Genomic DNA, 72,089 nt, shown 5'->3' on the forward strand with positions numbered 1-72,089 from the left:
TTTTGGAAATCTACAGGGGTCCTCTGATTTTGATCCCTTCTGCTCAAAGCAGAGCAGCGATCCTATATAGCGCTCTAATGCTGGGCATAGACGGTAAGTTTTTTTCTTATCAATCGAGCCGCTGATGGCTCGATTGATCATCTCCGACGTGTCCAATCACCGCGTGGAACGATTCCTGGCTCGGTCCCCGCGGGCAGCCAATGGGAAAAAACGAAACGCTGATAAGGAAGTGCCCGCGGGGACGAACGGGAATCGATCCGCACACGCACGGACGAGCGGTGACGCGCCGGCATGGAGCCGCTGGCTCGATTCCGGCGCATAAACGTACCGTCTATGCCCAGCATTATGCTAGGTACACACCATACAATTTTCTGGCAGATTTACCTGCCAGATCGATTATTTCCAACATGTCTGATCTGAATTTTGAGAGGAAAGTAAAGAAGCAAAAAAAGACAACCCAGCATGCCCTGCAACTTTCCTTTGTGTGGCAGATGTACCAAATAAGAGTCAGGTAATCTGGTGAATGATCATTTATCAACAAGAAAAGTAATAGCATTTTAACTTTTGGATTGCCTGGTTAGCATTCGTATTACTTGTTTACCACTACACTAAAACATTGCAAAATCTGATATACAGTGACTTGGAAGAAACATTTATTTAATTCATGCAGGGATTCTTCAACAGTCCTCCAAAACCAAGCAATACCTTCCCCAACCCATACTGACTTTCAGCTTCCTGCCTCCTGAACATACCAGCATGTTCCCAGTCAGCAGTGGGACTGGTGATATTGGTCAATTTGGGCACCCAGGTGATCGCACTGCATAATCATCTATAGGCAAATGTTTCTGATAAGTTCAGAGTCCTTCTCCCTTGTCTGTTGAATGCGAAACAGAGGCGCCAGCAGAATAAAAGTTTTGTAAAATCTTTAAAAGTGCTCGGAGGAAGTGGTGGACCTGCCTCCCAAAAGCCTTGTCTGCCTCCCTTCTCCCTTGTCTGCACTGGGTCCTGTTAGTTCGGCCAGTTGAAGCCAGTTTGACACAAGCACAGTGTGCTCTCTACGGCAGAGAATAGTACTGCGCAGGCACAGTACTATTCTTCTGCGGGGGATCGCACTGAGCTCGCTCAGACTAGCCGTGACTGGCCGAACTAACGTGACCCGTTGCAGAAGAGGGAGAAGACTGAGGATGGCGGCGTGGGAGCGATGCGTGCGGATGGGGATTGTGATTGGCTCAGAGTGGGTCAGGAGCCAATGAAATTGAAGTTGACTACATCACGATCTCTGTCCTGTAGTTGTCGGGATTGATCTGTCAGCTGGGTCGGTCAGAATACCCGATATTAGTCACTCAACATTGTCATTTACCAACATTTGGTTACAGTTTAAATACCAATGATTGCCCAATATCAGTCAGTCGTCATTTTAAATGACATTTTCTGACATGTGTGCATAGGTTTAGGGTGCTCTACACTTATAGATTTGCAGCAGATTCGACCATCAGATAGATACCTGTCAGGTCAAATCTGACAGGAATCTACAGTGGTTTGCAAAAGTATTCGGCCCCCTTGACGTTTTCCACATTACTGCCACCAACATGAATCAATTTTATTGGAATTCCACATGAAAGACCAATAAAGTGGTGTACACGTGAGAAGTGGAACGAAAATCATACATCATTCCAAACATTAAAAAAAAAATAAAAAAATGCAAAGTGGGGTGTGCATAATTATTCAGCCCCGAGTCAATACTTCATAGAAATCGACCGTAAATTGATCAGTCGGCCGATCGATCATGCTCTCTGCTGCATCGATTTCTAGCCGATTCAATCAGAGCAGTCGAATCGGCGTCGATCGATGGCTGAAATCGACCAGTGTATGGGCCCCTTTAGTCCCTACATCACTACCTAACAATGGTGTGGTATAAATAATTCATAACTATGTTACATCTAAAACGTGTATTTATTTTCAATTTACAAAATGGAGCTTTCTACCCAGACAGAATTTCTACACAGCACAGAAAGTCTTCCTTGGCTGCTTCCAACAAGCCCAAGGCATGAATCACAATGCAGATCTCTCAATCTGGAAGAAATTACACCAGGAACAGTTTCAGGAAATTCCAACAATGGTCTGAAGGGCAAGGGTCGGCGAGCTCAGCTCCGAATGCCTATGGCTTCCTCTACACAGCTCTTCATTCTACCCCTCTGAATTTACACACATATTTTGCCTTGCACACTATGCTCCACCGTGTAAAACTCTAAACAGTCATTTGTTTGTCAGCCCAGCCAGCGTCCCGGGGCCAGCTTACTGCAGATATGGGAAACTTTCCTGATGCGTGACGTCATCCTCCCCTAACTCTACAGTGTCCGGAGCAGGAAGGGGGCGGGGCTCGCGGAGTTTAGCAACTTCCATGCATACTGTGCTGCATAGACTTCCATACGTCCCTGGTGGCGGTGCAGCAGCAGTGCTAGGCTGTTCCAATAAGAAGCTAGAGATTAGAGGGCAGCAGGATGGACTGTGATCCCTAGTTAATGCCAGGTAAGCCAGCAGCTACATCACGTGGGCTTTGTTGGAAACCAACCCAGGGCTTGTGAAAGGCAGCCCCCTATACTCCTGTGTGAAGGATCCAGACCTGGCATGGGTCCCTGGGATAGCATTTCACTGGACGCTGACGATTGCTTGGCTTTTTAGCATCTGATTTGTTGTGTGTGATCAACTAATTTGCGTTTATTATGCTCCCAGAGAAGCATAGCCTAGCTGAAAACCAGTAGGTACAATTTATTTTATATCTGGAAACTTTGAAATTAATTAAATGTATTATTTTTTTGAGTGCAGTTATAGCCTAGTGCTTATTGCTATAGTTGTGATAGTTTGGGGGTAGGGAGGGGGTTAATCCATGCACTCTTTGCTTTTAAGCCTGCCGCATGTCATGCAATTTTCACTTTAGATCCTATTTGAGCGAGTGATCAAATTCATTTTCCGATCTGGCAGAGATCAGATATAGATGAAAGCTAGCTTACACATGTATCCATATTTTTTTTTTTTTTAATTCCAATAAGATTTCTGATTGGATATCAATCAAAAAGACATAAGCATGGAATAATAGCCATTATATTGATCGATCTCCAGCTAGCTTACACACGTATCTGAATTTCTAAAATTCCGATCATACATCCTATTGGATATAGATCGAAAGGACATAAGCATGGAACAATGGCCAGTATTTCGATCTATCTCCAGCCTGTCCAAACTGCTTCCAGGAGACAAAGAGATTGATTTTTGAGCTGGAATCAGTTGCATGCAATTGGTAGGTTGTGTATTTTTAGTCCTATCATTTTCCTGATTGGGGGTAGGATCTGACGTGAATATTGCATGTGTGTACCAGGCCCTTCATCTGCTGCAGATTTTGATGGTATGGTCTTTTTGATTGGATTGCTGAGCAAGCATTGTTTTATTTGATAGTCCAAGCAGATTTGAAGAGAGTCTTCTTTGAAGCCCCCCTCCCGCCCAGACTGACATACAAGCCAAGAACAGGAGGAGGAAGAGGCACACAAGGCGTCTCTGCTGTTTGACATACAACACCCACTGAACTGAAGAATAGGACTGGAGGAGCTTTTGGATAAAACCCTCTGCCTGAGTGGATCTGAAAACCCCCTGAAGTGAAAAGAATTAGGAGATAAGACACCTACAACCCCTGTCATCTGCTGCCCCTCAGCCAAGCTCTGTGGACCTTGGATTACAAAAGTAACGTACCAGTTTTGGATACAAAAGAACAGCTGGCGTTTTAATTGAAATTAGTCCAGTGAGGTGAGTTACTTTCGAGCCTGTATAATGGTCTGACGATAGTTTCATTGTTTATAGCTTTGTCACTTTTCCAAACTAGCTGCTTTAGTTTTCTGAAGGCGGCATAGCCTTTTTGCTGCGATGACAGTTACAGACTCCAGATGGCTTTGTTTGCAGTGAAAATCTACTCATAGGAGATTTGTCCCTGGCAAAAGGCGCAGTGGACATGAGATAAGTTGCTTAATTTGATCGGATTTGGCTAAGGATCTCACGGGGTGGAATAGTTGACATCGGATGACAGCTCCTGGGGCAGATGATCGGACGGGTTAAAAAACTTGATACAACTGCAGTTATCGGACGTGAAAGTGTGGGTTAAAGGCAGCCACATGCTGTTTGCTTATTGTTAGTGCCTCGCGGTAGACATAAGCGGGAATACTGAGATCATCTATGTATCCGTGTTTATGGTGTAAAGTTGGCAATACATCAGGTGACTTGGTGGCCGATCGACCATCTGATTCAATTTTTATTGAATCGGATGAAAATTGGTGCCGCCAAGAGCATGCCCGATTGCATATGCAACCAATTTCAGGCTGAAATTGGTTGCATGTATCGATCAGACACCCTGCAAGATGTAGGGCCGATGTGTGTGATGGTAATGGCGTTCGATATCAGGACAAGCCATGAACGTAATGGAACCCCTGGTGCTTCCCCCCTGTCCCCCTCCTGTGCCCATACATGAATACTTGCCAGTGTCCACCACTGGCTCGGTCTATGCATTGCTTTACATACTCATGCCCCACGTGGTTTCCGGCATAACGCGGGAGTGTGTGTGACATCACACGCAGCCACATCAGGCACATGTATATGAGGCAATGAAGCCTGCTGCGGACACTGACAGGTAAAATATCCACGTGCGGGCATCGGGGGACAGAGGCGGCGTCACTAGGCTAATTCCCAAACGTTTTCATGCTGAAATCTATTGAGAATCGGTCTGCTGTGTATGGCCAGCCAACAGATCTCTCCGTTTAGATTTCATCAGGGAGAGATTTATCTCTTGGTGGAATCTGCCTATCATAGCTAGATGTATGGCCACCTTAACACCACTGTACCTCACCTGATTACACTACACAAGTCATAGACCAGTGATGGCTAACCTTGGCACTCCAGCTGTGACAAAATTACAAATCCCATCATGCCTCTGCCTCCCCGAGTTATGCTTAGAGCTGTCAGAGTATTGCACTGCCTCGTGGGACTTGTAGTTCCACCACAGCTGGAGTGCCAAGGTTAGCCATCACTGTCATAGACAGAGTCTACCGAAGCGAAGACCCTGCAGGTACACCACTCCTGCCAAAAAGTACTGCTAATTTTACTGTTATTTACATTCGTGTTTATGGACCTACTGAAAGTTGAGGAGCCCTTAGGATAGGAGGCTAGTTCCTGCCGGAATGACTGTTCCCCGACTTCTAAGGAAAGATTAAAGTTTTTTATATGGATGTCTGATTTAGAATGTGTCCGCCAAACAGCGGATAGACACGTTGCGTTCAGCAGGTGCTTGGTTGGCATCCAGTAATAGTAACTAGTCCTCCCAGATGTTTTGAGCCAAGGCTTCAGGTAAAGTCACATGATAAAACTACATAAGGAATAGAACATTTCTAAAGTTGGCCACATGCTTTTTACTATGATTGTACAGTTTTACCCTATCTGTGTAATGGGCCTAAACTGCCTTTCCCATAGTGTGACGTAACCCCTAGGGTCAGCTGTGTGCGTTACATGATGCCTGGGCTGTAATGCGGAAATCACATAATGCATGCTGTGGGCACTCATGGCATGGGCAGTTGCTATGAAATCTTATCCTGAAACACACAGCAGACGGTGTTTTAGGATGATGTGATCTGTTAAGTGACCCTATGTATGGGCAGATCAACCCCAAGACAGATCTCTTTCTAAATGAAAACAGGAGCGCACCGCTGGTGCAATAACTTTACTTCAATAAGACAATTGCGCCTGTCAGGCCTGCCGGCTATCCTCTACTGTGCCCCGCGCTTGGCCAGAGCGGCAGGGTGCGATGGAACTGGCGTGGGAAGCGGTGGGCGGAGCCAGGATGCGAGGATGCCGTCTGACGCCAGACGACATCCCCACGTCCTGGCTCCGCCCACCGCCTTCGACTCCCACGCTAGTTTCATCGCAATCCGCCACTCTGGCCAAGTGCAGGGCACAGAAGAGGATAGCCGGCGGGCCTGACAGGCGCAATTGTATCTTACACACTGTAAGTGAAACTTTGGTACTTATCCGTTAGCCGGGCGCATCCGGCAGGTGGCGCTGTTGTTGCTAATTTCAATGCTATTTTCACATAACAAAACTGTGAATGAAAACGCCGCGGGTGGCGCTAATTGCATTCATAGTGAAGATAACAATAGGTGTATTAAAAAGTGATTTAATTAAATGAGAAATAAGCCGGCGGCAATGTAACAGATCAAGCCGCCGGCTTCGTGTCTCGCTCTTCTCCCCCTTGCCCTCTCTCGTATAGAGTCCTGGGGGGGCCATGCGTGTCCCCGCAGAGTCGTTCGTCGCGGCAGGCAATCATGCCTGTTTTATTGCGACGAACGACTCTGGGGGGACACGGCCCCCCCCCCCTCCCAGGGCTGCCAGTGATGTATACGAGAGAGGGCAAGGGGGGAGGAGAGCGAGACTCGAAGCCGGCGGCTTGATCTGTTACATTGCCGCCAGCTTATTTCCCATTTAATTAAATCACCTTTTTAATACACCTATTGTTATCTTCACTATGAATGCAATTAGCGCCACCCGCGGCGTTTTCATTCACAGTTTTGTTACGTGAAATTAGCAACAACAGCGCCACCTGCCGGATGCGCCCAGCTAACGGATAAGTACCGAAACTTTTTATCAGAGTGTCTTATTGAAGTAAAGTTATTGCACCAGCGGTGCACTCCTGTTTTCTTTTGTTTTTCTGTCAGAATTGCTGGCACCGCCCAGCTTCCGGAGCAGCACCCATCCACGCTTCTCCACCATCGACCAAAGGCAGCGCAGGGATTTTTCTTTTGTGGTATCCTCTTTCTAAATGAATCTGATCAGAGAGAGATATGTTGGCTGCCCATACACTGCAGGCCAATTCCTGATCAACATCTGTGGACCCCTGCCACTGTCCCCCCAAATGTTAATGTCCCCCTGTGCATTAAAATCTCTCACCTGTCCAGCCACAAGTCTCCAGCTGCTTCCTCTTCCCCATTCATGTCCCACGTGGCTTACGTGACTAGCACGTGGCATGTGTGTGATGTCACACACATGCCAGTGCTATACCTGGCAGCCACGTAGGATGCAATTGGAGGAAGCAGGAGCAGCTGAACACTTGTGGTGACCGGACAGGTGAGGGATTTTAATGCATGGACACCTGGGGGCCACTTCAAGATTTGGGGGGACAGCAGCCAGGGCTTCCTTCAAGTTCGTAGCTTGTCCTGGTATCACACACCATTACTGCCACCCAGTAAACTGTTGGCCAGAGATTTTCCATGTTACTCAATCTATACAATCGACCCATGTCAGCCCGAATGCCGTCTTGATGTTTGCCCATATATGGGAAGGGTAAGGTTGTAAAATGTGATCGACTATTTGCAGACTTTAAAAAAGCCATTAATCATCAATGGGTTTACACAGTAAAAATGTGGAAAGTACACATTGCTGAAGTCTTAGTATTGAGATGTGACTTGGGAGTGTGCTCTGCATTATTGCATAAGTCTAGCGGTGTTCTTTTTTACTCCAAATAACACTGTAGACAGGAAGTTCTCATTTATTGAGCATGCATGGAGGTGTTATTGACAAGGTTAGCTGCATGCTTGTTTCAGGTGTCTGAGTCAGACACTACTGATCAGGAAACTCAGCAGGGCTGCCAGGAAACTGGCATTCTTTAAAAGAAATTAAATCTGGCAGCTTACATATCCCTCTCACCTTGGGTTTGTATTAAAGGAAGTTGGAAGTATCATATGTAATGTTTCTGTTCATTCAGACTGGTGCCTACTACATCCCCAACCCTGAGAAGGTCCTTACATACTTCCTTCCCAGCTCTGAAGTATGGGGTGCTGCATGATTAGTCAGTGATGCAGTACCTAAAGGACATAGGTGGAGCAGTGACTGAATGATCCTATGGCTGACATTTTTCAAATCCCTGCGTCACCATCAACTTACATGACTTCCGATCTGCCGCACGTCAACGCAGATATACATGCTAACGTAGTTTTGGAAGCGAGTCAGATTGAGCACTTCTGGGGCACCGCAGGTAATATGAAAGCTCCCATAGACTTTCCTTGCCCTGCGGTAGCAGTGCGGTAAATTGCTGCAACGCACCGCACCAGTGTGAAAGTGGCCAAAAAAAACCAAAACATTTCTCTGTTACATCTGATACAAATCCTGCAATAAATCTGCAGTGTCCACTTCCTGTTTTTGGGGAAGCAGGTATAGGGTTAATATCATGTGTTTACAAATTAGCTGCTCTGCCAGGCAGACAGCTAAAGGTCCGTACACACGCCGGACTGGAGGCAACGACGGGTCCGTCGTCACCTCCCGCTGGGTGGGCGTTCCAACGACATTCCAGCGTGTGTACGCACTGTCAGCAGACTGATACGGCTGTTTCTGAGCGATCCGCCGGGCGGATCGCTCAGAAGCAGCCGTATCAGTCCGCCGACAGTGCGTACACACGCCGGACTGTCGTTGGAACGCCCACCCAGCGGAAGGGTGACGACGGACCCGTCGTTGCCTCCAGTCCGGCGTGTGTACGGGCCTTAACACAGCCAATATATCAAATCACAGTTGTGCTTTCTCTGAGTGAGGGATTAGACAGGCTAAAACCTCTAAATACACACGGTGCAGTTCTCTCTGGTTTCCTTCTGTCCTGTGCAAGAGTTCAGGTCCACTTTAGTAGTGAACAAATCCTTGACACAGTCTCTCCTGGTAAGCAGGAGTGGCTTGCATTGACTTCCACAGGAGTCCACCCTTAATCAATTCATTAATCAGCGGCCAGTTGATTAGCAGTTCCCTGATTGGATTGGCCTGTTACAAATGTGATTTTTGGCTGTAGCAAATTTTGGTACTGGTTGAAGCAGAATTTGCCTGTTTGAAGAGATTGCAGCTGACAGCCATTCCTAGTGATTGCTGAGCACGTTCCCAGACTCCCTACTATAGACACCCTATCCTAAAGGATGTATACAGCCAAATGGCTCAATGCACACAATCACATGCATCAATGCCTTTAGATGAATGGCACCAGGAGTGTCTGACAAGCAGCCATTGCTTCCAGTGTTTCATAGAAGCACACCCCTTTGCTTCAGAGAACGCAGACAGTCCAGCTGGCACACACTGTTTATATCACAAGAGCACTATAGCCCTAGCACTTGTGTACTCAGACTTGCTATAAAGCTGGGCTTAATTATTGGACCACGTGAGCAGCTCAGTGACACAGCCAAGGGGCTTCCTGACTTGTGGAGTCTGCTGGGGCCCAGTGCAGGGAGGCAGGCTGGGAGATCATTAGCACAGGAAGTGGGCCTGTTGTATGGTGTCAGGAATTGCAGATGCTGATTAGGACTGTAATAGAATCAGGATCAATGGCCTGTGTAACTTGTGGCCTATTGTGCTTAATTAGCATGTGGCGTTACCAGAATAGCTGGAAGCTTTTTATATTGTCTCACATGGAGTATGTTTTAGGATCTCCCCTTTAGGGGCTGGAGAATGAGGCTTGCTTCCTGATCTTTGGGGAAAGTGCTACAGCAATCCCTGGCATACATCCTCAGCAGATCCTGTGCTATGGGGAGGAAGGAGACTACCAATTGATATCAGTTGATGGGAAATGAGGGGTAGAGATGTGTGTGTCAGTGATCAGATAGCCCCTGGATTAGATAATCAGATCAATCTCTGATCAAATGTAATCCGAGAGGAATCAAATCCTTCCTCATACTAAGCATATATTTTTTTAATAGATTTCAGCAGGAAATCTATTGAATAACTTTAAAGTGTTCCAGAGATGACAAATTAAAAATATTTTATACATACCTGGGGCTTCCTCCAGCCCCATCCATTCAGATCGCTCCCACGCTGCCGTCCTCCACTGCCCACAGCTTCAGGAACCGGGTCCCATCACTGACGTCAGTCGCAGCCAGTTCTGCAGGAGAAGTGCGCCCTCTACGTATCTCTCCGGTAGCTGCTGGAGAGATACGCAAACTGCGCACTTCACTTACATTAGACTGGCTCTGACTGGCAGAAGTGACGGCACCCGGTTCCCGAAGCTGCGGGGTGGGAGCGATCGGAGCGGATGGGGTTGGAGGAAGCCCCAGGTATGTAGAAAATCCTTTGTCAGCTCTGAGTTGCTTTTTAAAGTGGCCATACATCAGATGATATACTGTATGGGTAGATCGACCAAGAGACAGATATCTGATTGGAGAGAAATCTGTTGCATGCTCATACACCGCAGGCGCTTCCTGATTGATTTCAGCATGAAATCTCTTGGGAATCGGCCTTGTGACGCAGCCTCACTGGAGCCCCCCCCCCCCCCCCACGCACACACACTGTCCCCCTTAGTGGAAAATGTCCCCGTAATAAAACCCCATTTCTCCCCACGCCCCGTGCAATATACTTTCTATTGGTGACCACCACTGGCTCTATCTGCTATCCACATACACGCGGCCCATGTGGTTGCCGGATAGTGTATCGGAATCTGTTTTAGATCAGTGTTATTACGGATTGCCCTGAACACGGTGAAAGAGTGTTTAAGGGGCTAAAAAGGACCAAAAACAAAGGGGCAGTTTGCATGATCAGCAGTGATGCATTGTGGGGACACCTCATATGCTCACTCCACCCTGAAAAATCACAAATCCCTTCTGTCCTAAGAAGGCAAATGTATTTTTTGATTGTTTTGCCACATTGAGTCACACTCTATAAATGTATAGCCAGCTATAGCATCCAGAGCCTTCAGTATTAGATCCTGGAAGCATCCAAGCATTCAGCCAATTAGAAAAAGGATTGAGGCTGCTTGGAATATCCGCATTGGAAGAGCAGGGTAGACATGTAGCAGTGGCTGATGAAAGTGGATGTTTTGTTTCAAAGTCCAAGCTGTGATATCTGCCCTTGGGGTGTCCTCATCTGACTGATGGTCGCCTTGAAATGCTTTTCACACAAAGCTTTTGAAATGGAGACTTTTATTTCATTCAGTTTTTAGGGAGGTACTTTCGGAAGCGCACAATGAAGCTGCTCAGAGGCCTCTGTCAGCACTGCAGGGACAAGACCTAAGGAAAAAATCTCCCAGTCAAGTCAGAGATCTAATTTTATACTTGCTAAACTTGTGATGACCAAGCAGAGAGTTTGCAGTGTGAACCAAATGTAAATAATGTTTCATCATGTAGTTCAACTGATTTCCTTTAGCAGCTCTTTTTTTAGGAAAAATATTCTGTTTCCTGCAGGCTGTAGTTACTTTTCCTTTTGCTCCATACACATACATGTAATATCTTCTGTGCCTGGGCTGTATTATTTGTGCACTTCCAGCCATCTGCTGGAACAAGGAGAGCACTGACGTGTTTGGCTCTATATGTGAGAGGTCAGAGAATGACCCGCTCTGCATTGTACTGATATAATTGCTAAATCGCCATTGCAGCTCCAGTCTTTTTATTTCATAAGAATCTCCAAAAACAGCACCAAGGTGATGCTGGCAATTAAAAAATTAGGTGCTAGTTACGTCTATCGGCAGTCCTTATAATGTTGGGTATCAGTTGATTTAGGCCTGAAGGCTAAGTACACTCACAATTTTGTCCTGTACACGTTAGATTAAAGTTGGCTGTGTATAGCAGGTCCGACCGCCACCTGACTGGCGATTTAATTCTAGCTTTGTTCGTTTCACTTGCTCCACCCATCACATGATGTCATGTCCACGCCATTTAGTTGGCCGCCTTCCTCCTTGAATTGCAATAAGAATGCATTGTTAGCCTGCAGGCTAGCTATGCGTCTGTACGGCCTCGGCCGAGATGTCGCCCGATTGATTGGATTCCGGTCTTCGTCAGACTGCATCATTGGCCTTTACTGTTGCTGGTAGGGATCTGGCCTCAGTGGGTGACACTCATTGTGTAGGCACCTTTATAACTGCAAATATGTATGCTGTTACCATCAGTGATGCCAGTCACTGGAGGATACAAGCTCTGTACAGACCTATAGCAAAGCGACACAAGCTGTTGCTATGAAAAGTGGAGGAGGGACAACAGAGCAGTGTATGATGGGAGTAGCTTCCTGTGGGCAAGATAAGGAGGGAAAGAATGCACTAATGGGGTCGCTGGTTTTTGAAGATCCAGTATGCTAGGTCTTTAAACTACCTCGGGGATACCGGTACAGCTGAGACAACCCCCCCCCCCCCCCCAGCTGTCTGTGTGTCTGTGCGCCTGCGCAGCTTTAACCTTATGTATAGCTGTGGATGAACATTTGACCTATATGCTTATGTAAAGTGCACTAGATAAGTGTTCTATGTATGTAATGCTGACAAGTGATTTAGCACTGGATGGGGGGGGGGGGATCCTAATCTCTAAACAATTGTTTGGTTTGGACTTTAGCATTGATATCAAGCTGCCTTCTTTGTTTTCTTAATGCCTTTGTTCCAGTTATGCAGAACACCAAAAATGGTAACTGATAGAGCAAATTAACAGAAGGTTGGCTTTGATGTGGAGCCCAGAAATTGAGTAGTACTTTTCCTTTTTCCACGATTTGTGCTGATATATACAGATTTAAAGACTTAATTGAGCCAATGCTGTGTATATATAGTGTTTGAAATGTCAACAGCCCAAATATGTGCAAAATATGTACTATTTATGGTGCCTTCATGCCTGACCACCAACAGCGAGCATACAGACTTCACATGAGGCCACTGCATAGCTGAGCCAGGAGGACAATCCATCCTATACTGAAACTTCACATGGCGTCTACTTGAAGTTGACCAAGTGCATATCGGAATTGATTCACAGAACTTACCTATTTTTTTTTTTTTCTATTTCATAAGTTTTATCTTTCTCTATCCATACATATAGCAATTTTGGCAGCCGATCGAACACGAGACAGATATCTATCTGATCGGAAGAGTGATCTGTTGGCCGCCATAAACCTCAGGCCGATTTCTAATTGCTTTTTACCATGAAATCTTTTGGGAATACGCCTTGTGATGCTGCCCCACTGCCTTGCTGCCCCCCCCCCCCCCTCCCACCCCCATCAGGCTGAAATTGGTCACATCATCTGTCGGGCATGCTCTTGGTGGCACTGATTTTCATTCGATTATATTTATCGGATGGTCGGTCCTCTGCCAAGTCAAATGATGTATAAGTGTGTACACGCCTGTGATGTGTGTCACACGTCTGGGATTGGGACCTGATCCTCGTGTGAGTGAAATCGCCTCCAGGAGACTTGGGCGCAGGATACAGCCGGTATGGCTTATCCTGCTCCTGCACAAGTCCCGGCGGCGTTAATTACTATTCCCCCTCCACGTCCATGTGGATGGCAGGGAATGATGTGATTCGACTGCCAGTAACTTCAGCTCCATCTTCTGATGGCGCAGAAGTTAACAGGGCTGTGGAGTCGGTACAAAAATACTTTGACTCCTCAGTTTATGAAACCACCGACTCCAGGTACCCAAAATTGCTCAGACTCCTCGACTCCGACTCCAACTCCACAGCTCTGGAAGCTACTCACGGTGCACCACTATAGCCGTAATTCCTATTACCGTCTACGGTGGCGCAGGCTGTGCCTAAATCTCCTGCGCTGGATTTGAGTTGGGGGCTGCCGTACACACGCCTGATTGTCGGCTTAGGCTGTAGTTATCGGCTGCCAGCAGGAATGAAGTAATCAAGTTTACGGAGTCACTTTGATGCATCCAGCAAAATGGAAACATGTGAGTTTAATCGTCCTTATATTGCTTTACCTTCATTTCACAGTGAGTATGTCACTATTGGATTTATGTGTGTCTTACTATTGCTCATTGGCCCAGCTTTTTAGTGGGACTCGCTGGCTGGTAAACGATCCCGTGTAAATTTTGATGCACTTTTATTTGGCAGCTGCGTGGGAAGCATACTTGTATAAATGATTTCATGATGACTGGTGCATGGTCTGGCCTGGGTTATATGCGCCATAGGCAGGCGTGCGTGTCACCTGGTGGTGTGCTCCTGCATCGGCTTTCCATTCTAATAAACAGATCCCATATATAACCCGACTGTCAGAGCGCATGGTGTAAACAGCTCAGCCTGAGTTATTGCTCACAGGATGCGTTCCAGGGTAATAGTCTGGGGGCCACAGAGATCTTGTGGAACTTGAAAGCGGTGTAATGTTCTCAGAGATGCTGTGGTGAAATATCTGCCATCTGGTTTGTTACGTTTCATTTACAGCAGAACATGAGAACCAAGCTTGTGTTTACTGTCATTATTCCTCCACTTACAGTAATCAAATGAATGCTGATCCCCCTCCATGGGAACCATTGCTGTGAGTGGTGTAACTAACCTTCAGGCAGGGGTCACACTTATCGGCTTTCGAACGCGTTTTCTGCACAGAAAAGCTGACTTCAACTGAGAACTCATGTTAATCAATTAGCAAGGTCACAATTTAATGCCGAATTCGCACGCACAAAAAAAACTGACATCTTGCGCAATTGGTCAGTTTTCTCTATAAATTACATTAGCTGCTTTAAGGCAGGGGTCACACTTGTCTTTCAGTTTTCTGCAAAGTGTAGAAAACTGAAAGACAAGTGTGACCCCTGCCTCACTGGTGAGAGTGGACATTACCAATCAGGAATTTATTCATTCCCATTCAGCACTGGCTTGCAAGTCTTAAAAAAGACCTGAACTCAGAACTTCCTCTCTGCTCTAAAAGATACACAACAGCATAATAACCTTTAAAGAAATTCTAGAATACTTCTGACATGCATGAAACTGTGGTAGAAATGTATGAAATCTGGTCGGTAGGCACTGGATGGATAGGAGTTTGCAGATCTTTATGGATAATATAGTATGGGCAACAGAGTAACCAAGCAGCTCGGGGTGATCCAAAACCACTAGGAAGGTATAGGGGACTAAAAGAGACTGAAAAGCCCTCCTACTAAAAAGCAATGCTTGGTGTGATTTGCCTTTTTAAAACAGAAGGTACTTGTGATAATTCAGCTTTAAATTAACATCTCTGGTTACTCACAGTGCACCGCTACTGAATATGCAAATTATCTCTTTATGCCCCTGAAGCCAGGCTACCATCCAGAACGGCTGGTGTATAGCATGCCTATAGCTTTAAATTTTACACAGCCTGTTTCGGACGTTTGGTCCTCCGTACATGGCAGGGTTGATGAGGTTCTATGGGATAGGGCTTGGACCAGTACTACAGAGTTAGGGTTCGTATAGACGTCCGATAAAGATCGTTCGTTACGAACGATTCGTGACGTTTACACGATATTCAAATTAGACCGAAACGATCGTTCGTAATGAACGATTGTGTACACACGTGAGCGATATAAGTATAAAGTACTGAGCGACGAACGATTAAAAAATGCGTGCGCAAACGGAAGTGACGTTATGACAGGCAATAAGAACATGCGTTATCGGACGATCTTTGTACACACTGCAACGATTGAACGATTATCTTTCGAAAAAATCCGCCGGGTTGGATCGGTCGGATTGAACGATAAGTCGTTATCGTCCAAAAAAACGATCGTTGGAAAATTTGGAGCGCACGATTATCGGTCCGATTGTCGTTATCGTTCGTTTTCGAACGATCGTTATCGTACGTGTGTACTCAGCTTTAGGCTTGGTTCACATTCAGGCTGCGTTCCGTTCCGATGAGCGGAACGCAGCAGCGGAAGCAATGCTTTTCCGATAGGAAAGTTAACATTGCTATGTTCCGCTCCCTGCATTCTGCTCGTCGGAGCGGACGTTCCCGACCTGCATGACCCTTCCAGCGCAGGAGCGGATGCCCTGCCAATGTGAACCCTGCCTAACCGAGCAGCTCAGGGTGACCCAAAACCACTAGGAAAGTATAAGGGACCAAAAGGGAACAAAAAGCCCTCCTATTAAAAAGCAACGCTTAGTGTGATTTACCTTTTCAAAACAGAAAGTACTTGCAATAATTCAGCAATAGCAGTTGCCAGGCAGTCCTCCTGATCCTGTGTCTCTTATGGCCCATACTCACGGGCAGCAAAAGTTGCCTGTCACCAGCACACGTGGGCGACAGGCCGACGACAGCTCCTCGCCAGGTCCCTCCGCGTACACACGCGGAAGAGGGACCCGCGGCGCGACGGAAACTGTCGCCGACGTTCCTCCTCCCCCCCGCCGGAAGCTCTGCATTCTGAATGGAGGTTGCTGTCGCTAGTCCGCGTACTCACGCGGACTAGCGACAGTTACGGCGGAGGTACGGCGGCGACTGTCGCCTGGCGATTGAAACTTTCAATCGCCCGGCGACATCAGCGGCGGGCGACAGTTCGGGGTGCGCGCTCGTGCGACGGCCCATACTCACGGGCGACCTGTCGCCGCAACGCGCGCGCCGCGTGTTGCGGCGACAATTGTAGCCCGTGAGTATGGGCCATAATACTTTTAGCCAGAGACCCTGACTAGTCATGCAGTAGATCAGGCAATCTGAGTCAACTGACTCGGTTTTTATTGGATTAGCCATATGCTTGCCCAAGGGTTTTGACTCAGATGCTACTTATACCAGAAGATCAACAGGACTGCCAGGCAACCGGTACTGTTTGCAAGGAAATAAATATGACAGCCTCCATATCCCTCTCAGCTTGGGTTCCCTTTAATTCTGGGCATACACGGCTGCTGGGGAGGATTATCAATCGAGCCTGATGGCTCGATTGATAATATCCGACGTGTCCGATACCCCGCCGGATCGATACTTTGCTCGATACCGGTGGGGAGAACAATAGAATAAACGAGCGGCTGATTAGAAGCTGCCCGCGGGGATCGAGCCAGCGGATAATCGCAGCCATGTATGCCCGGCATAAGACCTGTTTGAGCATTTAGCTACATCTGGTTGATGTGACAATATTATGACAGCACCATAACTTGTCATTTCTGCTGATGTTTGAAATGGCTGCTTGGCTTATGCCTGGTACACACTATAAGATTTTCTGGCAGATGTATTGTCAGATCATTTCCAACATTTTCAATTGATTTCCGATCGCTTTCCGATCGTTTTCTGTTCACTTCTATTGGAAATCTATCGAAAATCAGAATGGACATGTTGGAAATAATCGATCTGACAGTAAATCTGCCAGAAAATCTCAGTGTGTACCTAGCATAAGACCTCTCCCATCTTTCTCTCCTGTACTTTTCTGATCCCATCTTTACCTAACTCCTGCATACTTGTATTCACCTTTGAGCACAGAATGTCTTGAGAAGATCTGTTGTTACTTATAATTGTCTATAATCCCTGAAATTGCATAGTGGAACACCACTGTCTGCGGCTGGATGGAGCGCATAGGTGGTGTTAACTCTTTCAAACCAGTCACAGCTGTACAGATTTGCATGAATAAAAACCCAAGTCACAGTTTAGTGGAGTGAGGTTAGTGGGGAAATATCGTCCACTACCCTTCGTGCATGGACAGATTACCATATGTGTTGAAATCACTTTCAGGATTTTGTCAGTATTTATAATGCGTCTTTGTGGGCGTGTACCCCTTCCTCTCTTCCTCCTGACTGCTTAAGGGATTTATCACAGGCACAGCCCATAAGAGGATGAGAAAGTTATTCAGAGAAGAGATAAAACACTAATGTAAACCTGGCAGGGCATATTTCTGACCCTGCTCTTTTCCAAAGGAGAAAAAGCAAACCTTCTCCTCATCCTGCCTTCTAACAAGTCCAGGCTGGGAACAAACCGCTATCAATTCAGGATAATCTCTGAACCGTTAAAATATTTTTTTTTTTTTTACAGAAACTTTTTATTTTCGGAAAACTTTTTTAATGCATACAGTAATTAAAATAAGATTCAATTAAATACACTTAGTAAACTATGCTTAACCTCTCAACACTGTCGGGCATACCGCTTGCTGGGCCCAGGAGTCTAGGCTAGCTAGTACAAGTGTCCAGCTCCCCCCGATTGCCTGCGATTTCCCCTCCCCCAGATCCCTCCGTTAATACATTACCCAGCCTGGATCCAGCGATCGCGCAGCCTCCCTGCACAGCTTCGGTCTCTCTGAGGAGGATCGGGTTAGCGCATGACGTCATGTGCGATCCTCGCCATAGTGAAGACCAGAGCTGTGCGGGGATGCTGCGCCGATCGTTGGATCCAGGCTGGGTAATGTATAAACGGTGGATCGGGGTGGGGGGTTCGGGGGATGCTGGACACTTGTACTAGCTAGCCTAGTGCTAGCTAAAGGTTTTACACAAACTGGCAAAACCTCCTGAGCAGCATAACGCTTAGGAGGTTAAACATCAGCTTTACACTTTTTCTAGATGTAAGACGAGAGCTGTAAACAAGCGATGTCTTTTCATATCAGATTGCCAAGCAAACATTCAGTATTCTGAGTCCCAGCGACTCTGTAGGTTGCTTAGGTGTCATTCACCCATGATGAGTTATCTGTAATGTAAAATAAGAAGAAAATTGGGGAATCTGGCTGTGAGAGTGGCCCCTTCATTGTGACCTTGTGGGAGAAGCCACAGACTCAGACCTACAGGTAGCGATGATGAAGGTGCAGGCCACGTCCGGTGATGGGGGCACGTGTGGGCGAGCCACGCATGTGCATTATGCCCCAGGCTGACGGACTTTCAATGCTGAATTGTTTTATTTTATTTTCCCCTGTCTCAGGTTCCCTTTAAGCCTCATACAAACATCAGGTGAAACTCAGTCCAGGCGGTCACTCAGAACAGTCTCCGCTGAAAATCTAGGATATGTACAGATGTCCCCGGTGCTCGGTTTAAGATCCAGGTAGTGATGGTCATATTTAGTGGAACTTATGGAGAAACATGTGATCAGTTTGGTCAGGTGATGGATATGTACGGTAAGTCTCTGATTTGCTAGTCATGATCATGTGCTAAAGCAGGATGTGATCACATCAAATCAGAGCTTTGCAAATCACATGCCTCTCCATAAGTTCTCCTAGACATGACTATCACTAGATCCAGGATGCCGGATTTTTAGATGGCATCGACCACCAACTGCATGGTTGCCCTCCCTACATCGTAAGCCTGAAGCTCTCCATGCTCTGTACTGTCATGCCTCCTCCCTTCCCCAAAGAGACAATATATACGCCTCTTGGTCGTCCACCACTAATGTGTCTGTACAGCTCTCGTTGATGTAGCCGTGTTGCCCAGCTCAGTCCTGATGGGTGACACTAGTAGCTTGTGTCAGTAGCTGTAAATACATCATGGCTGGGAGATGAGCATGCGTCAGGTGCTGAGAACATTTAAGTTCAAAGCCGTTGACCTCTGTATGCCACGGTCAGGTCAGTAGTTTATTTTCATGGACATGAAAGGCTATTGTGCCAGCCTGCTCACACACAGTGACATCAGGAATGTGACATGGTGGTGTGAGTCAAACCTGGAGGGAATTTTGCACACATTTACAAAAGTGGGCTTTGTATAGTTGATAAAACCCTTAGACCAACATATATTAGAGAAGCAACGTGACTAATGAAATTCTAGGTAAAACATTGCATCTATGGGAGACATCTGACCTTCAGCACAGTCTAGACAAGAGGTCCCCAGCCTTTTGTAGGCCACATTTAGCTAGAAGGGGCATTGCTGATCTGCATTAGAGAGCAAGACTGCCTGGTGAGACATTGCAGGTCTTTGTCTGACTTGCCATCCTCTGATCACTAAATATCTTCTATGCTGTGTGTGGATCTTTCATCTGTACTGCAGTTGGGCAAATTGACCAAAAGACTGATCTCTCTCTCTGAACCTGATTGGAGAGAGATCTGTTGCCGTCCCATAATCGGCCTAGCGACCCTGCCACCTGTCTGGCCACCCAAGTGTAAATGTCAAGGGACCGCCTGCTTAACTATTTACGCTCCAGTATATATTATTTATTCATAAAACATCAACTTATTCCGTGGCGCTGTACAGAGTGAGAAACAAACATTGGGGTACATAATAATACAGACAATGGTATACGCCAAACATAGACATTACACTACATGGTATAGAGTTGGTAGACATAGTAATTACAGTGACAAATGTAATACGATGAACAAAATGTATAGCAAATTCCAAGATGCAAAAGAATGAGAGCCCTCCCCTTGCGAGCTTACCATCTAAATTTATGGAAGCTACACTTTATTTCCTAACTACAACAAAGTCCCCGCTATCCGTAACTCGGGCAATTGGAAGTCTCAACTAACAGGAGTGCCTGAGGGAATAACGGGGACTTTGCTTTCGGCAGGTGTTGAGGCTTTTCAAATACTTACCGAGCCTCCAGCGATGTCTAGCAGCCTTCCTGCAGCACCTAGCTGCTTCAGGCGCCCGTGCACGCAAGGCGATGCGTGTCAGGTGACTTACGTGCACGGGGGAGCTGGAAAGCTGCTAGGTGCTGCAGGAAGGCTGATAGGCGTGGCAGGCTTGGTAAGTATTTAGTGCAAGATTTGTGCTTTTTAGGCCAGTTGCTCAAGCAACCAGCAAACGCATGTATAAGGCATCAGGCGATCTCGACCATTGCCAGATACTGGGGACTCTGTTGTGTTAAGCTTGCCATCTACCATTCCACATTAACTTTTGAGGGGACATTGGCCAGGCGGCGTCATAAGGCCGATACAAATGATGATAAGCGACAGTACAGGCGGTGCCCAGTCACTTGAATGTACAGTGGTTTAATGACGAGCATGGTGGCCAGCGGTAAACATCCATTTGAACTGGCCCTTAAAGCCCTTGAGCAGCCAAAAGATCTCTCTCTGATCAGATTTGAGATTGGTCTCTTGGTTAATCTGCCTATAAATCACTAGATAACACTAGATATGATTAGATGTTTTGTCTAATGCTGGATCCACACCATACAATTTTTTTTTTGGGCAGATTTACGTGCCAAATCGATTATTCCCAGCATGTCCAATCTGAGAATTGATCGTTTTGTTTTTTTTTGTTTTTGTTTTTTTTAGCAATTTTCTGACCAATTTCCGTTTTGTTTCTATGGAAATCAGTCAGAAAATCGCTCAAAAAATCTATTGATTCTCAGATCGGACATGCTGGAAATCGATCTGGCCGGTAAATCTGCCGAAAAATTGTATTGTGTGGATCCAGCATAACTGAATGTCTAATTGCGTAAAAAATTGTACAGTGTATACCTCTAGTAAGGAGCACTTGTAGTGCAGTGTGTCCCTCCCCCTGTTTCCTTTTGGCAGATGGCCAAGCAGGACCCCTCTTGAAGGAAGGTGATAATTTGCTGAACACTTCAGAGGAGTCATCAGGCCACAGGCATGCCATAGGTGCTAAAGATCTGAGGAGGGATGGGAGCATTCTCTCCATTATCTTGGTGACAACTGACAATTAAGCCTTGCTAAGGGCAGAGTAGAGTACTGTACTATGACTCTGCTGGAGTTTTGTCCCTTTCTTATGTGTGGTGTTTTTTTCTTTATGGTGTATTCAGGGGTCAGTGACTTTAGCTGATACCTGACAGGCGTAACGTGAGGAAGCTAGAAAGGAAAATGATAGGTTTGACTCCGTACAGCGCACACAACGCTAACATATTTTTAAACCGACACTAAATTATTTAGACAGCTGAGTTTTTTTTTTTTTAAGTCCCAATAGGTTTTTGGTTGTTTTAAATCTTGTTTTTATACTTTTCTAGATTTAATTTTGGTGCCTTTTTTTTTTTATTTAATTTTTATACTAAAATATATTTAACTTGCTTTAAGGGCCAGTTCAAATGGATGTTTACTGCTACCGCCTGTACTGTCGCTTATCATCATTTGTGCAACCACCTCGTTCTGATCCCAATTTTTATATTAACCTGTCATTTTAGTGGACCCTAAAAGCAATATGCTGCTCCCAGGGCTGCTTACTTCCATTTCTCCGTGGCTCCAGCGATTGTCGCAGCCTCCCCGGACAGCTCCGCTCTTCTCTAAGGGAAGGATCGTACATGACGTCATAACATCGCCGACGTCATGAGTAAACCCGATCCTCCCCATAGAGAGACCGGAGCTGTGTGGGGAGGCTGCGCGATCGCTGGATCCAGGCTGGGTAATGTATAAACGGGGGGATCTCAGGCAATCGGGGGGGGGGGGGGGGGGTGTCAGACACTTACTAGCTAACCTAGTGCTAGCTAAAGATTTTGCAGCTATTACTGCACATTTATTCATCCTGGGGCACTCCTGAGGACAGACAGCGGTATGCCTGACACAGTGTCGGGCATATCGCTAAGGAGGTTAATCAGGCATGCTCTTGCTGGCAGTGATTTTCATCCAATTCGATAATAATAATTGAGGCAACAGATCCTTTTCTCAAACATAGGCTAGTCAATGGGAAAGACAGAGAGAAACAGATTTGGTAGTACCGTGGTATTAAGAGGGATTTTCAGAGGTGATATCTGGGTTATTAATCAATGGGGACCATATTTTATCAAATTTAGATGGGCAGTTCCTGCTCAGGTAGGTCATTTTGTAGAAAGGAAGAATTTGACTAATGGCCTTCCAATAGTTAAACGATGGGCATACGTTACCTTTCCATACCCTAAGAATTTCCGTATGGGCATATAGGCTGAGTATTTTGATTAGAGAATGTTTATTGAGTGAGGTATCGCCCAATATCCCCAATAGAGCCAGTTTAGGCTTAGGTATTAATTGTGTAGATAAGATGTAATTTATCACCTGAAAAACTGCAGTCCAGAATTGGAGAATGATTGGATAACACCAGAACACATTTATAAAGGTACCGTCATCAAGATTACATTTAGGGCAGGTAGCCGCATTAGTTTGTGCGATATATTGCATGCGCAACAGATCCCTTTCTGATTAGATTTGATCAGAGAGGGATCTATCTCATGTTTGATCTGCCCATACAACAAGCAATGTATGGCTACCTTTACACTTTAAATCTGTTACAGCCTTTAATCATGGTTGTGATGAAATCATTGCACACCTAGTAGGAGGAATTTTGCGATGTGTACGTCAATGGAAATGTATTCTCTATGCTATAACATATGTAAAGTATATCCTTTTAAGGTGTTGATGCGAGCCGCAAGATTACATCATCTCTGACAGTGTTCTTAGGTCACTATTGTTCTAAATACTGCGAACCACGGCTCACGATTTCCCAGGAACTGTTAGCTCTATGTCTTCCCCAGTGTCCGGGTCCAGCCCTATAGCCAGGTATACAAGAATGACGCACCAGTGCTGCTTCTCTCCGTACAACCCCTCCCCATTCCGGCATCTAGCAGAGTTGTACTCAAGAGTTGAATGTTTGAAATCAATTGGCAGTCAGAGATAAGTCGCGGCAGGAATGATGAACTCGCTCAACAGGTTCTGGTGTCAGTTTCACCTGCTTTCACTTGCTCCAGCTTTGTTTAGTGAATTTTTGTGTCGTCGTGTGGTGGAAACTTGCTGCTTGGAGATAGAGAAAACTCAGCTGATTTAAAGATAGTTACACTTGAGTCTGTTGAAATGCAAACATCCTAGGTAACAATTTGTGGATGGGAGATTGCTGATTGTAGTACTGGGTTATGGGCTTGCATCTGACTTTTTAAAGCTAGTGGGAACCAACACATACTTGCCTATGGAGAGGGTAGGCTCTGGGTCCAATAGAGCCCTTCATATACGGCAAACCCAGAAATAAGGCATACTTTCAGTGGAAGTGGTTAAATTGCTATCTGAGCACCCAGGCTTTTAACCAATTAGCAACGTCAATCGAGTTCTCTCGTTTAAGATAGATGCACTGCATTTGACCTCGGTCGGTAGAACTTGTGCTGTAAATTCTTGGAATGCTTTGATCTGTCTTTACTAGCAGAAAATATAGAAGCAGAAGTCCTGTATTATTGTCGCACACTGCCCCCTAGTGACAAGTGGTCATAAATACACATTACGGCAGTACGAATTAGAACCAGGGGAATGTAACAAATAAGGAATGCTGCTGGGAAGAACAGAAGAGACCCAAAGTATCAATGGAGCAGAAAAATATTACACTTGATTTGGATCTCAGGAGGTGGGGCCTGTGGTTTGTTGCTGCACCCATAATGTTTCAGCTAGAAGCACTGTTACGGGTGTGATCCTGTAGATGGTAAGGTGGTGTGCTTTTGTCATTCTTTTACTGTTTACATTGATGCACATTAAAAGCTGTTAAGGGCCACAAAATGGCAAGACAGGCCTTGAGTTTGACATCTGCACCTTACACCATTTAGGCACACACACCACACACACTCACACACTCTAAACAGCATAATAACCTACATTTCTTTATCTGTTATATGCAAATCCTGCAATAAATCTGCGGTGTCTACTTCCTGCTTTCATGGCAACAGGCATGGGGTTAACATCCTGTGTTTACAAATTAGCTGCTCTGCCCTTACAGAGGAGATTTCTGAGCTGACAGCTGAGAAATCAAATCACAGATGTGATTAGTCACAGATGAGGTGGAATTGGACAGGCTAAACTTTCTAAATACATACAGGGTGCATTTCTCTAGGTTTTCCTTCTGTCCTGTGCAAGAGTTCAGGCCCACTTTAATACCTGCACAACAGGCTGAAAACTGAATTGAAAATTTTAATTAACCTCAAAATACAAACTAACTTGAGTACCACTTACTTATGTATTTCACAACAGTTTGTCTTTAAACCTTGAAGCCGGTTTCAGACTATGGGGGCTTGTTCCCACTGGGGGCGTTTTTGGCCTTTTTGCAAGCGCAGGCGACTTTTAAAATCGCCCACAAAACGCTTGTGCAATGAATCTCTATAAGAAGGTTCATATCAGCGCGGTTCGTGCGCTTGGGTGTTCAGCAAAGCGTTGCATGTACCATTTTTGATGCGATTTTTGTCTAAATGGAAGGTATAGGAAAAACGCAAACGCTCATAAAATCGCTTTATGCAGTGATTGCATGAGCATTTTTAAGAATAAATACGTTGTATTAATAATTTTCCAGGTCAAAGAGTTCACTTCCTGACTTGCGCCAGGGAGTGAATTACAAAACCGCCCTGGAAATGTGCTTAGAAAAGCGCCTTTACCAGAAACGCAGGGCACAGTGGAGCGCTGGGAGGAGGGGGGGGGGGAATGCGCACAAAAAACGTTAGCGCTTTCGATTTTAGGTGTGAATGAGGCCTGTACCATCGTTTCCACAGCACTGCATTGCTCCACCAGAAACAGGCCTTCAGGGAATGCCGTATTACTACGCGGTATTCTCCATCTGGCATTGGGTCAAGCAGGAAGTGACGCACACTTGCAGTTGCCTCCTGCTTCGGGGTATGCAGAGGTGCACGGAAGCGTGTTGTAAAAATATACCTTTGCGCGTTGCGACGTCTTGTTGTTCATTTTTTAAATTGCCCTGCGTCGCCATAGACTAACATGACTTTCAGGCCGCCGCAGATCGCCACAACTCGATACAGAAGCCACGCGGTAACATAGTTCTGGACCTGTGACAGGGATGCGACGAAAGCATCACTTCCGTCGCGCCGTAACGTCGCAGTATGAAAGTTTTCATAGACTGTCATTGCCCGTCTGTGGGGTGCAGTAAAATACCGCACCGCCCCTGTGTGAAAGGGCCCTCAGACAAAGGTGAAATGTCAGTTTGTGTTTAATAACAGCATGTAGAGCGTTGCTGGAAGGCGGCAGCGGCTGTGTTAACTCTCTGGAATCCTGACTGGTGTGGTGACACAGGGCTTGTCTAGATACCTGAAATTTGCAGTCTGGACATGCGTAGCGTGACGTCAAATGCCACTCAAACCGAGCAAGTCATGAGTTGTCAAGCCAGAAATCGGAGAAACATTGGAAGAATTCTAGCCATGTTCAGTTTTTAGATGGTTTGAGACTGGAACAATTTTATGTGCAGATAGCTCGTGCAAATTGGAACATTCTTCAGCACACTGAGCTTCACATCTGCTTGTAAAATGGATCATGTAAATTGTGAACAGCAAGGCTTTGTGAGGAAACCATAAACACAGCGCAAAGCTCAAACTCGCAGATATCTCCATACACTGCTGGGGTTTTTCAAGCAACCGGTTTCTGAAATCTTGGACTTTTTTTTTATAAACATTAGATTCCATAAACACACGTTTGGTAAACATTTTATGTTTGGTAATTTACCTCATGCAGTATTTTAGACTAAAAAATAAATAAAAATTATAATCACTAAAGGCCAGGCGCCCACTAGAGCAAATCAGAAATCACAACTGCCGCAATTTTCTCTGTGATTCCCAGAACAATGAAGAAAAGGCCCTCATAGTCTTGCAATTGCTCCAGGTAGACCATTCTTGGCTGAGGTGGCCAATTGAGGCCACGGCGGGTAAACATCTAGCATGTGTACAGGTGTCCACCGAGATGGCTTTTTATTTAAAAGGGCACTTCAGCCTAAACAAAAATACTGTCATTAAGTTACATTAGTTATGTTAATTTAGATAGGTAATATGATCTCTAACCCACCCTGTTTTAAAAGAACAGGCAAATGTTTGTGATTTCATAGGGGCAGCCATCTTTTTGGTTGAAAGGAGATGACAGGAAGCATGAGACAGTTCCAACTGTCCTGTGTCCTGATCACCCCTGCCAGCTGCGTGTGCTAGGCTTCAAATGTCAAATTCAAATAAAAAAAAAAATTGCGCCAAAACAGCAGAACAACATCAGAAATCCCATCATGCTTTGCACAGCATCAGGGGTAAAATGTGCCCGGGCAGTTTTCTTCTTTACAGCTAAAAGTGAGGCTTGGGTAAGAAAAACACAGTTCTGATGCTGTGAAACTGTTAAATAAACACCAAGCATTTTCAGTTCTGCTGAGTAGATTTTTCGTCTGGAGGTTCTGGTATGCTGGATCTTTAAGTGAGAATTGTCGGGACTCTGTCATTCTTTTCCTTACCTCTGCCACTGGAAGCTGCTCTATCATTCACCACGTGTTATCCTTCCTGCCCTCCCCCTAGCAGCAGATGTCTGCACAGCACTCGGCTCCTGAATTGTCCTCCAATGGATCTATTCCTGATCAATCAAGTGTTAAACGTTGTGCCTGTGTACCCACCATTATATACCATAGAGGGGAAGAGTAGTTGGAGATGGTGAAAAGATGAGGTTTTTAATAGGTATAAGCCAGTTCAATATGACGTAAGGGAGGTCCAGAGAATGGGAACAGTCCTGGAGAAGTCTTGCAGTCTTGTTTTGGGCACTCCACATGCTCGTTTCCTGGCACGTTTTCTAAGCAGTAAACAAGTTTCTAACATTTCAGAAGGCTAGTCTGCTGACTGATTTACTGACGATTATATTCCTCTGTGGACTTTTTCCACACAGTTGTAAAACAAAACCCGTTTGTTTTATAACATGCCAGTCAAGTCAGTAGTCTCCAAACAAACATCAACATTGCATTTGTTTCATATCTCATTTCTCTAAGAAAACAAAAAAACTTTCCATTTCTTTATATTATGACATAGAGATGTGGTTGTTTCCCTAAATCTGGTTATCCTATGCTGTGAACCCTTCGAGGAAGCCGATTGAAGCGTGAAACTTGCGCCAGGCCCTCAGAGCTTCCATTGTTAATGCATTCTGAGATTGTGGCAGGTTCGGAAGCAACTTGCTACATAAGGTCTAGTGACTTAATACATTGTTGCACCTTTCTAGCAGACTATTCTTATCACCACACAATAATGGGTCAGTCAAGCAGGTCTTGCTATAATCCACGTGCTAGATGAAACTTGGCCAAGGTGGGCGATAACAATCGCCTCTGACGCCCTGTTGCTGATCCGGGCTCCCTGGAAGATTAGTGACAAAGCATTGTCGCTAATCACAACGGAGACGCACGGCCCCTCTTCCTGGATCGTAGCCGCGTGAGCCCGCCCATGCACAGTAAGCTGGAGCCGCGGGCTCGGTGCTACTGCACGGCCACAATCCAGGAAGATGAGCTGGGCGGCATCCACATCGGGGCTGCACTCAGCAACTCAGTTCAGACCTTTGAGGGAAAACCTCATTAGGATCCTGAGGCTTCCCTCTCTTCAGGTTAGGATATAATTTTGAACCCGAGCTTCAGCTCAGAACTACTTCAACCCCTAGTGGCATTCCTGATCCATGCCCGGGGAAGGGAAAATTGCTAGTGGTAATCACAATCCTAGGTTGGGATTTTTGAAGAGTGCAGAGCAGCATGTAAACGTCTCTTTACGGCATATGGACAGTCTTCTCCGCGGCTCTTTATCCCTCGGGTGAGATTGCTGTCTGTCACATGACAGGCGGCAATCCCACCATAGAGAGATGAAGCCCTCCAGAGGACAGGCTGTCACATGACAGGCGGCAATCCCACCATAGAGAGATGAAGCCCTCCAGAGGACAGGAGGGAGAAATGCAGCACTGGTTTCTGGGGAGGTGAGTTTTGTGCAGGGGCTGCCTGAACTGGGGGAGTTCTTTGGCATGTGATTAGTTCTGAATTTTAGGGTCTAAAAGCGGAAGAAATTTGCACTGCTCTTAAAGAGGAACTCCAGTGAAAATAATTTAATAAAAAAAAGTGCTTCATTTTTACAAATATTATGTATAAATGATTTAGTCAGTGTTTGCTCATTTGTAAAATGTTTCCTCTCCCAGATTCACATTCTGACATGTATTACATGGTGACATTGTTACTGTGGGCAAGTTATGTAGCTGTTTCTAGCTGCTCTGGCTGTTACAGACAGCTTTAAACAGCCATTTCCTGTCTGTGAACATTGTTGCATTGTGGCAGTTTGCCCAGAGTACCGCGGTATTCAGAGCCTCTTGTGGGAGGGGTTTCAGCACAAAATTAGTCACACAGCGCCCCCTGATGGTCTGTTTGTGAAAATCATTCTATTTCTCATGTAAAAGGGGGCATCAGCTACTGATTGGGATAAAGTTTAATTCTTGGTTGGAGTTTCTCTTTAAACCCCAACATCCATAGCTAATCAGGCTCCCAAGGAGGTTAAGGCTGTTGTGTGCTTTACGCTGGTGCTTTCTTTTGGCACAAAGCTGAAGATAAAACCAAAAAGTATGAAAAATGTAAGTAGATCAATGTTATGAGATAGTATCTTGATTATTTTGTTGGAAACGTTTTTTTTTTTAAATATAATTTTAGTTTCCCTCTTTAACCCGCCTGCCAGAAGGTGTTGTATTGTGCCACACCATTGACCCCCCCCATAGTGACAATACACATTGATTGATGGTGTAAGTGTGTGCCCAGAACTGTCACCCTAGGGATCAGGTCCCAATCTGTGTGTGTGTATGTATGTATATATATATGTATGTATGTATGTATGTATGTATGTATATTATTATATGCATCTTTTTCCTGGAGTGAAAGGGACATGGAGGCTGCCATATTTATTTCCTTTTTAAACAATACCAGTTGCCCGGCTATCCTGTTTATCCTTTGCCCCCAATATTTTTAGCCACAGACCCTGAACAAGCATGCAGCAGATCAGGTGTTTCTGACATTGTCCGATCTGATAAGATTAGCTGCATGCTTATTCCTGGTGTTTAGACACTACTGCAGCCAAATAGATCAGCAGGACAGTCAGGCAACTGGCATGGTTTAAAAAGAAATGCATATGGCAGTTCAGTTGTCCTTGTATTCCACAGCCTTCAGGATAGTTGTTACACACACAGAATGGAGATTGGCAAAGAATTAGGTCAAAATGTGCAACTTGTGTTTTTGTTTTGCTCTTACTCCCTGGATTGTCTTACCAAATATTTTAAGACCTGTGGCAATATTATTACTGTGTAAAGCATGCCTACTGATCCTTGACATCTAAAAATATCCCTCAGTATTAGATGTAAGCTGTTTAGACATGCAGCATCCAGATGGAGGAAAGAAGGAAGACTGGGAGTTAAACAGGTCCTCATCCCGCTCTCCCTTGCTTCCCCAGGGGACCCAGTGGCTGATCTGTACAGTGCATAGGTTCATAATCAAAGCTCAGGAAACACATGTACGGCCGGAAATCTCAGCTTGTGCAGTGCAGGTGGGCCAGGGAGACTGACTCCTCACTAATTTTTGCCAGACAGTCATTTCATTGCTTTGACACTGTCGGCTAGTCACTGTTTGTTTAAGTTCTAAGATGGGGTGGTTAGTAGAGGTATGGATTCTCTTGTGCAGTACCTTCAAAGTGACACGGGTGGTGGATACCGATGCGTATTGCTGTGGTATTTCCTGGGGTAGACACAGAGCTGTGGAGTCGGTACAAAAATCATCCGAATCCTCAGTTTATGAAACCTCCGATTCCACGTACCTAAAATTACTCCGACTCCTTAGCTTAATACTTACCAGGGCTGTGGAGTTTGTGCAAAAATCATCTGACTCCCAACTACTCAGTTTTATGAAACCACCGAATCCAAGTACCCAAAATTCCTTTCCAACTCCTCGACTCCACAGCCCTGGGTAGACAACCACGTTCCTCCAGGGTGGCCTGCACTCCATGTAAAGTCTGTGGTGGATAGCATAGCAGTTCAGAATGAATGGGTCGAGGAAGAGGTAAACAGAGGCTGGGCAGATATGTATATCCAACCATGATCTGGACAAAGGAAGAGGAGAACATTTTACAAAGTAAGAAACCCGTGGCACATGCTTCAGATATTAAAGGATACCTCACTCTCAGGGGAGCTTACGGGCAAATGGCCCCATCCAATTTACTGTTTTCTCCTTAGATTATTATTTTTTATCTTCTGTTTAAAATAACTTTTCAGCACCGAAATTTAAAAAGTACCAAAAAGTAGGTGAAAGAAATACTGTCAGAATTATTCTTCCTTTTTGGTGGCTTAAAAGGCATTTTATTGATATGATGTGAAAATATTACCTAGGAGAAAACTTGGGAGAAAAGTGAATTGGATCGGGCCCTAAAGCTAAGTATCCACGGGCAGATCTCTGACAGATGGATCTGGAATCTCCAGCAACGACTGATCGTTCCCCAATCCATCTGGCTGAATATGCAAGCGTAGTTTGTGCCGTCATAAATGATCATTTACACCTGGGCTGTGGAGTCTGTACAAAAATCATCCAACTTCTCGGTTCAGGAAACCACTGACTCCAACTGGGACTCCAGGTACCCAAAATGATTCCGACTCCTTAGTGTAATTCTTACCAGGGTTGTGGATTTGGTACAAAAATCACCCAACGCTGACTCCTCAGTTTATGAAACCTCCAACTCCAGGTACCCAAAATTGCTCCGACTCCACAGCCCTGGTTTACATGATCGGCAAAACCTGTGAACAGCAGTGAGGACTGCAACAATCCTCTATTTAATTGAACATGGTGGTCGTTCATAAATGAGCGATCGCCGCGGGTGGCATGTGTCAATAAATGTTGGGCGATATAGCAGAAAAAAAATCATTTATTGTGAAAAAGCGTTTGGAAAAATTGCGTCGTCGGGTATGGGCCTTATGTATTTATACTGCAAGGTCAAGCATTCTGTCAGTGCTATTGAGATTTAAAACCCTCCACTTTACAATTTGAAAGTGGTAAATATTGTCTGAAAACAGCATGTGGGACATGCATGGTATTTGTTTGCAATCGTGCTCTTAAGAGCTCTTTTCCACTATGAAACACGATCACAATCGTACTCAGATGCGATTGCATTTCAAGCTAATTTCCACTGATGCGATTGCACTATACTCAGCATAGAGTTTAATTCCATCCAAAACGTGGCAGGACGACAATTGTGCATGGTACAAAATCGCAAAGCAATCTGATTGCACTGATGGAGGGATAGTCAGGAAAGCAATAGGTCATAACAGATCTCAAACGATGCCTAGTCTTAGGTGTGAGGTCCGTGGTCTCTACACCCTGGAACTAGTCTGATGTATAACAGAATGATAATACCGTAGTAATCTGGCTCAGTGTGAATTCCCAGGTCCTCCTGGTTCAAACACGCTGTTGGATCTGACTAAGGTCTGTATGCTTCCACGTAGTGTTCGCAACGGCAGACAACTTGTGAGTGTCCAGCCGTAACTATAGAGTAGCGCTCTCTGGCGCCACCCCTAAGTGATAGACCAATGGCCACTAGCTCTGAGGTCAGTTGACCAGCCTGGTCAGTTGATTTACCCATCCCCCCCCCCCCCCCCCCTGGCCATCATAAAAGTTCTGCCTTTCAGCGCGCGCGCGCGTATTCTTGAATCTTACAGACCCAGCCGCATGCTGCTGCGTGCAAACCGCCGCACTGGACGCGGAACCAGCCGCCCTGCTATCAGTACAGGCGGCGGCTTTTCCGCGTTCACTCCCAGTACCAGACGCATGCCTCTGTGTTTTCCGCGTTTTCTCACATACACATTTAGCAATGAGCAGTCCTATAGCCGCAGCAGCCAAAATATGTTTGTGAGAATTAAGCCTGGCCCAGGCTTGTTGCTGGAAACCTGCTGACTTTGTATATCCAGTCCTGCAGCGCGAGCCCGGAGCAATCCCACAACAGACATGTTTCTAGAACTGTGTGGTGATAATGTGCAGCACACAGCTGACCTGCGCCTGCCATGCTCCATGGCTTTCAGCTGCTCTCATTAACAAGAATCATCTGCCTGCTTTGTGATGCCTTTAAATGGGAGCAGGCCTAATGAACGGAAGATCTTAAGTGCTGAACTTCAAAGAGATCCAAACCTGCTGCCAGGTCAGATGCAGAAGAGGGTGCACATGGCTGGGAGTGATGATAGTAGTTATAAAGTGTCAGAGTAACATATGGATGGCCTTTGTTTTTACAAGGATCAGTCATTCAGAAATGAAGTTTCCTGAAAGTGGAGGAAGAACTGGTGCAGTCTAGAAGCTGTGATTTATAGTGTCACGGAGCTAAGCTAATATTGAATAAATGTAAATCTTTCTAACTTTCTGCACATTGGCCACCTGGCTTTTTGTTCAGTCCTGAAATTCCATACTGGTTTTTCATAGTTCAGTCTTAGGGGAGGAATATGCAGACACAGCACCTGTCTCTATATAGCTGTGGGTGATGGGCGGGACACCTATATCCTCCTATTAGAAGTTCATTACTCTCTATCTAGACAAAAGTTACTAAAACAGACAGCTGTCAATTTAAAGCTGAGCTGAACTCAGAACTCTAAGGGCCCATTCCCACTTGCAAAACTTTAGCGTTTTGCTCTGGCGATTAACACAGAAATAATCGACATTCACACACTACGAATTTTTTTTTTTCGCGTTTAGAGCTTCTATAGCATTAAACGTGATCGCCGGGAAATCGCCTGAAAATGGTGCAGGCTACAAATTTGCATTTGGCGATTTGCATAATAACCTCTAAAGAAAAATATATTTGTTACAGCTGATAAAACCCTGCAATAAATCTGCAGTGTATCCATTTCCTGCTTTCATGAAAGCAGGCATATTGTTAACATCCGGCGCTTTCAAATTAGCCCCTCTGCCATGGCAGTCATGTGGCACAGCTGAGGGATCAAATTACAACTTGAGCTTAGACCCAGATAAGGGGGAATCAGACAGGCTAAACGCTCCTAAATGCATTCAGGGTGCATTTCTCTCTGTTTTCCTCCTGTCCTGTACAAAAGTTCAGGTCCACTTTAATGAGATGCAGCTAGGTTCTAAAGATGATTATCAGCGTATAAAGTACACTGAAATCACTCCTATAGCTAGTCAGTGGGTGCATCTGTTATGCACAGTGCGCAAGCTCTTCCAGAGACCTGTGGGACGTGCACAGTATAAACATAAATAGGCATGCAATAATGTGGATGGCAAGACTGCAGGGGTAAAAAGGGGGTCTGAATATGGGACATTTTACATTCTCCTACTGCACTGACTGGAAACTTGTGACCACTACAGTCCCTGACTTGTGAAGTCTGTAATGAACTTATGAAATTGCCTAACTGACCCCATGGAGGTACCGGCCATGCAAGACTGTGCAACAGTAACTAAGTATTCAGCATACATAAATATTAAGCATACTATTATGCGCTGTACCCAATGTCCTGACCCAAGTTTCAGGGAAAGCCTTCTTCCCCCTTAGGCCCGATTCACATAAGCGTTTTTTTCCGGAACGTATACTGTACAAACGGAACGGATGTGAATGGATCCAATGTTAAAGGGGAACTTCAGCCTAAACAAACATACTGTTATTAAGTTACATTAGTTATGTTAATTAGAATAGATAGGTAATATAATCTTTTACCCACCCTGTTTTAAAAGAACAGGCAAATGTTTGTGATTCATGGGGGCTGCCATCTTTTTGGTTGAAAGGAGGTGACAAGGAGCAGGAGACACAGTTCCAACTGTCCAGTGTCCTGATAACCCCTTCCAGCTGCACACACTAGGATTCAAATGTCAAATTCAAAATGTAAAAAAAAAATTGCACCAAAAACAGCAGAACGAGAACAACATCATCAGAAATCCCATCATGCTTTGCACAGCATAAGGGGAAAACTGCCCGGGCAGTTTTTCTTCTGTGTAGCTAAAAATGAGGCTTGTATAAGAGAAACAAAGTTCTGATGCTGTGAAACAGTTAAAGAAACACCAGGCCTTTTCAGTGCTGCTGAGTCGATTTTTAGTCCGGAGGTTCACTTTAACCTATGGATCCATTCACATGCGTCCGTTGGTATGGATACGTTCCGGTCCCCAGACCTAAAAATTGCTGCAGGCCCTAATTTTCCGGACCGTGCTGCTTAGCGGAACGGATCTGGACAAAAATGCAGCAGCATTGGGGGCAATGGGAAACGGAACGTTTCTTCACACTAGTGAAGTAACAGACCGTTCCACGGGGGATGGGGGCATGGGCCGATGCGAATCTAGCGAAGGGAGGGTGAGGGGAGGGTGCAGCAGGTGGGCTAGGGAGGGTTTATACATACCTAATCTTCCGTAGCAGCCGGCGGTAGAGGCTTCCGTCTTCTTCCACGTCATGTGACAAGTCACATGACGTGCTGTGTCACAGCGGAAGAAGAGGTACCCTCTACCGTCGGCTGCTGCAAAAGATTATATATATATATATATATATATATATATATATATATATATATATATATATATATATATATATATATATATATATATATATATATATATATATATATATATAGTGAAAACCGATCCAATCAATCATTGATCAGATCCATTTTCATATGTGAACTGAGCCATTCGGTGAAGCGGAGACCGGATCCGCTCACCGGATCCTTTTGGCTCATTTTGCAGATGTGAACCGGGCAAAAGTGCAGTGCTGCTGACTGTCATCAGGCAGTTTTTCTACCAGTGCAGGGGAAAGCAGCTGGAGTGCATCACAGCAGATCCTCCTGAGCACAGACCGAGGCACAAGAGGAATGGGGTACTGTGTCAGCTCCAAAGCACTAAATTAACCAAGGATGGTTCTAGGAACAAGGACAGCACCCCCCCCCCCCGGTAAAATTTAACCCAGGGGTCCTCCTGACAATCCCCCCAGCACCACCCTTCTCCAAGTTACATTTGGGAAAGACACCCTGGGTGGCTGTACAGGCTCTGGGGCCCTGCTGCAATTATACCCTTTGACACTATGGAAGCGCAAGCCCTGCTCATTATTAATCATTTTGGTGTACATTTCTAGGTGTTTGCAGGCATCCTCCATGCTCTACAACTTTACAATGTAGTCACAACCAGTTAAAGTAGATTTTTTTTTTTTTTTTGTATGCTTGTTTTTGTCCAATCACTTTGGGTTTTGAAGTATTCCGTTTCTCCTCCCTCTATTCTGTTGGACAGCATGTGCAGCTTGACTAAGCTAAATGTATGTACTGTTACTGGTTGCTTTCAGATTGTCAGCTGATATAATCACTAATGATGATTTCAGCACGCAGAAGTACCTGTACCGAGCTTAGAGTTGTCCTGGTGAAAGGCTTGAAACTTTAGCCTGTAGATAGTTGCTGGCAAGCCCCTACAGCCAGTCTACCATCTGCAGACTCTTCTGTAGACGCTGCAGGAGATCCTGTGCGGAAACTAGACCTGTTGGCATTCTTTCAGCCGACAAACGTCATCTGGTAGTGTGCCAATGTAGCTTTTCAATGGAACTTCTCCATTCACGACTGGGAGGGTTGCTATGGATATACAACGCTACCCCCGATGCTCAGCTGAAAATAATTCATCCTGGCAGATCGGGTTTTCGGCTGAAAATGGTCTTTCGTTCTGATAAATGAAAGGTCATCAATGCAGCTGATGTTGGCTGTTTTAGTTAACCAAGAAGCATACCTTGAGTAGGGTTAGGGCTTTGTCAATGAAAGGATTGAGGTTAAGTGCATGATTTGGGCTAGGGCTACTCTGGTATCGAGAGATTTGAACAGAAAACAATATTACCATGCTTAGAAATTGTTATTCAGTTGTGGGTGCACTTTGCAACTGTTGGGCAGTATGGTGGTGTAGTGCCTTGCACAGTTGGGTCCTTGGTTCTAATGCCAGCCACTCCAATTTCCTCCTACACCCTCCCCCTTCCCAAAAACAAAAAAATACAAATAAGTTAATTGGCTTGGACATATGACTGTGGTAGGAATTAGATTGTGAGCCCCCCTGAGGGACAGTTGGTGACGAGACTATATACTCAGTACATTGCTGTAGAACATGTTGGCACTGTGTAAATACTAAATAAGAATACCTACTGTGATTGACAGTATGTTTCTTCCATGCTTCCTAAACACTGCATGCAATAATTTGCCTATTACTTTTTTTTTTTTTGTCATTTTTGGGGAGATTGCACGATCCTCTCGGATCGTTCAGAAACAGCCTTATCAGTCTGCAGACATGCTGTACACACGCACTGTCGGGAGAACGACCGCCCAGCGGAAGGGTCTGACGGACCAGTCGTTCTCTTTAGTAGTGCGTGTGTATGCAACTTATACCTGAGGACCCCACTTATGCTAAGGGGAGCAGGCGGTAGGCAAAACAGATCTCTGTTTGTGTAGAGGGAGATCCGTTTTTGCATTGCCTGCCACTACCCCTCCGTGTATCCGGATCCATGTGCAGTCCGTGAAGTCCCGACAAGTCCGGACCCTGCGTTGTTTTTCAAGACGCATCCCCCGGAACGCACACGGATCCGTTTTGAAACTGAGTGAAGACTGCTGCTATTTTTAACATTTGTATCCGTGGCTCCGTTTTTTGATCCGGGCCAAAAAACAGAGCCACGGTTACATTTTTAAGATAAGTGTTGACCTACTCTAACACATACTAGTTTGGGGACAAGACAGTGGAAGGTGATACTAATGAATGGTAATATCCTCAGCTCACATTGCAAGGGATAAATTCACTCTTCTCGCTGCACTGATGCATCCAAAAAGAACACACGTACACACGTACTTATTTATTTTTTTGCCCCTCTTTCAAGGCCAATCTGTGTTTAAACCTTTAAATCAGGTGTGTGTTCTGTCTACATGTGTACGCTGGTCTGGCCTCCCCATCCAATCGCCTTCCTTTCCTGAAGTTATTTGAAATAAGTGATCATCTGAAAGATTGCCTGCAGTTCATGTCATGTGTACACAGCTTAGATATCAAATCCCGTGCAGTTCAGCTTATAAAAGGCTTTTGTTGCTGAAACTGTTTATGATCTCCTTTAAAATACTCCAACTTAAAGTGTATACATAAACACCAAGTTGGCGTTAGCGGCCTGCGAAGAATGGAGCCATCTGTCAGAGAGCTCTACAATGCTGCTGGGAAGGGGATCATTTCTCGTTTCTGGGAAGAGAGGAAAACGGGACCCAAGTCTCATCTGAAGTTGTAATTCATGAGCCAAAACCAGACAGAAGGTGCTTTGTTCCCTATTCAAGTGTCAGATGCTGTATTGCAGCCAGGATCTGTTAAATATTTAGCTTTCGGGCGGGGGAAATTTTTATCGTATGGCTACTCCGATACATATGTAATATTATAGACCTATTATGAGTGAAAACATTCCGGTACCTAAACTTACATCCGTGAGGCTTCTTGTGTAAAGAGTAATAAAGAATCTCACTTTTCTGATCTTTCCACTATTCTGTTATTCGGTTATCAGTTCATCTGTTATTGAAGTTGAGGGACTTTATAGAAGATCTTCAGAGCAAGGGGTGGGTTTGGCGGCAGCTGGCACAGATGGCTTATAATAGCATAGCTGAAATAAAAGCATTAATGGTATGAATAACACGCTTTAGCTGGTAAAAGGAATGTGTAGTGATTGTTTTTCATTCTAGTGTTATGTATTTACTGGGTTGAGATTTATTTTCTTGGAAGCTCTGGGCTGCTGGTTTGACCGGCAAGCTTTGTAAGCTTTAGATAAGTTTTTTTTTTTTTTTTTTTATTTTAAAGCGGACCTGAACTCAGAACTTCCTCTTTGCTCTAAAAGCTACACAACCGCATAATAACCTGTTAAAGGAAAAAAATGTCTGTTACAGCTGATGTAAATCCTGCAATACATCTGCATTGTGTCTGCTTCCTGCTTTCATGGAAGGAGACCTATTGTTATCAATTTGCTTCTCTGCCATGGCAGTCAGCTGACGCAGGGGAGAGATCAAATAACTCACGATTAGGCACAGATGAGGGGGAATTAGACTAATTAAGGCCTCTTTCACACTACATGCGATTCCGATTTGCAGTTTTTTCTATCTGTACTGCATGCTGTGTTTTTTTTTTTTTTTTTTTTTTCTGCATTTTCTTTTTTGTATTGATGGCATCCAGGGAAAATCGGAATCGCAAATCTGATTATGCAGGGGGCTTAAACTCTCTCTAACTACAGGGTGCATTTCTCTGTTTTCCTTCTGTCCTGTGCAAGAGTTCAGATCTACTTTAAGGTACATATACATGTCCAACAAAGTGCATGACCAGCACCACGACAAACAGTTTACAGGATTTGTATTTTCCGTGCATCAACTTGAATGATCACCTAGTTAACATACCGCGCGCTAAAATGATGGACAGTACGACATGGCCGCATTGTATACACGCTGCCAACTGCACAATATCAGCCCAAAAGTCGTGCGAGTTGATCCCTTTGCAAGTGTTTTGAATTAATTAGCTGATTAGTCTGACACTTTGAGCCTAGAATATTGAACATTTTCACGATTATTCTAAGGGCCTGAGCCCACTGACGCCATTAAGTCAATTTTTTGTTACACATCCGTGTTACAGATGCTGAAAAACAGATAGAAGCGCGTACAACTGCGTCAGTGGGCTCAGGCGCTTATGGTCTGAGATTTAGATTTTGGGTTTTTTTCATAAGCTGTAAGCCATAGTCATCAAAATGTTATAACAAAAAAAGGCTTGAAATATCTTGCTTTGCAGGAGTCTATTTCATATGTTAGTTCCACCTTTTAAGTTGCATTACTGAAATAAATGGGCTTTTGAACAATATTTGCATTTTTAAGTTTTACCTGTATTAAAGGAAACCCGAGCTGAATGACTGTAACAGTTTTATACATACCTGGGGCTTCCTCCAGCCCCATGCGCACAGATCGCTCACACGCCGCCATCCTCAGTCTTCTCCCCCTTCTGTACCGGGTCCCGTTATTTCCTCCAGTCGCAGCCAGTCTGCGCAAGAGAAGTGCGCCCTCTACATATCACTCCGGCGGCTGCTGGAAAGATACGCAAAGAGCGCACTTCCTCTTGACTGAGGATGGCGGCGTGGGAGCAATCCGAGCTTATGGGGATGGAGGAAGCCCCAGTTATGTAAAAAACTGTTAGTCATTCAGCTCATAGGACATGTCTTGTGGTTGATGCACGCCTTATGTTCACTGTTCTCCACTCTTCATAAATGAAACCCAGGAGGTACCTGTACACCAGGCCCACCTGAGCATTCATATTTAGGCAAAATACCTGACTTGCAGTTTGATTGCATCTTTAGGACCTACTAACTATAAACGCCTGCTTACGTGAACTACAGCAATGGATGAATGACAACTGGCTGAAACTAAATGCAGACAAAACTGAAGTCCTTCTGATTGGAGGGCAGAGCATGATAACAAAACAACTTAACTTGCAGTCTTCACCACTGGGAATAGGAGGCACGGATCTACGCAGCTCTGATCATGTGCGTAGCCTGGGAGTTCTAATTGATGGGGATTTAAACTTCAGAACTCAAATCTCTGCTGTGGTGAAATCATCCTATTTTCACCTGAAGAACATTGCAAAAATCAAGCACCTCATACCCCCAGAAGATCTGCCAACCTTAGTCCACGCCTTCATCACATCCCGACTGGACTACTGCAATGCTCTCTACACTGGCCTTCCAAAAAAGGCCTTGTACCGCCTACAGCTGATACAGAATACTGCTGCCAGACTGCTAACCAACCAACCCCGTCACTGCCACATAACGCCAGTCCTGCATTCCCTTCACTGGCTACCTATAGAATGGAGGGTCCTATTCAAGATCGGCCTACTGACATTTAAATCCCTGAATAATCTAGGCCCTGGATACTTGAAAGATATGTTACAGCTGCGAAGCAATCCCCGCATTCTCAGATCCACAGGTTCTAATAATCTAGTCATACCCAGAGTCCACTTAGAAACTTTTGATCCCAGAGCCTTCTGTCATGCTGCCCCTACGTTTTGGAACTCCTTACCTCAACAGATCAGGACAGCCCCATCCCTGGACGTGTTTAAATCCAGACTGAAAACCCACCTGTTCAGTCTGGCATTTGCAGAAATATAACTTTTGTTGTGTGAATACTTCATCCTACTAATTACTGAATCTGAGAGAGCCTAAGCGCTTTGAGTCCTATGGGAGAAAAGCGCTATAGAAATGTTATTGTATTGTACTGTTTACTAGTATCTTTGTCCAGCATTAGCTGAATGTGCGTTACTGGAATCTTTCAACTTGTATTTCATGTTTACCTAAAATAAAGTTTTGAGTATTTTTAACTTGAAGAGTTGTAGAGTGTATAATGTGGACAGTCTTTGTTCTTTGGGTTTCATGCCTGGTCTTCTGTTTCTGCTGTCACCCCTGAGACCTCCCGCATTTCAGCTGAATGCCGCGCATGCTGAAATGTTTAAGTGTGCGAGTCACATCGGATATTCTGTAAATCTGCTGGCAAGATTCACTTCAGGAGGTTACAGCTGTGGCAATGGCGGAGATAAATGGTCTATTTATAAGCGTCTGTTTTATAGCTTTTGGTGATGGCTGGATATGGAGGCCACCTGTGTAGCTTTAAAGGGGCAGGATGTTTTAAGCTAGGAAATGTATCAAGCGGAATGCCACATTCTTGTTTATGATCCATTATCTCTACTCTTTGCAAATGAGATGAAATACAGAGCAGAGTACCGCCGATGTCCTTAGCAAGAAATATCCTAGCTACATTTACTGTCATCTGTGAGATGACATGGATGACCTATATGTGGGTTCTTCATAAGACACTCCACATAATAGCCGATTATGCCTTCTGAACCAGATAGCCTGGTCATGTCTGACAAGGCTCCCCCTTCTCTCCATTGCACTGGTCGGAACCCTCAGGGAACTTTCACACTGGTGAGGTATTTTACCGCAGCCTACCGCTAGGGCAATGAAAGTCTACGGGGAGTTCACATTGCCTGAGGTGCGCTGCGCCGGAAGTACCCCATATAATGCGAGCACTTACCTACATTATCGTGCCGCTTCTGCAGTGGACCAGAAGTCATGTAAGTCTATGGTGACACGTGTGTTTTTAAAATGACCGCTGCAGTTTTTTGTGTTGCGCATGCCCAGGGGTGTATTTTAGCAATATGCTTCTTCGCACGTCATCGATTTGACAACAGGAAGTTAGTGTCACTTCCTGCTTGGCCTGCTGCCAGACGTAGTAACGCGGAAATCCTTGAAGGCCTGTTATTGGCAGTGTGGTGTGGCCCCGGGCTACCGCCACTATTCATTGTGAAACCGGCCTCCGTGTAGCCAGGCTGTCCTCTCTGTGGATCACTCACAAGATGAGGCAGCTGGACTCTTCCTGCATAATCGCTGCTCTCAGCTGTTTATGTGCAGCTTTATATTCATATCTGTTGAGTGAAGTATCTGTGCATATGAAAGGCGTTTTAGTAAAGCGTGCGCTTGGAGTCCTGTGCATCTGGGCCAGAGCAGTTTAGTTACTTTTTTGGCTAGTTTAATCTACAATAATGACATAGCTTCTGAGGAAAGTGTGGGAAGTTAAAGTTGTTCACTACAAGTTGAAGCTCTAACTTTGTTAAAGTGGACCAGAATTCAGATCTTCCTCTCTACTCTAAAAGATAAGCAACAGCATAATAACCTTTAAAGACAAACATGTTTGTTACAGCTGATACCAATCCTGCAATAAATATGCAGTGTGTCGTCTTCCTGCTTTCATGAACGGACATAGGATGAACATCCTGTGTTAACAAATTATTTGCTCTGCAAAGGCAGCCAGCTGAGAGATCAAATTATACTTGTGATTAGTCACAAATGAGAGGGAATTAGACAGGCTGAACTCTCTAAATTCAGACAGGGTGGGTTTCTCTTTTTTTCCTTCTGTCCTGTGCAAGAGTTTAGGTCCACTTTAAGGCACTGTTGTTTGTTGTGATTTAAATAGTTAGCGTGTTTGTGCATTAATGACTCGCCTCACACTTTATCCACTTGCTCGGCTGCTCTCAGCATTCAATTGCCGCTTGTTTACATGCTTCGCCTGCATGCTGCAAATAGCTGACCTGTGCAATTTGTTTTCCGTGTAACAGGGTGATTATAAGGGTAGAGCCTCAGGCAAGACTTTGAAGCTTTTTCAGCTGGCAGGACTGGAGTCCCAGCAAGTTTTGTGTTTTGTAAACCGCGTGGGGTGGTGGTAGTTGGGTACTCAAGCGCAATGTGCGACTTATGCAACAGCATTATAACCAACTGGTTCTCGTGAGACATATTATGCAAAATGTTGCAGCTTGCAACTGAACTCTAGGTTAAGAGCATTAAAGTGATGCTATATAACTATACGAGCTCTCATTTAGATATAATTACGAGGATCATCTGGAAAGTAATAGACGTTTTTATTTAATCAATTCTGAAAACCTATTTATTTTTATTTTAGACACACTCTATCTTATGATTAAATCTCTACATAATTGCCTCCTTTATTTAAAGTGAACCTGAGGTGAAAATAAACTGATGAGAGAAACCATTAAATCTGTTCTCCAACTACGAAAAATGACTTTTTTTTTTTTTTTGTTTTTTTACATCTCATGGATTTTATTTTATGTATAAACATTTACAAAGTAGAGTTAATGTTTTATTGTCTCTTTAATTGCAGTGTCTGAAGTATCCCAGAGGAAAAATGCATGAACTTATTGACGTTTTTTGTCTATCCCTGCAGTCAGAAGCCCAGTTACCTGCTTAGGAAAGTGTTTTATAGCTGTAACTTATCAGTGAGGGACACTTTAGCCCACTGGGTCCCGACTGGAGAGTCAGATACATAACTGGATATTAACTGTTTCAGGCAGGGTAAAAAGAAAAGGAGAACAGCACAGGTGTCTGTGTTGTGGCCACTGTACTGTGTATACACGTCTATCTCATCACGTCACATGTCATCTCAGGTACACTTTAAGCATTTATCATATCTGGCAGTAGGGGGTAGTTTAACATAAATAGTACACTTCAGCGCGAATTTACTTGTGTCCACCACCGAAAACACCATAAAAATAATACGCTTACCAGATTATCACAGACCTTAACTACAGGGTCTGCAATATGGCTTAATGAGGTCAGCAGCAGGTTTCTTCGCAGCCGGCCTCCTCTCCAGACAAGCCGAGCAATCTAATCCTCAATTGCAGTATTTCACCAAAAATGAGGCATGCAAAGAGACAAACGCACATCTAAGCGTATCTACAGCGATTTTAATATCTCATTTAAAAAAACATAAGTTTTTTAAAAGTCACTCACATCTGGGCCCTTATGACAGGGACCCACAAGGAAAAACAGCACTTAAAACATAGGACGCCGTCCAGCCACACGTCCGCCTCGTCCAAACTCAACCCTCTATAATGTGGTTGGTCAATGGCACTTCCTGTTATTAAACTTTTTATTGTAGGAGCCCTTCTATAGATAATCTCTGGTCGTTTAGGTAGTAACGGGCCTAAAATGGGATCCTCTCCCAATATGGGCCAATATTTGGTTAAAATTTTCTCCAAGCTTTTATGTTGTACATTATATTCTGTCACAAAGGGGCAGAATAACTCTTTTTTTATTCCTCGTGTTCCTTCTCCTAACAGTGTGTTTCTATCAAGGGCTGAAACCTCCCTCTCCACTCTTTCCAAATCGGATTTCTTATACCCCTTTTTCATAAAACTTTCTCTGAGTCTCTTTGCTTCTTCAGAAGCAAAGAGACTCAGAGAAAACTGAAGAAGCAAAGAGACTCAGAGAAAGCTGAAGAAGCAAAGAGACTCAGAGAAAACTGAAGAAGCAAAGAGACTCAGAGAAAGCTGAAGAAGCAAAGAGACTCAGAGAAAGCTGAAGAAGCAAAGAGACTCAGAGAAAGCTGAAGAAGCAAAGAGACTCAGAGAAAACTGAAGAAGCAAAGAGACTCAGAGAAAACTGAAGAAGCAAAGAGACTCAGAGAAAGCTGAAGAAGCAAAGAGACTCAGAGAAAGTTTTATGAAAAAGGCTGAAGAAGCAAAGAGACTCAGAGAAAGTTTTATGAAAAAGGGGTATAAGAAATCCGATTTGGAAAGAGTGGAGAGGGAGGTTTCAGCCCTTGATAGAAACACACTGTTAGGAGAAGGAACACGAGGAATAAAAAAAGAGTTATTCTGCCCCTTTGTGACAGAATATAATGTGCAACATAAAAGCTTGGAGAAAATTTTAACCAAATATTGGCCCATATTGGGAGAGGATCCCATTTTAGGCCCGTTACTACCTAAACGACCAGAGATTATCTATAGAAGGGCTCCTACAATAAAAAGTTTAATAACAGGAAGTGCCATTGACCAACCACATTATAGAGGGTTGAGTTTGGACGAGGCGGACGTGTGGCTGGACGGCGTCCTATGTTTTAAGTGCTGTTTTTCCTTGTGGGTCCCTGTCATAAGGGCCCAGATGTGAGTGACTTTTAAAAAACTTTTATGTTTTTTTAAATGAGATATTAAAATCGCTGTAGATACGCTTAGATGTGCGTTTGTCTCTTTGCATGCCTCATTTTTGGTGAAATACTGCAATTGAGGATTAGATTGCTCGGCTTGTCTGGAGAGGAGGCCGGCTGCGAAGAAACCTGCTGCTGACCTCATTAAGCCATATTGCAGACCCTGTAGTTAAGGTCTGTGATAATCTGGTAAGCGTATTATTTTTATGGTGTTTTCGGTGGTGGACACAAGTAAATTCGCGCTGAAGTGTACTATTTATGTTAATTGAAGACGTTTTGCTGAGACGTTGGACTTTGGCTGCGATATATGTAGTGTTCCACATGTTAAGATTTGCTTGGCTGCGCTGATATTGTTTTTTTGATTATATAGTAGGGGGTAGTTAATATTTAGGCAGCACCAGGGGGTGGTATTAGGTTAGGCGTAGGTAGAGGGATGGTTCTGTGTCAGAGTAAGGTTTGGTTGGGTCATAGTAAAATTTTGATAAGTAGTAGAATATCAGTGATTTTACTGATCTTCAGTCTCCCATTTTTGATATTTTCAGATATACAGTCACAATCAAATATGTATATCTGATTGTGAACTTTCGTTGATTGCATGATTGCAGCATTACAAGTAGTTTTTTGATAGGTTTATTATTTAGTTGTGGTCTAAAGGTGGCCATACACTCATTGATTTTTCTCATTCAGATTGCATTCACAGCAGGACGTTGCGGTGCTGCTTTATAACGCAGCTTATACCGCACTGCTATGCTAATCCTATGGGAAGTCCACAGTGCGACGTTAGCGCTGCATTGTAACTTGTTATGCTAACTCACTGCTGCGGTGCGTTACCTCTAAACGCCCACGTTTCCAGGTACAGGAAAGCATACTTTTCATTGCCTGTATGCTTCACTGTACGTACTGTATGCGACGGTAACGCAATTACTTTAACATCTCATTACAACGCAACGTCCCACTGTGAATGCGACCTCCGATTCAATTCATCTGCTGGGAATCGATTCCCAAAAATGTCAAATCAACTGTTTGATCTATTTCAAACAAATTGGATGAATCAATCAGACAGGATGGGAATATTAAAACAATCGGGTGGGGCAAGAGCATTGGCAGATCAATGGCCTATAGCTTTGTAGGGCATTGAACGGTGCACCTCTGCAGATCAATCATTTGATTTCCAATAGATTTCCTGCTGGAATCGACCTGCAGTGTACGTAGGAATCAATTCCTTCTGAATTCTGCACTGCAACTGACCACTGTGAACAGGGCCTAACAGTTGGCTTTTATATGTGGCTCAACAATATCAATATTGGGTTACCTTTTAATACATATAAACTACTTCTTTAAATAATAATTGCTTTTCTCCACTGAGTTGTCAGTGAACGGAAGGAAGAGAGACTCCGATCTGCTTCAAACAATGTCCAGGCAGTAAATTTGTCATTTCCCCTGTTGGGGCTCCGATGTGGCCTGTTCCCTTGTGTGTTGCTTTGACAACCTCAAGGAAAGTCTTAGAAATTAGAAGCATGAAGGGCAGAAGGCCACATTTTTGTTTCTTGATTCTTTATACAAAACTATGCTGACCGGAAATGTCCTGAGGTGCAAAAAAAAATCTTGATTGGTTACATGAAAACCTATTAAGGTCTCTATAAGGCAGTACAAAGATCAGAGCAAGAAAACGCACCATCCTAACAAATATAGTAGTCAGTCAGATTCTTTTTACTGCACTCAGGAAATTGGGGAGATAACTGGTTACTAGGAGTTCCACACTTTATAGTAGAGTCCCAGTTTCCCAGAACTCAACTAACCAGCAGTCTCAACCAACCAGCACAAATTGCCAGCAGTGCTCACAGTGGTGAAGGCCACTTTTAAAGCCTAACGACGCAGGAAGATGGATCACAGCGACACCTCACCACGACGAGCCCCCCCCCTCCCCCCCCCCAATGCCGTTCACGTAATCTCGTGCCTGTACCCACGGCACAAGACCACAGAAACCATCTCTCATTCCTCAAAAAAAAAAAAATCACTAGTCGTTGGGAAAATCATTGGAAAAAACGCATAGTCCGTATCGGTCTTCAGGCTGTTTGTGGGCTGTGCTTAAAGACTGGGTTCTACTGCTCTCCCAAGGTTACTATACCTTCCGTAACTGTATTTTAACAGTTAATACAGAGTTCATGGTATGTATATAGAGTGGGGTATAGCACAGTATCAGCTAGGCCTTTTTTTAACATTGAGTCTCAAACTACTAGAATGCACACTTATCCGACATCAGACAATAACCATGACTGTATTATATTAAAAAAGGGCTGTAGATGTCTGCAGTTGTTTTACTTTGCATGTTCATGCTTTGCTTTTTTGGAATTCTAGAAGTAAAATGTTTAATCCACAGTAATTCCCATTTTCACACGTTTATATAATTTCTCTTACAGATACCACTTCAAGAATGCCTATTCTTAAACAGTCCAGCTCTCACTCCAAGAAGCGAACCCGCATTGATCGGGAGATGATCAGTGCACCTTTGGGGGACTTCAGGCACACCATGCATGTTGGGAGAGGAGGTGATGTGTTTGGTGACACGTCCTTCCTCAGTAACCATGGCCCTTCCTCTGCACCAATGGCAGAAGCACCAAGCTCAAAGAAAAATGGCCACCTGAAAATGGGGGGAGATCCCGATGAAAGCAAAATGGCCGATTCATTAAGTCAGCTATCACAGTCCTCTGGAATAGGCTCCGGTGCAGGAAGTGTTTCTTCCAGTCCTGTTAATAATATACCAGCCAAAGAAGATAACTTATGGAATAACAACAGTTCTGGAGGTCACTCAGATCAAGTAGATTGGCTTTCACCTGATTGTGGGCTGAAACATGCAGAGTCCATGTTGTCCTTCCATCTTGATCTGGGCCCATCTATTTTGGATGATGTTTTGGGTGTCATGGAAAGAGATCCTCCCGCCTTTGACTGGAATAGTCCAGATGACCAGTATGATTACAAATTTTCTCCGGTAAATGTTGCAGACAGTGATAAGCTTACACAGTCATCTTCCATCATCGAATCTCAAAGCAACCATTACAGTCTCGCCAGCACACTTCCCATTACAAGCCCTGGGTTGGATTACAATTCAAGCATTGCCTCTGAAAACCAAGAAGGGAACAGATCAGCTTATGAGGGGGACAGTGAAGAAGAAAAACGCTCTATCTACGAAGGTGTTGCAGACAGTCCAGCACAACATGAGAACAACTTACATATTAGTCACCGCTCAGAGCTTGATGATGATGATGACGACGAAGATGAGGATGACGAGGAAGTTGGTCAGGGCTATACATTTGAAGAAGATCTTGATGACGAAATTGGTGTATAGGAAAATAAACTCTATTGGACTTTTTGTTTGGCTTGCTCTCATGTTTCTTTGATAAACATGGCTGGGCTTTGGCCAACAGCTTCAGATGGTATAAATGTTATACATTGGGCTATCTACAGAAGAATGGACTCCATTTTTTTAGTTAATCTAAGACATACTTTGTACAGAGGCAATTTTATACATTTGACCTGTCCTTCTTACTGAGAACTAATGACTTTAAACTTTTCACTACACATTTAAGATGGATAGTCATAGATGTTGGCTAAAGAGTAGGTGACCGTAATTCCCACTAATTAAAGGAACTGTACGTTTTTCTGGATATGTGCTCAATATTAAAAAAAAAAAAATCTAATTTATCTTTGTGTTTGAGACATTTCAGGATTAGTTTTCCACTGAGGATTGTTTCAGAGAGTTCAGGATTTTCTCCACTGTAGTTAAGTGGTGTATCGTGTACCAAGGCAAGAAACAGGAAGTGATTTTTATATATTTTTTTTTCTGTCAAAAATTAACACTACATCTTTGTTTTTGGGCATCCAAGATGGGACACTTTTTTTTTTTTTTTTTTTTTTTTTTTTTTCTTTTGAAAGACTTGCACAAATGCTGGACATTTACATTGTGAAATCTTGGTAATTGTGATACTGTTTGCAGATAAGGTTATAATGGTACCAGTAGAGCTAATCACCCCTTACAGACATGTCAGGATCAAGAATTATCCACTTGTATTTCCAGACAAAATATACAATTTTTTTGTCCTTACTGGAATAATGTACATTTATTTCACCAGTAATTTTTTTTAATTCACTTGGACTTAGTCATTTGATTGTTGCTTTTCTGTTTTGTATTTTTGTATGCTCTGAACACTAATTTTCTACTGCACACATTTGCCAAGGCATATATTTCCACTACTGGGATTTTAGGAATGATTGCATAGCCACCTCCAAATGCACTCTTTAGCAAGGCTTTTATTGCGTCCATTTAAAGAGGAACTGTAATCAAAGATTGAACTTCATCTCAGTCAGGAGCTGATTCCAGCTTTCCCATGAGAAATCTTTTACCTTCTATCTAATAGAGCATCAGGGAAGTCTGTATGCCTGTTATTGTAGTGAAACCCCTCCCACAGTGTGATGTCATGACCAAGGTCCTGACAGTTTGCTGTCTATGAACCTTTTTGCATTGTGGGAAGCAAGCAGTATCTCCCCCTGTGCATAGAACTCTGTTACAAACATTCTGTACAGATTACCTGGCAGAGCTAAAGATGTCACCAGCAGTGACGAATTTCAGAATGTATATCAGAGAAAGATTTTAAACACTGACTAAATAATCTATGAATGAATATTGTAAACCATAAGCAATTTTATTCATTGTTCTTTTCAGTACATTTCCTCTTTAACTGTTGCTTTTTCTAATGGTGCCCTAGTTAATTTATGGTCACAGTAGAAAGCGATCCCATCTCTATAGCATCCCCCTCCTGGCTGCTGTGGAAATAAAAATGATCAGGTAGGTTAGATTTTCCCGGCCAGTCTGGACATTTTTCCTGAAAATAGAAAAACACAGAGGCTGACTGCTGTCTGCTTGTGTGTTCCATAGGAAAGAATGTGCACGTTCAGCTTACTCCAAGCGTGCTTGATCTTTAGAAAGAATGGAGTGTGCCTGCATGTCTCTGTCTTCTGTCATCTTGATTCAGTTAGTGCATTGCTGCCATTTCAGAGATGGGTTTAGTTCTCTCTGAAAGTAGGTATTAAGACTTAACCACCTTAGCGGTATGGACGAGCTCAGCTCGTCCAGTACCGCCAGAGGGTGCTGCTCAGGCCCTGCCGGGCCGATTTTGTTCGAATAAAGTGCAGCACACGCAGCCGGCACTTTGCCAGCTGCGTGTGCTGCCTGATCGCCGCCGCTCTGCGGCGATCCGCCGCGAGCAGCGGCGAAAGAGGGTCCCCCCAGCCGCCTGAGCCCTGCGCAGCCGGAACAAATAGTTCCGGCCAGCGCTAAGGGCTGGATCGGAGGCGGCTGACGTCAGGACGTCGGCTGACGTCCATGACGTCACTCCGCTCGTCGCCATGGCGACGAAGTAAGCAAAACATGGAAGGCCGCTCATTGCGGCCTTCCGTGTTACTTTTGGCCGCCGGAGGCGATCAGAAGAACGCCTCCGGAGCGCCATCTAGTGGGCTTTCATGCAGCCAACTTTTAGTTGGCTGCATGAAATAGTTTTTTTTTAATTTAAAAAAAAACCTCCCGCAGCCGCCCTGGCGATCTTAATAGAACGCCAGGGTGGTTAAAGGACAACTGAAGTGAGAAGAATATGGAGGCTGCCATATGTATTTCCTTTTAAACCATACCAGTTGCCACTAACAATACAATTGGCCACTAACCATACACTTTGCCGAATGACTGTTTACAAATTATTCATAGGAACGATCGAAAATGAACGCTTCGGACCCACTAACGGACAAAAATCTCTTAACCATTCCAATCAGGTTGACAGAATCGATTCGAAATCAGATTGATTTTAATCTGATCGGATTGCTTAGATTTTTTTTTTTGTGTTTCAAACTATAATTTCCAATCGTTCATACAAGTATTTGTTTGTGAATAATCATTTGCCGAAGTGTATAATTAGTGGCCACCTCTAGCAAGGACAAGGCAGGGGGTTCCTCATCCTGTCAATGCAGTCCTCATTTACGTCATGCAATGTAAGCCCTGATATGTGATGCACAAATCCCCCAATCCGATGCAAAGACCACGCTACTGCAAATAAAAATCTACTTATACATTTATTATGGGGATGTTGTTGGTTTTCTCTGTAAACCATGTACAATGGGACCTTAATTTGTACGAGGGAGTGTAGTAAAGTTTTAATTATCACCCTAAAAAAAGACGTTTGTTTTGTAGTTGTTCACTCTTCTCTAAATAGTCCCTATCCAGCCCTTACACATTTTCCCATGCGTTTCTCGACACTCCAAATACCTTTTTTGTAGAAGTCTGCATATTGCGCCTTAAAGGACAACTGAGGGGTAAGGGATATGGAGACTGCCATATTTATTTCCTTTTAAGCAATACTAGTTCCCTGGCTGTCCTGCTGATCCTCTGCCTCTAATACTTTAGAGACCTTGAACAAGCATGCAGCAGATCAGATGTTTCTGACATTGTCTTTAGATCTGACAAGATTAGCTGCATGCTTCTTTGTGGTGTTATTCAGACACTACTGCAGCCAAATCGATCAGCAGGGCTGCCAGGCAACTGGTATTGTTTAAAAAGAAATAAATATGGCAGCCTCCATATCCCTCTCACTTCAGTTGTCCTTTGAAGAGAACCCGAGGGAAGCCTCTGGATCCTGATGGTGCTTCTCTCCCAGTCCTCTGGTCCTCTGTTGCTGCATGTGGAACCGCCAGCTGCACGGGGCTGCGCTCCTCTTCTGACATGGCCACGCCTGCGTACATGAGTGGCTCTGGTTGACTGCGCAGTACAGCCGCACTTAAGCCTGAAAGGAGCGCGGCCCTGATCAGATTACCGATAAACCCTTGTCTGTAATCCGGGAGGGTCGGCGCCCAGCGACGGGGGACCAGAGGACAGTGAGGGAAGCTTCGGTAAGTATGTGATTTTATACCTGAGCTTTGGCTCTGTGTACTTTAAGCCACGCTACCACTTCACAAATGACAATTTTCATTTTGGGGAGCAAGAAACAGTCACTTGGTGTGAGATCGGGAGAATAAAGCTGAATACTCATCTCACGAGGCAGGAAGAGGGATCGCTGTGACATTCTACGACAACGATCCATCTTCCTGCCGGTGGGTATAAGCGACAAGAGTTGAAGAGATTGCGGTACTTTACGCAAAGTCATTAGATCTTAAAGATCCACCGTGGCGGTTATTGTCCCCTCGTCGCCACACGTAATTTGCTTAGTCGCGCACCTGTACCCACGTCACGAGATAGCTGAAAAGGTCGCATATTGCTATAAAGAATTGCTGGTCGTTGGAAAAATCATCTGAAAAAATGCATAGTGGATAAGTGTTTGAGGTCTCTCTTCCACTTTGGAATGTGGCCGCAATGCGATTACGTTTCAAACTAATTTCCACTAATGTAATTTCGATTGAGCTTACTATACTTAGTATAGGAGCTCAATCGCATCCAAAACACAGCATGAAGACGATTGCGCTCGGGACAAAATCGCAGTGCAATCGGAATGCACTAATGGAAATGACCGCTGCCATTTCCATTAGTTTTACTGTAACCTGCGGTTTGCAATCTGTTAGCGATCGGAATCAGATCGCAAAACGCAGGGTAGTGGAACGGGGCCCTTAAGGCGGATACTGCAATATCTCAGACACACACACGCCCTTGCTTTGTCAACTACAATCCGAGAGGAGCGATCTGGTGCATTGTCATCATGCTCCCAGCCTCAGTCTATTCCATCTCACACTTGAGTCACTTCTGGTACAATTTATAAAAGAAATAACTGGTACAATGAGCTGATTTTCTGAACATCGTGCACTTGGTGTCCAATGAGGACACTGACAAAATTGCATCAATATCCCATCATAATTTTCAGGTGATAATTAAAACTTTACGATACCCCCTCGTAATTGGATGCTTCTCCTAGAATCCTGAATTGGCAATCTGCAGCAGATGTTTTTTCCTGGAAAGCCAGTGTGAACGTTTTTTGTGCATAGTAGTTGAACTGCACAATAAAGTCATTGCTATGCATTACCATATAGCTGTATGTGATGTCCATTCATGCGTATGACAAAACGTTGAATAGGAGAACACCACAGAGAAGAATGGCGGAGCGGCGGTCCACGACGTCTTCAGAAGCTCAGCGGGGTCTGCATCTAGAGTGTCTGTGTAAGAGTTAATGTTATGTTGCATAGTGCAGGTGTTTTCCTTACAATGCGCTCTCGTTGCCATTCAGTCCTCCTCTAATAGCCGAGCATCCTTCCATTCATTGTCTCATCACCATGTCTCGCCAAGCAGCTCCATGTGTCAGTATGATTAATTGCTAATGATGAGTAATGTATGTAATGCATTGTCATAAATATTTTATTTCTGAGCCTCTGTATAAGGAAAAAAAAAAAATGCTTCACAAATATGTATTTCATATAGTATATATTTCTTTTTTTTATAAATATTTCTTCTGTATTAAAATAGTTTGCAGCGGTTTCTAGCTTGCTGTTATATTTTCATTTGTTTTTACTGGTTGTATATAATTCCATATTCATTTAATTTCTGCTGTGTTTTAAAAATCGGTTTACTAGGATTTCACCTTTATACATTTTGTATGTTAGAATGCGTACATGCATCCAGTTTTGATTGGCTGATTTTGCCATTTCCATGTAACATGTGGGCCAGCGGGATTTGAATACAATGAACAGATTGTGGAGGCAGGCTCTCATACAACATAAAAGTGGTAAAATTGGCCATTCAAAATTGGATGTGTGTAACTCCGTCTAAAGCCTGGTACTCTCTTTTTCAGTTGTGTTCAATCACAGACAAACTTGCATATCGTGCAGACAGCCGATTGCAGGGAATCCTCTGTGGTTCCCGCAGACAAAAGTGTTTTCCACATTGAATTTCACTGACAACTGTAAAAAACACGTGTTCAGTCAGAGACAAACCACATATAATGTGGAAAACGAATTGCAAAGAAAATCTGCTGTTCTTGCAGATACAAGTCCCTTACACTTTTATATGTAAAGGCTCGTAAATAAAAGTAGTTTTAATGGTAAAAATCAATCGTATTGGCTCAGGGAACCAAACGCTGCTATTCCAGCGCAGGAGACTTGGGCGCAGCCGGCGCCACCATAGGTCGTAATAGGAATTATGGCTATAGCAGCGCACAGAGAGTAACTTCTGCGCCGTCAGAAGACGGAGCTGAAGTTACCTTTTTAAACCACTATAATTCGGCCTCCAGCAATTGCTGGAAGTCGATTTATTTCATTTCCCACCATCCATGGCGGCCTGGAGGGGGAATAGTACTTAACACAGCCGGGACTTGTTCAGCAGCAGGATCAGCCATATACCGCTGTATCCTGCGCCCAAGTCTACCGTGCCGATTCCTCTCAAACGCTGTTGACTGACTGGGATCCGAACTCGATCCATTGGGCAACATTGCAGATCCGAGGCAGTTGTTACCTATCAGGCGAGCGGCGCAGGAGTGATGTCGTGGCTGGCAGGGAAAGTGAAGAGAACAATGCTCTCTAATATTGCAGGGCCTAAGTGATCCACCAGGAAGGATTTCTGGCCAAGTTGAGAGGGTCGGGGAACTGTTGTACAGCCGGCAGCCCTCAGCAGAGGTCGGCAGCTGTTGTCTGCCTCGGCCAAGTTTCATCTAGTGTGTTTATGAAGCGTTAGATCTAGTTCAGGTGTTTCTCAGGGCCCCTCTCTGCAGGCTGAAGACCCTTGGAGGTCAATTTAGATCATAACAAATCTGGATAACTTGGTCTAGATTTGTGAATAGTCTTTTATTCAGTGGCGCTAAAAGTGATACTGAAATGACAGGTGGATGGAGGCAGCCATATTTATTTCCTTTAAAACCATGCCAATTGCCTGGCAACCCTGCTGATTTATTTGGCTGCAACTGTGTCTGAAACAAGCAGGGAGATAATCTTGTCAGAAACCTCTGAGCTGCATGCTTGTTCAGGGTCTATGGCTAAAAGTATTAGAGGCAAACATAACTGGTATTGTTTAAAAGGAAATAAATGTCAGCCTTCATATCCCTCTCACTTTAGGTTCCCTTTAAACAATGGTGATGCAGCCATTGCAGGTGTGTGTATGCACTAGAAAGGATAATTTCGATATTTTTCTGAGTGTGTGCAAGACTGAAATCACAGCTGATAAATTTCTAGCCAGTCCTTTCCAATGTTCTGCAATGCCTCAGGTGAAGGTTGTAAAGTTTTACTACCTAATTGGAGGCAATTAATTAATCAATCGAGGCCAAGTTTGAAGGTAAACTTGTGACCTCTGAATATCTCCATCTTCATTCCAGAAATGTCTTCGTAAATCCACACTTGGGGCCCTTTTACAAATGGTTTCCCATCAAAACTTTTACAGAATAGCTGTGAAAATCAGTGCTGTAGTGAATACCCAGAAGGCTGATGGTGACTCAGAACCACCTGGAAGGTATAAAGGGCTAAAAGAGACCAAATAGCACTTTATCAAAAAGCAAAGCTAAATATAATTTTGCCTTCTTAAAATAGAAGATATTTGCGATAATTTGGCTTTAAAGAGACTCTGTAAAGAAAAGAAAAAACCCTGTGGGGGATACTTACCTCGGGAGGGGGAAGTCTCAGGGTCCCAATGAGGCTTTCCTGACCTCTGTAGCTTCAGGGAATCCAGCACTGGCTCCCCCGAATCCTCCCAGACAAGTTTGTCGATGTTTGATTTATATACCTCTCTGGGATCCAGTGCAGGCGCAGTGTCGGCTCTTCGTTTGGGCTAGGCGGAAATAGCCTAGCCTGATCGTATCCGCTCTACTGTGCTGGCGCAAAAGAACTCTCACTTGTGCAGTAGAGCGGAACAATCAGATGCAGCTATTTCTGCCTTAGCCCGAAATGTAGAGCGGCTAGTGCACCTGCGCAGGATCGCGGTAGGTAAATATTTATCTTGCTGCCCTTCGGGGGACCCTGGCACTTGGACGAAGGGTGACTGGTTAATTCTCGTTCGGATCCAGAGTCTTCCCCCCTCCTGAGGTAAGGATTCCCCAGAGGGAATTTTTTTTTTTATTACTGATGCTCTTTAATTTAGGTGAGAAACTGTGGTTTCCCATGATTCATCACTCCCAAATATGCAAATTATCTCTATGTCCCTGAAAGCAAGGCTCACATTCAAAACAGCTGGAGTATTGTCAGCCTGTAGCTAATACGTTTTACAGAGCCACATCACTCCATGGGCCCATTGAGCACCATGGGTCTGGTAATGCGGTTTTTAAGTAGCCAGAAATGTTGCAGCTAAGGTCTCATGGGTAGAAAATATATCCCCAAAGATGATTCTGCACTATAGACACTATATGATACTTACCCTTTATTGTAACAGTATAAAATCAGATAAGGACTCGCATATAACATACATATATTATGTCTCTCTTAAGAGGTAACGGTTAAAGGGTCCAAACAGACACAGTTTCACAGCACAGTTTTCACCTAGTTGTATTCATTTAATTAAAATTGTTAAATGGAGTGTAAGGAGTAAGTTACCTCAATGAGGCGCCTTTGGTGTGCACATTCTTTGAGGAATTGTTTTATGACCAGAAATGAGTTGTCACATGCTCTTTTCCATAAAATGGTTTTAGTGGCCAGCTAACCTTTATTTTCTCCAGAGGTTAGTTACTCCTTACACTCTATTTAATAGTCTTACTTATTCTATTATTACTGCCTATTAGAAGGCTGTTTAATAAAGTTGTGTTTTGTTTTTTTAAAACTACAAAAAAAAATTATCTACAGATCCTCAACAGTATCCAACTACCTGCTTCCCACCCCTGCCCAAACTTCCACACCTTATGATAGGCTATCTGTTCACAGGGTTGGATTTCTGCAAAGGCCCGGGCCTTGGGCGGCTGCAACTTAAGGGGGCACCTGGACATGGAAGAGGGGTTGCTGCACATGAACTAGGCTAAAAAGAGATGGGCTATAAGTACATGGATGACGCACATGGAAAAGAGGCTCCACATAGAAGGGGAGGGGTGCTGCTGCACATGACGGGTGATTCACAAAATACATGGCCTAGGAGAACAAAAATTATAAATCTGGCCTTGTCTGTTAGCAGGAAGACATGGTTTCAACCGACTGAGAAATGGTACTACCCATGCAAGTCCATGTGAGGGTAAGGGGGAGGTTTCAGATGTTGAGTGAGCAGGAAGGTTGGGTGGCTGAGGTTCTATGAATTAGTGAAGTGGAGATTTACTTCCTGTTTTGGAAAAACTACTTGTAACCCCTTGCTCTCCAGAGTGCTGGATTGTCTTGGTTGAGCACATTGCTGTTCTCTTTACCCCTTTCGCTGAAAGCCGCTCCATTGTGCGCCACACTACCGTCCCTCCACTCCATAGCAACAGAAAGGTCAGCGATGGATTTGTGCAGCTCCAAACTTTTGCCCAAGGCATCAAGTGAGGCCTGAGAACCAAGGTGTGTGTCCCCTCCCCTCCAGCTATGGTGACCCCATACATGCCTGCAGGGAGTGAGGATGACAGGTGCAGTGGGGAGAAATCCGGAGAGTAGAGCATGGCTCTGCCTCCTGTGTCCTGCCTGGATTAGGTAAGACCCCAATGTGCGTACACTCTGGATTTGTCAGGGAAAGGAGGAAGGGAATAATGGGGTCCCCTCAATGCTTTGGGGTACATAAGATGAACACCTAATAATTTTGTGTGGCTGGGGGTGTGGTGGGATGGGTCCTGGGAGTCTGCAGGGGAAAGAAGGGGGGGTGCATGGCTAGCCCCTCCCCCAAAGTTACTTTTTCCCCAGAACCCTATTGTATCTAGAACCGGCCCTGCTTGCTTGGGTATACCCAGGTGGTTTGTACTGTTACTATGTAGATGGGATGACCGCACAATGGAACAGCTTCCAGCAGGTGAGGAAGATAGGGAAACAATGCACTCTGCTGTCGCTATTTCCTCTGTAACACAGTCCACCCTGCAACTACGTACTGATCTGAGACATATCTATGCTCTTTGAGTCCTATGGAAGAAAAGCACTTTACAAATGTTATTGTATTATTGTTTAAAGATCCGGTGTATTGTATCTTTTAATAGGCTCGGGGGACGCTTGTACATGTGCTATAGTCAAGACTGAGAGGGTCTGCATAACAAACAGGAATGTGGCTTTTTCTTTAAAGCAAACCTGAACTGAAATGTAAAAGTCAAAATAAACATGCACAGGTCATACTTACCTCTCGCATACTCTACTCATCAATCTCTTTCTCCTCTCCTGCGTTCTGTTTGTCCACTGTGATCAATAGATTTCTCTGTCCTCCATTTTAACAATGGCCTTTACCCCATAACAGCTTTCTAATCAGCACACTGTTAAACTGTAATATCACCCACTTGAGCTATAGGGAAACATGGACATTACCTTTCACTTTAGTTGTATCTGACAGCAGCTGATATAAATTTAGCTCTGACTAAATCTTGTCAGAATCGGAAGGAATCATTGTTAGAAGCAAATGGTGAGTTTCTGAGAGGAACAGAGGTAAGTATGTAATATTCATTTGAAGGTACATCATGTGTGTTTTTTTATAATTTTACTCAGTTCAGGTTCCCTTTAAAAGGAAAATGTGGAATTATGTCAGCATCTATATTCATTTCAAACTCCTTTAAAATCCTGACCTGTTTTATTGAAAAACTGCTTTAGAAGAATGAATCATGAGTGTGCACATTATAACACAACTATGGCAAATTTACCTCTTTACCCTCTTTGTTTGCAGAGTTCACCAATAGCAGGAAACAGCTGAAAATAGTGCTTTGTATTGCAGGAGAGGGACTTGTGATAGATGGAGAGCTTATGCATTAACCTGCCTGCCCTGACCAGATTCCTCTCTGGGTCACCATGTCCTTTCTTGGAGGACAGGACTAAAATATTGCTTCTGCCTCTAACTAATTTGTGTCCTAAGTAGTCCCTCTACTTGGTGGAGGTCACTGCCTGACATTGGCCTGGTAAATGATGATGAGTGTAAATAAAGCAGGTCATGTGTGTGAAACCTTTCCTGTGTCCTGATCTCTTTTCCTGTTTCCAGTCCAGAAACACAGATGGGGTAATGTCCGGTATTAGATAAAAAAAAAGTGAAAGCTCTAAATGACATCATTTCACTTTTTATCTTCTAACACACTGAAAATGTTTATGAAAAATAGGATGTCTACATACAGAGACCTGACCACTGTGCCCACACCTTCCCACATAACACCAATCCTTCGCTCGCTCCACTGGCTACCCATAAAATGGAGAATCCTATTCAAAGTTTGAATGCTAACATTCAAATGCCTTCATGACCCAGGCCCTGGATACCTGAAGGATTTGTTGCAATGGCGTCACACCTCCCACTACCTCAGATCAAAAGGATCCAAGAACTTGACCACCCTCAGAGTCCATCTAACAACCTTTGGAGCCAGAGCTTTCTGTCATGCTGCCCCTACCCTGTGGAATGCCTTGCCAAACGTAATCAAGACCGCTCCAGCCTGGACACATTTAAATCAAAACTGAAATGCCAGCTGTTTAGTCTGGCATTTACGATCACATTACTTTTTCCCCGGATCAGTTCATTTCAGCGCGTGGCTCTGAGAGCCGAGCCCCGAAACTGGGCGTCGTCATAGCAGCAATGCTATGATGCGCGCCCGCGTAGCGGTAATTAGGGGCTCTGGTGGCTGCCAGATGCCGAATTACATCGCCCTCCAGGTTGGGACAACTCGGAGGGGGAATAGTATTTAACGCCGCCTCGGAGAGTTTAGCGGCAGTAGGGAAAGCCGTCATTCGGCTCTCCCTGCGCCAAACTGAGCGGCGCTGATATAATATGCACCCCTTTTTCCCCTATACACTTCACTATGTACCGATCTGTGACAAGCAGCTTATACGTTTTGGGTCCTGGGGAGTAAATCGTTTTACAAATATTTTGTAGTTTTTGTGCCCTCCCAGTAGTGTTGGCAGCTGTAAACACTAGTGACATCTTCTGTCTACCCAAAGAAGCTTTAAACTGCCATACATAGTACTGTAGATGAGCATCTAATAACTAAGAACGTCAACTGAATTATGGCTTCACAGGGGTTTTTTTCTGAAAGTAAATAGGATAACATACATTCCATGGTCATTGGTCAACTGGTATTGGTATTATAATTAACAGGTAGAATCTATGTATTTAAAGGAAATCTTAAGTGTAAAAAAAACCATGAGTTTAACTTACCTGGGGCTCCTTGCAGCCCCCTGAAGTCATCCTGTTCCAATGTTCCAACGCCGTCTTTATGAGTCCCTCCGGTCAGCAGCGGCGACCCTCGCAAAGCTGGCCAGCCACGCGTCTTCTCTCCATGCTCCCGATGCTGGGAGCCTACTGCGCATGCGAAGCACACAAAATCGCTACTGCACATGCGCAAGGCACGCCCATCAGGGTGCGCACGGCTCAGGGCCGTGCATGTGCAGTACCCACTGACTGGTGGCGACCAGCCAGCTTTTCAGGAGTCCCTGCTGCTGGCTGGAGCTCGGAGGGACTCAGAAGGATGGGGTGGTAGCAGGGCGGCTCCAGGGGGCTGCAAGAAGCTAGGTAAGTTAAACTCATTTTTTTTTACACTTAAATAACCCTTTAACTTGCAATGCAGAATATGTAATGTGGAAAGCTGGTTTGGATGAGTCACATACTAGAATCACATGCTAGAATTAAAATAGCAGGAAGGAATATTAACAATCTGAAATATGCTGATAATACCAATCTGATGGGTGGAAGAATTAAAAAGCCTAGAGAATAAATCTCTATGCAGGAAAAACAGGTGCCAGAAGAATAAAATCACAATAAAAAGTTTAAAAATGCTTTGGAGGCAGTGGTGGACTTACCTCCTGCAACCAGACACTAGAAACTGTCAATTTAAGTAGATACAAATTGTATTGGCATACTGCAAAGGGGGCTGCAACGCGTTTCACAGGAATAAACCTGCTTCCTCAGGCAATAACATATAGGAGCACACAACAGCATCAAGTCCAGGTGACACCAGTCCACCACTGCCTCCAAAGCATTTTTAAAGTTTTTATCATTGTGATTTTATTCTTCTAGCGCCTTTGTTTTTCCTACATAGCTATATAGATCCACCTTTGGTGGAGGGGGATACCCTCTTTTTTTCCTATCTACAGAGAGCGACTTCTTATTCCTGAGTAGGGACAGGACAATCTCCTCACCTGCATGTACAGTGGTTGCCTTGGAGTTAACCCTGCCTTGTGAGTATATCTATTGTACTCTTCCACATACCCCTCATTTTGCAGTAAATACCACACTATATTGGGCTCTCGGTTTCTCTTTTCTATAGTCCTGAATCTCAAACAAGAAAGTGCCAAAGCTGGACTATGGCCTAACATCAAAAACTAAAGTCATGTAATCTGCTCCAATGAACCATATGCAAATAGATGGGTAGAAAGTAGAAGTAACAGATTTCATCTTCCTGGGATTGAAGGTTTCTGCAGATGGTGATAGCAGCCCTGAGATTAAGAGAAGCTTGTAGTTTGGGAGGAAAGCTTGGGCAAGATACTAAAGAATAGAGATGTCACTTTACCAACAAAGTGATAATATATGGCTGTGGAAGATGGACATGGACCATAAATGAGGTATAAAAAAAAAAGATGCTTTTGAATTGGGGGTGTGAAGAAAGCTACCGAGAGTTCCCCGGACTGCTAGAAAATCTAACCTGTCGATACTTCAATATATACTCGCTTAAAGTGATTGACAGGCAGACACAACTGGTGTGCAACAGTACATATGGTCACAAAGAGTTGGAGTAGACAAAACGAATGAGTAGGAGGAGAAGCAAGTGGGAACAACTGCAGTTTTGTTGATTCAAAGTCCCGAAAAGTTCCCCCGTAAATTGAAAGATTTTACGCAAATCCCTCCCAAGGTTGCTCAAGTACAGCAAGGTGTCCTCAGCAAACTGTGAGCAGTAGAGAGTGGTTGCCCCTATTCGAATACCCCAAAATAAATATGAGATCGAATTTATAGTCCAAGAAGAAGCCACTGAAGTCTTAGGTCAAAGAGAGTACTTTGTGGGTGAGACACTTGAATTTTGCTGTTCCTGTAGTTGCACAAAAAGTTCAGCTTTTGACAGGAATCTGAGAGATAGATTTTAAAAATGGCAGGGTATTTTAAAGCAAAGTAATGTTTTGTTTTTTTCTGGCAGTGTTTCACAGACTTTTGTAAATTTCCACCATGGTTTAGACCTCCACTGAATAGTCCACCAATAAATTGTGGCCATGAACGGAGAGAGAGACCTTTGTGATCTATATGCTTTTGTCTTTGGAGCATATTTGGGCTAAAATTACCCTTTTAAAAGAATCTGGAAGTCCCACAAGTTCCGACTGGACCTATTCTCTGGGCAGCACGGTGGCGTAGTGGTTAGCGCTCTCGCCTTGCAGCGCTGGGTCCCTGGTTCGAATCCCAGCCAGGGCACTATCTGCAAAGAGTTTGTATGTTCTCTCCGTGTCTGCGTGGGTTTCCTCCCGGCACTCCAGTTTCCTCCCACACTCCAAAAGCATACGGATAAGTTAATTGGCTCCCCCTAAAAAATTGGCCCTAGACTACAGTACTTACACTACATAATATAGACATATGGCAATGGTAGGGATTAGATTGTGAGCTCCTTTGAGGGACAGTTAGTGACCAGATCTATATATATTTATACACTGTACAGCGCTGCGTAATATGTCGGCGCTATATAAATACTAAATAATAATAATAATATTCTCCAGGTCTCTTCTATTCTATCAGCCAGGATCAACTTTTTTTTTTTACCAGACAGATCTCTGCATTGTCTCTGCTACAGTAGGGTTGTGCTGTGCTACCTCCCACAATGGATCCTAATGGTAGTAAGCTCAGCAGAAATAGGTCATGTGAGTGGCGAAAGATTACGATATGGTGGAGGGGAGTTCCTGCTGTAAGGCTGATGCTTCTTCGTCAGCCAATTTCTTATAATTTATCGAGAGTTATTTTACCTTCATCTGCACTAGGACTCACTTAATTAGATTACAGTGACATTTTGAAGTGGGGCTTGTTGCATTCTCTAGGCCTCAATCTCTCCCGCTTGTCACACTGGACACTGACCCCAAATTTATTCATCCAGAGGACTGGTAGAGAGCAAGGTCACAGGCAGTAAGTTGATGATGAAGGAGCAGAAAATCGCTGAGGACTAAGGCGGATTGCAGAAGTGCAGGCCAGGAAGTGAGCAGATGTTTTTGTGACTACATGTTATGGGTGGTAGAATTCCTGCTGACTGCATTGTCATAGTTAAAAGTTGACAATGACCCAATCAAAATTTTGTAGCTATCCTCCTAGTTTCAACCCATCAAGACCAGATCATGTAGACCCTTTCCAAAATCTCAGGTTTCTTGCTCTCTGCAGCTAATTACTCAAACAGAAAAAGGGAAGTTTGTAACGGAAGAGGTATTTGACTTTAAGCAATGTCAGAGATGTATGCTATGCCAGTAAGGAGGTAGACATTTCCCCTGTGAATCCCTCAGAATAGTAATCCTAGGTCAGCATGCACTTGCTAAGAACCATCACAGCATACACACCATTCACTGAATGTCACTTCAGGGTTGTTTCAGCCTTTCCCATGAAGAACAACAGTGGTGAATCATCCTGTGTCAGAGGCTCAGCTTTCATGTGAAAACTCTGACATGAAAAAGCAGATGATCCCCAAGAGAAAATAAGCATCAAAAGAGCATTCTCTGGGCTCTGCGCATTAGCCTGGAGATAATGTTTAAACAAAGGTTATTTACGACGTCTTTTTGATGACTTTTGCCCTGAAAGTCCAGCATACAGCAGGGTGACATGAGTACACGTTGGTGTGGCAATGAAATATTCTTCAGTAAGAACATTCAGTCTCTTGGAGTGACTCTGAGTTTATGATTTGGGGTATATTTACCATGTACCGGTATGTGCTGGAATAATGCTTTTGCTAACTGCCACTTTAGCAAGCGTTCCATGACATTGAATGATGCTTTTAGTAGCCACTGACTGGCACTGACAGGTTTCGACTGGCAAAGAACCTAACAATCTGAATGCTCATCTCACTGTGGTATCCTGTACAGCCATCAGCACACCTGGGGCATGCCTGATGCACTAAACTCTGTGCACACAGGGGGGCAATTTTACCTGCGCGTGGTAATGTTACCATTACTAGCGCAGGGAGAGCACTGGCCGTTAACCCATTAGCGCCACACGTTTTACCGGGTTAAGGCACGTGTTGCTATGGTAATGCACGTGGCACTAATGGATTACCGGCCAGTGCTTCCCCTGTAATAATAACAGTAAAAACACTGCTACTGCCTATAGAGCGCGTCCTAGTGGCTGCAGCTCTGGCGCTTTGAGTCCGCCAGGAGTAAAGCGCGATATAAATGTTCTGTGTTTGTTTGTTTGTTAAAATTGCAGTCCACTCCATGCGCAAATTCAATTTCACCAGAGTCTAGTGCATCACCATTGGCACTGAATAAATGGATCCAATATCAGAAACAAAATACTCCAACCAGCAATAAGATACTGTAATTAATCTTTTATTATTTTTCCATTTAGGGAGGGGATACTGTTGCAGGGCCATTTTTCCCTGCGATTCCCGGGGCTCCGTCGGCTTTTGTGGTTACGTTTTCAGGAAATGTTTTGACATGATCGTTCCACGATTTTTCATTTGCGGCAGCATATACTGTAATTGCGATTAGATTTAGGCTCTGATGGACCTTGAACATTTTAGGTTGCTTGTCCAAACACCTAAACTGGTCATGCAGAACAGAGTTAGGTTAGCACACCATACTCAAATGCAGTCTTCGTTTATTACAGCCGTCAGCACAAGCTTGTACTGACGGATGTAATAAACAAAGACTACATTTAAGTATGGTGTGCTAACCTAACTCTAATTTGCACTATTGATTTACTCGAGTGACATGGCTTAGCACCCTAGGGTATGCAACCACCTTTCGGGTAAGGTGTCCCCCTCCAGAAACCCTTCTTGCTTGGACCTAAACTCAGTTATGTAAGAGGAACACTACAAGTAGATATGCTTTTGGGATGTGGGAGGTAACCAAAGTGTCCAGAGGAAACCCAAACAGACACTGGGAGAACATGAGTAGCAAAAAAAAAGTCTCATGTTGTTTTCTAGTACAGGAAGAGTTTAAAAAACGGTTGTTATTCATGTACCTAAATTAATGTTCAGCGCTGCGTAATATGTTGGCGCTTTATAAATACAATAAATAATAATAATAATAATGTAAAAGAGTTTCTCTGAGGGTGGAATATAGTCCTGTTTTTTTAAGCAATTAAACAGCCAAGAAACAGTGAGCGACAGCTTGAGATAAGGTTTTACTGCGGGACAGTTCACAGGGTCGTTATTTCTGCAAATATGACAGAATGATGCTATGTTATATAAATAAAGAAGTCCGTTATCCATACTACACATACAATTCATTATATCATAAGGGATTTTTTTTTTTTTTTGCTTTAGGTGTGCTTTAATGTTTTGGTCACTTTCTGGATTCCCGCCACTGCTGTGAGCCTTCTGTGTCTCTTCCCTCTCACCTTCTCGTTGGAAGGTACATGGAGCTTGGCTAACCTAAGCATGGATCCGCTGTCACTGACTGCCAGCACATTATCATTTAAAGTAATCACAAATCATCACTTTGGCCAACTTCTGTAATAGTTGTGCTCTGTCCACACAAAACAAATTGACTGAAGTAAAGTATAGCAGCGAGTCAGCGACTTATTTTTCTGGTTTATCATGAAAGGTGATGAGAGGAAATTTCTTCAGCTTTAAGAACGTTAGGAATTTTGCGATTGCATTAGCTTGCTTCCCATTTCCACATGTCACTATTTATGTATCCTTCGGTGAGAGGCAAATGATGACAAATGTTACTGCAGATGCACTCTGTCACATAGTATAAAGAAGATACGTGACTGGAATGGATGCATCCTGCGTGTCACCAAGCAAAGACCGAAAACAACAGTCAGCCTCTCCACTGAGTTTAGGCGTGATAATGGGCTTTTCACCAGCTAACAGTTAGCACGGCTTTGTGAATCAAGCCCAAAATATACAATTGGTGCCTGCTATAATAGCAGCTACAACCAGCTACAATAGTAGCCACTATTTGTAGCTGATATTTTATATGAAAACCCGCTATAGCCGCTACAATTTGTAGCCGCTATTTGTAGCTCAGGAGATTAAGGGTTAGGCAACACCAGGGGTGAGTTTAAAGGGAAGGTGCAAGCGTAAAAAAAAAAAAAAGATCTACTTACCTAGGGCTTCCTCCAGTCCCTGGCAGCCTATCTGTCCCTTGCCGCAGCTCTGGTGTCCGCTGATCCCCTCCGTTGCAGATACCAACCTCACCAGGTTGGCATCCAATGCTCCTGCACGAGCGCGCTGCCACACCACTTGTGATCGCGCTCACATGGTCTGGAGCCATCTGCGCAGGTGCAGTACTTCAGTGCTTGTGCAGAACGGGATCGATGGACACCGGAGCTGCAGTGGGGGACAGATAGGCTTCCAGAGGCTGGAGAAAGCCCCAGGTAAGTAGATCTCATTTTTTGCTTGCATCTTCCCTCTAAGGGTTAGGCACCACCAAGGGGGAGTTAAGGGTTAGAGTAGGGAGAGGGAAGGTCATAGTAAAATATCGGTAAATATTACCAATGTTTTACTATATTAAATGTAGTAGAATATCGGTAACACTACCAATATATTCTATTACCGCTATACCGCTATCCTTTGCCCTTCACTTGAGGACCGTAGGCTTACACCCCCTAGTGTCTAAGCTATTTTTTACAATTTAGGCCACTGCAACTTTAAGGCCTCGCTGCAGGGCCATACAACTCAGCACACAAGTCATTCCAACGCAAAGACAGTGGGCCCAAGTTTTGGTGACCCTTTCCCCAGAAAATTCACATAATTGTGCAGGTTTTCTCAAGAAAATAAACGTAATGTGAGCAGATTTGCCCAGAAAATATGTTTAATCATGTCGGCAGATTTGCCCAGAAAATACGAACAATCATGACAGCAGATTTGACCAGAAAATACGTGCAATCATGTGGCAGATTTGACCAAAAAAAACGTTCAATCATGTGGCAGATTTGACCAGAAAATACGTGCAATCATGTGGCAGATTTGACCAGAAAATACTTCAATCATGTGGCAGACTTGACCAGAATATACGTGCAATCATGTAGCAGAGTTGATCAGAAAACACTTCAATCATGTGGCAGACTTGACCAGAAAAAACTTCAATCATGTGGCAGACTTGACCAGAAAACACTTCAATCATGTGGCAGACTTGATCAGGAAACACTTCAATCATGTGTGGCAGACTTCATCAGAAAACACTTCAATCATGTGTGGCAGACTTCATCAGAAAACACTTCAATCATGTGTGGCAGACTTGACCAGAAAACAATTCAATCATGTGGCAGACCTGACCAGAAAACACTTCAATCATGTGTGGCAGACTTGACCAGAAAACACTTCAATCATGTGGCAGACTTGACCAGAATATACATGCAATCATGTAGCAGAGTTGATCAGAAAACACTTCAATCGTGTGGCAGACTTGACCAGAAAAAACTTCAATCATGTGGCAGACTTGACCAGAAAACACTTCAATCATGTGGCAGACTTGATCAGGAAACACTTCAATCATGTGTGGCAGACTTCATCAGAAAACACTTCAATCATGTGTGGCAGACTTCATCAGAAAACACTTCAATCATGTGTGGCAGACGTGACCAGAAAACACTTCAATCATGTGGCAGACCTGACCAGAAAACACTTCAATCATGTGTGGCAGACTTGACCAGAAAACACTTCAATCATGTGGCAGACTTGCCCAGCAAATGCACCTGCTAATAAATAAAAAAAAACAAAAAAACATTTACTCACCTGCAGCAGACCTCCTGTCCCGGCCTCAGTCAGGCGTGCAGCTCCCACGATCCTCTGCCAGCCAGTAACTGAAACTCCCGCGCAGAGAGCATGACTACAGGAGAATGGCGCCGGAAGCCCTGCACTGCAGACACAAAGTCTCCAGAGCAGGGCTTCCGATGCCATTTTACCGTAGCCCTGCTCTGCTGCTGCCGGAGCTGCGGGCTGCTGCTGAACTGACGCGGCGTCTATTAGATGCCGAAAGTCAGTTCACGCTGGGGGTGCTAATAGGGTGCTTGAACAATTTTAGGGGGTGCTTCAGCACCCCCCCTGGCGCCACCACTGGGTGCAGGTGCCTGTATAAGAATAGTTGCAATGATTACGCATTGTGAAAAGAATATTAAATGTATCCATGAGATGAATTTAAATGGATTTCATATTAATATTAGGATAAAAAATTATACTGCCTGTCTGTCTTTGTTTGCAGATTACAACTCACATACCTGTCCAAAGCTCACATCGCCTCAGCAGAGAAAATAAAAGATGAACTACCGTATATAATAACGTCAATAATAAAATAATTACATGGAAACTGCAAATAAATGGCTGTCTGGAAACTGCTGACCTAGCATGAACCAGATAAGGGCTCTATCGTAACTTCATAAAAATGCAAAACAAGATGTCAAGGCTGACTTAGTCACATGCACTTAACTCTTACCAGCTTGGACTCATATTATGATTGGACACTTACTTGTAACTCTTAGGCTTTGTTCACATCTAAAATCGAAATCGATGACGGCAGCGATTTTCAACTTTTTTTGTGCATTTCCCCCCCCCCCCCTCCTGTCAGAGACGTTTTCCTTCAAAATTCTGCTTGCTACTGATAGTGTGAATCTGTATTCTTCATTGCAATATAAAATAAACGTATAAGTTGAGTCCACGTGACGGGACATAGGTCCAAATTATATGTTTATTTTACATCGCAATGGAGAATACAAATTGCACACAATCAGTAGCAAGCAAAATTCTAAAGGAAAAAGTGTGAGTTAAAGTAAACCTGAGATAAAGGATAAAGAAAAGGTTATACATACCTGGGGCTTCCTCCAGCCCCCATCAGGCTAATCAGCCCCTCGCCATCCTCCTCTGCCGTCTGGATCTTCTGCCACGGGTCCCGGTACAGGCAGTCACGGTGTAGTGCACATGTGTAAGCCGGCCGCACGTGCCCTGTCACACCCGTCGCCGGGAGCATTCTGCACCTGCACGGGGGAAATGTGAAAGCCTGGACTGTGCCTGTGCTGAGCTACGCCGACTGGCCTAATTACCGAGACCCATAGCGGAAGATCCAGGCAGCCAAGGAGGATGTTGAGGGACCGATTAGCCTGAAGGGGGCAGGAGGCAGCCCGAGGTATGTATAATTTTTTCTTGATCCTTTATCTCAGGAACACTTTAACATCATCATTACCACTAGAGCACCATTGACGAACTAATGTAATGGTTGGAAGAGGGCCCTATGTGGGTCTTATGGGTCCAGGGATCTTGGTGCAGTCTCAACCTCTGCATCCCTTATTGCCAAGACAATAGATCTAAGGTTCTTCTGTAAGCCAGTAGGAAGCTGTGCAGCCCCATGGCCACCTGCTCTACTGTGGACTCTGGGCTACAGTGGCTTGCACCTTGTTCCAATTTAATGGTCCGATGTGTGAATTCTAACACCTCGTTTGTCTTGTCATGCTGTTCCAACACAGCATAATTTTCTACTCACCGACTAAATCCTACCCTTTAATTTGCACTGTAAATATACCTTTTCCAATACAGTGTATGTCTATAATCAACATTCATTGCTACAAAAAAGAAATCTGACAGCCAAGGCATTTGGCTTTTTTGCCCACTTTGTTCAGAAGCTGCGACATCACTATAATTAAAATGAAGAATAACATGAAGAATAAGAGGTAAAAAAAATCACTAAAAAAGAACGGGGTTAAAGGTTCACTCTGAAAAGAGAGCAAACACAAGTCTGAAGTTTGTGCATTCTTCAGGAGAGCCAGCTTAGAGTTCTGAAGGCCAGTTACACCTCACCACAGTCTATCATAAAGGTCAGGAGACAAGGCTTTTGCTTAGCACAAGAAAAACACATCTGCACTTTCTTATCTTAGCAGTCAGTTGAGGGCCTGCATCTGTGGGTTGTGTGTGTTACAAGAAGTGGACTAATTATCCTGTTTAAAGGGTCCTTTCTTTTCTCCCAGGATGTAGAGGCTAGGAGATCACAATTTACAGACTCCAGCTGCTGTGCAGATTATCTTCCTGGGGAAAAGCCTCTCCCCTTCCTATGGAGAGATGGTATAATGAGCGCTGGTTTGTGGAATCCTGTGTGGGCCTAGTTTGCCGTCACAACAAACTTCTGCCTCCACAAAGAAATCTCTTCACGCACTTTCACAGCATTTAACTGGGCTGCTTTTCTCCTCAAGGTCCTTTTAGCATGGTTGTTTTCATAGGGGCTCTCAATAACAGGCATCGGAATGTTCAAAATGCCAATGAATTCGCCGCTGGCTTTTAAAAGGACTGATTTAGGTTGTTAATGGATAGAAATATTCAGTGGTACGTGGCATTTATGCACAGTTATGTATTTCGCTCTGTGGTGAACGTGCTTTGCATGTGAGTGAGATGTCTGAGGCCAAATGGCCATATATAGGCAGGTAATGGGCCAGTCCAGCTCACAGTGGATACTCCCCACAATTTCCGTAAATCTGAATACTCACCTGAGAACTGCTGGCTGCAGGGGATCCAAATGAGCAAATCCTAATAACAACATAGGATCTGTCTTCGTGTCCATTTGCCTATCTGTAAAAACGTACAAAAAGTGCCCAGTTTTTGTCTTAAAGGACACATAAACTGAGAGGGATATGAAGGCGACCATATTTGGAACATCGGGGGGGGGGGGGGGGGGCAGCTTTAGAAACAATGTATTCAATTTCAGGATATTGTAATGGATTCATTTGCAAAAACCCAAATCAAGGTCACTTTACTGAGTATGCTAGATCTGCCAATCTTGGCAGCAGGAAAATGGGGGATTTAGAGCACCCAGGTAATGATCTGGGACAGGCACCCTTCAACAAAGGACTAATAACACGTATAATTCAACTTACAGGCAGTAAAGGACTCAGAGCCCTTGACTTCCCAGCAAGCTCGTGGTGAACCAGAACTCCTAGAAGTGTGTAAGGGTCTGAAAAGGACCAAAAGAGCCACTGCCTAAAAATACTATGAAAAACAAAAATTTACCTTCTTAAATCAGAAGGTATTTAATCCCCTACCCCATAGAGCCATAATAATCCTTGTCATGCACTGATGAGGACCAACCAATCCAAAACAGTCTGTATGCATAATTTACCATAGTTGTGTTAAAATGTGAGTTACAGATTACCCAGCAAACTCACGGTGAACCAGAAGTCTTGAATTTGTAAGGGGCTGAAAGAGACCAAAAAGACTCCTTACTAAAATGCTGCTCTCAGAGACAACAAAGAGATGATTTGCGTATTGATGCATTGTGAGACACCTCAGAGCTCACTCCAACCTGAGTAATTGCAAATACCTTCTGTATTAAAGAAAATCTGTAATGAAAAAAACCTCCCCTGGGGGGTACTCACCTCGGGTGGGGAAAGCCTCTGGATTCTATTGAGGCTTCCTTCCTCCTCCTTGGTCCCTCGGCGGCGAAAATCCTCCCGGAGCGGCGGCGATGTAAATATTTACCTCTTTGCTCCAGCGCAGGCGCAGTATCCGCTCTCTGCACGGAGACAGGCGAATATAGCCGATCTCCGTCGGGCCGCTCTACTGCAGTAGAGCAGACCCGACGGAGATCGGCTATTTTGGCCTATCTCTGTGGGAAGAGCCACAACAGCGCCCCCGCTGGAGCCAGAAAAGGTAAATATTGCACAGCCCGACAATTGTCGCCTGTGCGTTCCGGGGGCTACATCGAGACCGCCATGGGACACAGGAGGACGGGGGAAGCCTCAATAGGGTCCAGAGGCTTCCCCCTACTGAGGTGATTACCCCCCAGGGGATCTTTTTTTCAGTACAGGTTTTCTTTAAGAAGGCAAATTTCTGTTTTGCATAGTCCTTGACTTCCTGCCCCTTAGATTTGAGACATTCATTCTGCTGTCCAAAAAAAGAAGAAGACCCCTCTCAGATAAGGTCGTCAAGGAGCTACAACTAATGGCCCATACTCACGGGCTACAAAAGTGGCCTGTCGCCAGCACACGTGAGCGTGTGCGCGACAGGCCGGCAACAGCTCGTCGCCAAGTCCCTCCACGTACACACACGGAAGAGGGACCAGTGGTGCGACGAAAGCTGTCGCCGACGTTCCTCCTCCCCCCGCCTGG

The 72,089-nt window shown here is 44.3% G+C and overlaps 1 protein-coding gene across 2 annotated transcripts; it reads left to right on the forward strand.

Moving 5' to 3' along the window:
* Nucleotides 1–2,399: 2,399 nt before the first annotated feature.
* On the forward strand, nucleotides 2,400–53,328 carry CDC42EP5 (CDC42 effector protein 5). 2 transcript variants are annotated; one of them, XM_068241211.1, is made up of 3 exons: nucleotides 2,400–2,529; nucleotides 3,454–3,798; nucleotides 47,245–53,328. In XM_068241211.1, exon 3 carries the CDS (start codon nucleotides 47,259–47,261, stop codon nucleotides 48,168–48,170), a length of 912 nt encoding a protein of 303 aa, XP_068097312.1. In that variant the 5' UTR covers nucleotides 2,400–2,529; nucleotides 3,454–3,798; nucleotides 47,245–47,258; the 3' UTR covers nucleotides 48,171–53,328. The 2 variants fall into 2 exon arrangements, with proteins under 2 accessions (XP_068097312.1, XP_068097313.1); XM_068241212.1 differs by lacking the exon at nucleotides 2,400–2,529 and adding an exon at nucleotides 2,571–2,758.
* The last annotated feature ends 18,761 nt before the right edge of the window (nucleotides 53,329–72,089 follow it).

Source organism: Hyperolius riggenbachi, chromosome 6 (assembly GCF_040937935.1).
Source record: "Hyperolius riggenbachi isolate aHypRig1 chromosome 6, aHypRig1.pri, whole genome shotgun sequence".
Lineage (NCBI taxonomy): Eukaryota > Metazoa > Chordata > Amphibia > Anura > Hyperoliidae > Hyperolius > Hyperolius riggenbachi.

Coding starts and splice junctions, on each gene's coding strand:
- CDC42EP5 (XM_068241211.1), top strand. CDS start 47,259: ATGCCTATTCTTAAACAGTCCAGCTCTCACTCCAAGAAGCGAACCCGC.